Source organism: Abrus precatorius, unplaced genomic scaffold, assembly GCF_003935025.1.
Source record: "Abrus precatorius isolate BTA unplaced genomic scaffold, Abrus_2018 Scaffold4, whole genome shotgun sequence".
Lineage (NCBI taxonomy): Eukaryota > Viridiplantae > Streptophyta > Magnoliopsida > Fabales > Fabaceae > Abrus > Abrus precatorius.
In genome coordinates this window covers 2,480,399-2,533,369 of record NW_020874384.1, presented here as the reverse complement: position 1 = coordinate 2,533,369, position 52,971 = coordinate 2,480,399, and the positions used below count along the sequence as shown (strand labels likewise).

The window sequence follows — 52,971 nt, the reverse complement described above, 5'->3', positions numbered from 1 at the left end:
AAGATTGGATGACCCCAATTACCCAATTTCTCACTAATAGTAGCCTGCCTGATATCCAATCTTAGCTAAGCAGATAAGAATGTAGGCAGCTAAGTATATCCTTCTCGGCAAGGAGCTGTACAAAAGAGGAATCTCAACACCTATGTTGAAATGTCTTGACTAGGTCTAGGCCAGTTATGTGATGAGAGAAATCCATGAGGGAATTTGTGGTACCCACTCAGGTGGATGAACAATGGCGGCCAAGATCCTCAGATCTGGATATTTTTTGCCGACACTATCAAAAGATTGTGAAATTTTTGTTAAAAAATGCATCCCCTGTCAGCAACATAGTCCATGTATACATCAGCATGCCGACAACCTTCACCCTATTTCTTCGCCTTGGCCCTTCTTCATCAGGGGGATGGACCTTCTTAGACCTTTTCCTTTGGCGAAAGGACAATGTAACTTTTTAATAGTTGTTGTGGACTATTTTACCAAGTGGATTGAAGCACACGTTTTGGTATCCTTCACACCTTAATCACGAACAATGGGCTACAATTCACAGATAAACGCTTTAGCGATTTCCTGGAAGGATTACACATTAAACATAGGGTTACATCTGTCGAGCACCCTCAGTCTAACGGACAAGCCGAGGCTGCAAACAAGGTCATTTTACATGAACTAAAAAGAAGGTTGGGGTCGGCAAAAGGAGAGTGGGCAGAGAAATTACCCGAGATCTTATGGGCCTATTGTTGTACTCCACAAACAATCACAAAGGAAACACCCTTTCGGTTAACCTATGGTACTGATGCCATGGTGCCGGTTGAAATCAGAAAGCCATCATTTCGAAGACAATACTTTGAGGAATAGGCTAACGACAAATCTCTAGCTGTCAACCTGGATTTATTAGATGAAGTACGCGGTTAAGCAGCAATCATGGCTGAGGCAAGCAAAAGAATAATGGCTAGAAAATTTAACTCAAAAATAAAACCAAGACAATTTAATGTTGAAGACTTGGTATGGAGAGTAATAGGGGAAGCTCGCCAAGATCGACAAGAAAGAAAACTTGCGGCTAACTGGGAATGACCCTTTCGAATAACAACACGGCTAGAAAACGGATCATACAAGCTTGAAACACTTGAAAGAAAGGCAGTACTGAGGACTTTGAACATCACACATTTAAAGCATTATTTTAGTTAGACAATTTAACTTATGAATTATGCACTTTTTTCCTCACTCAGGTTTTGTCCTCTTAAAATAACGTGAAAAGAGATTTTCCTGAGAAGGTTTTTAACGAGGCACACGTCATCAATAAAAATTATCTTTTCTACAGTTATTCAATTATGTTGGATTATTAAATACCCTTCCGAGTACTACTTACTCGACCAAAGATAAATCAATTATTAAATACCCTCCGAGTATTCCTTACTCGACTAAGGATGAATCAATTATTAAATACCCTCCCGAGTACTCCTATTCGGCCAAAGATGAATAAATTAAATATCCTCCCAAGTACTCATTACTCAGTTAAGGATGAATCAATTATTAAATACCCTCTCGAGTACTCCTTACTCGGCCAAGGATGAAATATTTAAATACCCTCCTAAGTAACCTTACTTGGCCAAGGATGAATCAATTATTAAATACCCTCCCAAGTACTCCTACTTGGCCAAGGATGGATCTGTTAAAACCCTCCCAAGTAACCTTACTTGGCCAATGATGAATTAATTATATTATTCCCTCCCAAGTATCTATACTTGGCCAAGGATGAATAAACTCCCGAGTACCCCCACTCGGCTAAGGATAAATTAATTATTTCATCCTAAGTATCCCTGATCGATTAAGGGTGATATAATTCTATTCATTGGTCCCCTATTTCGCTTACATTATATGTTCAAGTTACATTACGAATAATGGCATCATATTATATTTAAATTTGCAAAGACACAAGTTAAAGGAAGAGAAATTGTATTGAAAAGCCAAGCGATGTACAAAATTTAGGCACTATTAGCCTGAGTTATAAAAAGAAAAAAGAAAAAACTAATCCCCCATTCAGGACCTTGCTGGCAAGGGGCATCCTCTTCAATGACATCTTGTGCTTAGCTCAGTGCCTCAGCATCGGGCTTCACTTCCTCATCAACCTCTTCATATGGTAGAAATTTTTCACCAAAGAAGTCCCTGGACATGTCGAAGTGAAGTGCGAAGAGACTTGGCAGAATTCATAAGCCTGGCGGACGACATGTTTGAAACCTGCCTTATGCTCCACTACGAGTTTTATATTACACTCGTCGATTAAAGCTTTCAGCTTGGTTCCAGACTTTTGCTTCTCTTGCTCTAACGCCAAACTTTTGGCTTCCAGCTCCAAATTTTTCGCCTTCAACGCCTCCTCGGCTGCATGCATCCAACTCTCCACCATATGGAAGTGCTCCTTCATTTCAGCAACTTTCCCCTCCAACAGCTTGTTGGTTTTGGACAAGTTTGACTGAACCTCTTCACTCTCTGCTAGGGCCTGTTCGGTGGTGGAGAGTCGGCCTTGAACCCTTTCCCGTTCTTGCAGAAGTTCCAAGGCAAAGCTGTGTGCCATCACCATGGCCCGAACTTGAAATTCACAATACCACTGCCAACAAGTCCGGTGCTTTTGATTATTTACAAGTGCTCATCCTGACTCTTTATAAGAGTCAGGACAAATCACTCGGTTGACCCCGAAATCCCTCAGCAAAAAAGGACTTCGACACAGCGGCTAGTGGTACTACTGTTTGAACCGAGGAGTCCTGTGGATGGCTTGAACTAGCATGTTTATGCCTCTTTTCCTTCTCGTGCTCCTTCTTCTTGCCCTTGCCCTTCCTTTTCTTGGGTTTGCCTTCGGCAAGGGAGAGATCCTGAGGAAGGGTGGGCTTCTGTTATAGACGGAATTCGATCTATAACTGGATGTCGATGATCAGCTACAGAAGTGCCCTCAGGAGTTTTCAACTTAAGACCTTTTCTGTAGCCTAACCCGGATCCTCTCAGTGCCATTATACCTACAATAAAAATAATAAGTCAAATCAATATAAATCAATATCTAAAATACAAGCAAAAATATGAAACATACCATCCATATCCAACCGAGGTTAGGGAGACTTCAACAACAAAATAAGAGACCGAACATGAAGCTCCCTAGGAAGAGTCTTTAAATACTCGAGAGCTTATAACTCTTCAGCTGACAACATCTCCTCGAGAAAAATGTTGTACCGACGAGGCACCCACGTCCAATGGAAAGGGGAAAAGAGATTTATCTTCACTATCAAAAAAATATACTCTACCTACAGGGTTCACGGTTATCTTAAAGTATCTGGTTTTGAAACTCCTGAAAGACGAAGTATAAGGCTTAAACAAAGGTAATTTGGCTTGGCTTATTAAGGATACCCATCTCACTTTGTCAGATGGATGAGTATAGAAAAAAATGAAGAAATAAACCTACACTAGGTTCTATATGATGAAATCTACACAAAATCCTAAAGGCTTGCATCGCAGCCCATCCATTCGGATAAAGTTGAGTTGGTGCGATGTTTAAGGTCCTCAATACCCCCATTTGGAAGTCGTCAAAGGGAAGCCTTATGCCTAATTCTCTAAACATATACTCGTATACAAAAAAGGTATTTGCCATTTCAACACCTTCTCCTAAAAACACTAAGTCAGGATTTCTGGAACCTTCTCCTCGGCAGATGTCGATGGTTATCAGATACGGATTTGAAGCCTTCCATAACGATATATCACAATAGTTTACAAGAGATTGGAGACTCCTATTCTTTTGGAAATGTGAGAAGTAGGCGACTACTTCACCGTGAACCCACTCATATCCTGGAATTGCGCAAGGGGGAAATATCGGCCTTTCACTGGGAGGACTAGCATTTGGTAACAATTCAGTTCAGAGTCATCGACAGCATCAGAAGGTTCAACATTATCACTACACTCTCTAACTATTAGCTCTACCTCACCGTCTATCCCACTCAGCCTGGAAGAGACCTCCCCACCCTTTTCGGTTTCTCTAACATTTTGAACTTCAACAGTTGTCGGCCTCGACGAATTCGACAATGAATCCTCTCATTCTACGAATTCGGCCATGATAAAGAACTAAGGAAAAGAGGAGAGAGGATGACTAAGCGTACCTTACAGTTGTCGGAAGAAGGAAGGAAAGCTTCTAAAAACAATGAATACCCCTCAATCTAGAGCAACAGTATATTACCCTTGGTTTAGAGCGAAAAAGCATGAAAGGAGGCCTGGTCCACCACGTATTTATAGAACTCGAGGTGTCGGGCATATGAAGGGTCGAGTCCCTTCTCGATCATTAGATCTTTTCCAAGATCTGCGAATAAGATTGAACAACCTTTCATTTTAGAGGCTTGAACCCCGAGGAAACCCTAAACTTTTTTTAAAACCCTAAATTGATGCCACCATAAACTTTTGAAACACCTTGCGTCCTACCTTCTTGGTCTAAACCGAATACCCTCTCAAACTATGGATTCAGTATCCGACTACCATCGATAATAATGATATTAAGCCCTTGTTTCATACCTCTTCGGGCTTGGGGGAATAGTGTACTGGATAAGGCACCACTCGGTCCTCCTTATAAAAAAAAGAAATCGAGTACTCCTTCGGCTTAAATAGTCGAGTACCCTCTCAGTTAGGTTAAAAGGTAATCAACCCAATTAAGGGGTGATAATTAGACCATTATCTACTGTAATTAAATGGCCAAAATCAGGGCTAACTCATAAAGTTCATTAGCCCATAATAATGTCTATAAAAGAAAGGTAAGAAATACAGATAAAGGGTTGACTTCTGATTATAAAATAACATTTACTGCCTAAACTGATACCTGACTTCATCATCAGAGTGCCTTTTATAGGTATATCCCTCACGTCAGATCATGTCAGCAGTGTCAGGAAGGACGTCATCTCAATCCGGAAGAGAAGATCAGTGATTCTTCAGTTGAAACAATAATAGACAGAAGTTGAAATAGTGAGAGATTACATAACATTAAAAAAAATGCTCGTAAGATAAGATTGATTATTTGCCAATTTTTTAGAAACTTCTTTAAAAATTTTGTAAAGACCGAGTAAGGGTGGAGCTACTTATCCACAATTGCGTGATGAGTAAGGTATAAGCAATTGCATTAAGAGCTTTGGGAAACAAAATCAATTTTTAGATGATAAATAGTTCTTCAACACATTAGGCTTATCTAGGGCAGTGACGTTTAAGTGTAGAATGAGCCTATTTTTGCTTTAGAATATATATATTTTTTAAAAAGTCGTACAAAATATTTTTAATAATAGATTAAAATAACAATAATAATATTTAAGTAAAGAATATAAAAAATTTAGAAAAATAATAGACGTATGAGAATAGTAATATAAACTGTCTTGGAGTATGATGTGACGTAGTTTATATACATGGACATGATATAAGACAAAATCATATTTAGTGTGATGTATAACTTCACAACATATGCTTTAAAATTATTTTAATTTTTTTTTCACATAAAGCGAATTGGAATACGTGTAATTTTTATTTTGGTGTTACACAAACAGCCTCTCTAATTGTAGAGTCAAATTTAATAAAATATTATTAAAAATAATATTTCATTAAAATTTATGAATTTAAATATTGAATTTAAATTTTTCATAAAATAAATTATATGCATGTGAATTATGTTTTGTTGACATTTTATTACATTATTTAATAGTTTTTTATATAATACAAAATATTTCAATTTAATTGATAAATTTTACATTATATAAAAAATTATTAAGCTATATAAATGTTTAAGGTGTACAATTTTAAAAGAAAAATGAGACAATATATATATATATATATATATATATATATATATAAGATAAATATAATTTTTGGAAATATAAATTAATGTATTTACTATGTTATATTTGTGTTATAATAGCGTAGAAGTTAAACAAAAGTTATATTAATAACATTTTCTCTTATTGCATCAATTAGGGGTACTAATTAGGAGCATGTTCCGATAATTTGACTCAGCTTGAAATTGATTAAGTTAGGTTTCTTGAATAAACTAGATGTGGTTTTGAAATGTGTGACCTAAGCCCAAATCGATGTAATATTATATTCCAAGCCATTGTTTAACGGTTAATGATAAATTAAAAGACTTTGGATATCATATCATATCATTTATATAGATACAATTTGTTTTGATCAGTGCTTGATACTAGTTTTCTTTTTTTAAAATTCTTATAACTTACCGATATTTAACTAAATATTTATGGTCTCGATTACTAGTATTTTATTATATGTCAATTTTTTTAAAATTATAAAATTTATATACGTAACAAAATATATTTATTTTGAGAAAAAAATTTTGTATACTTACTATTATACTCATAAATTTGAAAAGACATTTTATAACTTTATTAAATCAATAATTATAATTATTTTAATATTATAAAAATAAAAAAAATTAAGTTTTTTTTTAAGATAAACCACTTGCATCTCTATTACCTATTATATATATATTTAATATAATATTAATGATAGTAATTATTTAATATTTAAAAAGACTAAATATCATCTTAATCTTTTAATTAGAGTAAATGTTACCAAAATTTTTCTCTACTTGGGACAGACATCATGGAGTGCATCCCTCGTGTCAAATTTGGGTTAAGTTAACCAAAGCCAACTTAACACACAAACAGCAGAAGTGTTTGCTACTCTGAAAGTAGCATGCTCGCTGCGAGGGTTGATCAACGTTGAATGTCAAAACACTCTGAGAGGGTTGAGACTTGACATTTATTGTTGATCAGTGTTCAATCGTTAGTTAATTATTTAAATTTTTATGAAAGAGATTTGATATCTCAAAAATAAAAAAAATATTAAAAATTATTAGTTAATTATTTAAATTTTTATGCTAAATTTTGAAAGCTTTATGAAATTATTAATTCATAACTCTGAAAATAAAAAAAATATTAAAATAAAATTTAAATTAAATAAAAATATTTTAGAAGTAATTTCATTAAGCAGTAAAAATTTCAGAAAACATTTTTATTTTTAATTATGGAATTGTTACTTTATTTTCATTCAGTAAGATGATTATGATAATCTCTTTCATAAACTGCAACACTCCATTCATTAGTGGTTACTATTAAGCAAGTTGTAATATATTATATACAACAGAACAATTACCAATACCCTTTTGTTAGCAGACTTATAGTGTACCTTAATGTCTACTAAATTCCTAGTTTAATGTATTCGGATTATTATACACCATATATTAGATGGATGAAACCTCATTAATGCCTATAAAAAGGGTAGTTCTCTTCAAAGGAAACACGTCCTCACTTCATAGTGAAGAGACTTTCTTTCATAGCAGATAAAATGGCTCCTACACTTGCACTTCGGTTTCTTTCTCTCGCCCTTTTGGTCTTTATGGTAATTCAATTATGCTTTGTATTAAGCTTGCAATGATACCAAGTTGGGGCAATTTTCATACATCTTTGTTGAAACATATCAATTGCATTCATAAATATCTTCTATATATTATATACTACAAAACCATTACCAATAGCCTTTTTTTTTTTTTATCATATTTATAGAGGGTGTCGTTGCTCTTTTTTACCATTTAAATATTAGTAAGAAGTAATCTATACACCTTTAAAATAGGGCCTAATTTGTTATATAGCAAGTAGAAGTGACTCTCCCATCCATTAGTTTCTATTTTATCGTTCCGAATACTTGTAATCAAAACTTCAAAATATACATATTAGAGGACCTATATATTAAAGAACACTCTAAAATCACGATAACAATTTTATTTACAAATAATATTTTCCATGAAAGAAAGGAATAAAATTATCAAAATCGGTTCCACATCAATTTTTCATACCCTACACTCGAAAGAAAACGGGACAGTCTTGTAGTGAAATAGTCATGTTTTTCAAGGTTGTTAAAATGTCATTTTTCATTTTTTATATAAAATAAAAAACTTGGGGTGATATTAGATACATTTTCTAGAATATAGGAATATTTTATAACATGTCTTATAAAAAAAATAGAGAAATAAATAAATGATATGATAAATAAAAATAAATTAGAAAAATATTGTAGGAGGTTTGAGAAGAAATAATGTACTCTCTCTGTCTCAAAAACAGTCTCTTTGGTTAATTTTATTTTTTAAAAATAATAACTATTTTATAATTTTAAGGTAAGACTATTTTTTTAGTTTTATCTTTAAAATAATTATTATTTCAAAATTCATTTTTTATTTTTCTCTATTGTATAAAAATTTAAAATGGGAATAATAGAAAATTTCATAATATTTTTAATAAAAACTATATAATTAAATACATTTCTTAATTTTTATGTTAAAATCTTAACCCACTATTTTTAAGAGATCGAGAAACATCTTTCCATTATTCACTGTATAAAGGAAGAGATGGATTTTTTTTTTTCCTATTTTTATTGTTAAAAATGAAAAGGAAAACATGTTACTTGTTTTAATCTTATGTTCTCTTACAAGTATTTTCTTTTCACTCATTTCAAAAGATATTAAGTTCGAAAGTAGCCACTCATTTGCTACATGCATTGTAGAATGGATGCGGCATCCATGGGAGAGAAATGAAGGTAGAGATGGGAGATGAGAGACAAGTGGACTCGTACAAAGCCTCACCAGGGTCCAACGATAAGAGTTACCTCACCGGATACAGAACCTCTTCAAAACCCACTCAATCTAATTACATAGAAACTCATGCCCATGAAACCAATCAACCTTTCATTGTCTATAGCTCAAACCATGCCAAAAATCCTCCAAAAGAGTCATCCAATGATGACACCGCTCACCCTTATATCACCCAATACCTCACAACCGGTTCCAAGAAAAACGCAATGGGGCCCGAGAGACAAGTGGATTCGTACGAAGCCTCACCAGTGTCCAATGATAAGAGTTACCTCATCGGATACAGAACCCACTCAAAACCCACTCTATCTAATTACATAGCTTCATATACTGTTCCCAAACACAAGCATCCATCACACCACGAAAACCTCAATCAATATGGAACCAATAATCAATATGGAACTAGTGCTGCCTCCAAAGCCAATCAACCTTACATAGCCCAGTATGGGGACCGCACCCATGATTCCAATGCACCTTACGTAGTTGGCTACATAAAGACTCCTGCCCATGAAACCAGTCAACTACCTTTCATTCTCCACAATTCTAACCATGTTATATCTGATGCCAAAAATGCTCCTGAAGAGTCATCCCATGATGACACCGCTCACCCTTATATGACCCAATACGGTACAACCGGTTCCAAAAAAAACGCAATGGAGTCCCGTATAGAGGCTTTCAAGGTAGGGTTTTTTGCCTTGGATGATCTTTATGTTGGGAATGTGATGACCCTTCAATTTCCCGTGCAAGAGGTTTCCCACTTCTTACCAAGAAAAGAAGCCGATTCTATTCCTTTCTCAACATCACAACTCCCAAGTCTTTTTCAACTCTTCTCAATCCCTCAAGACTCTCCTCAAGCCAATGCCATGAGAGGCACGCTTGAACAATGTGAAGCAGAAACCATCACGGGGGAGACCAAGACTTGTGTTACCTCTTTAGAGTCCATGCTAGAATTCGTTGCCAACATCATTGGTTCAGAACCAAAGTACAACATTCTCACGACCACCTACCCCACACCCTCAAGTATCCCTCTACAAAAATACACCATTTTGGAAGTATCACAAGATATCAATGCTCCAAAATGGGTAGCTTGCCATCCCCTTCCTTACCCCTATGCTGTTTACTATTGCCACTTCATAGCCACAGGGAGTAAGGTGTTCGAGGTCACACTAGGTGGTGAGAGTGGAGACAATAAAATTGAAGCTCTTGGAATTTGCCACTTGGACACATCTGATTGGAGCCCAGATCACATTCTGTTTAAGCAGCTTGGGTTCAAGCCTGGGGAGGCTCCAGTGTGCCACTTCTTCCCTGTGAATCATCTTATGTGGGTTCAAAAATCTTCAGAAGCCACCATGTGAAGGGACTTCTGTGGGTGTGTGTAATAAAGGTCAATCAACCCCAGTAGTTTGTAACAATTTGCATGCTGATGATCATTTTCCTTTTGTGGACTTTTATCTGTGTTGTCTAGTGTCTTGTTTTATATATGAATAATGTGTTATATAGGCAGAAAGAGTAATGAAAAGACTTTCTTGTTAGTGTTTATATGCTTATGGGCTGAATGTCACAACAGGAATGGAAATATGGACTTGTGGCACCGTTAAATTCTTAACTAATGAACATTTGGCCTAGTTGAAGCAGCAAGCTAGTGTTAACTTATTTTATGTGAATATTATTTAAGAAATGTGCTATGCTATGATAGTACAGTCCTATATTGTGCAAAGCGATTAATTATCCATTCTCGAGAACACCCAAAATCAATAATTTTGCATTTTATTATAAGAAAAGTGGTGCTATGTTACCAGTGATGGCCTTCTTTTTTTTATTGTTGACATTACGGTGATATTTGCCATTTAATTTGCATTTTTTGGTGCTATGATATCAGTGATGGCCTTTTTTCTTTATTGTTGATATTACGGTGATATATGCCATTTAATTTGCATTTTTTTCTGTAATATTTAGACATTCATAGGATGCACTAAAACCTAAATGCAGCGCAAGACATTTGAACAAGATATGAAAGCTTGTACAGTACCATTGAGGAAGAACTAAAACCTAAGTAGCAAGACATTTGAAGAAAAAGCGAAACAACGTAATGGCAAGCATTTCTCTAGTTACTCCTGAGCCATTTATTGAAGGGTTTTATATGGGGACTAACTTGGTGAATCCAAAATCCTATGGTAAAACGCTAAGGTTATCAAAATTTCCAATCCAACGTGATTATATTAAGGCTTAAAATTTTACGATTCTATCTTATAATTAGTTGTATTAAAAAACGAGGATATACAGTTTATTTCTAAAAAGACATACAACTTTTCATAACTTTAGTATTTTACTTTAACCTAAGGGATAGGCACAACGGGGGAGTTTTGCTTTCATAAATGCCAATAACTATCTCTGATTTTGCTCCACTAGGTGGTTTAGTTGTAATTGCTAGTGCAATTTAATTTATCTTAGAATCGCATAAATAGATGTAAAGATATTTTAATTACTGTGCCAACTTGAATAAAAAATAGTTGACTATAGAATCAAGTTTCAATGAATGTGATAAATTATAAGTTTTATACGGTTAATCAAAATTTATACTAAAATGTAATACAAACTTATTTTTAAGAAAAAAATAAATATAAATTATATTTTTTTTTATATATTTTTTTAAGAAAAAAAAGTAAAAAATACAATAAAAAAATGCCATTGGTAATTTTTATTAAAAACAAAGTTTTTCAGATAGTCAAGAGGTCATTGTGGTGGTGACCTATGCCATATTAAATTATCACAAAAATATCCAACCCAATAATAAATTGCTAATAACATTTTTTTAAAATAAAAATTGTTATTGACAAATCTTAAGTGCTAAGACTATAAATATTGCAATCTTCATTAATAACAAGTCACTCATGAAAATTTTTGAAACATTTTAGTTCCTTAGTTTTATTCATTTGTGTTTCATACAAAAAAAAAAAATGAGTGTGACAATTCTAGTTTACTTTAATGATGAGTGAGATTGTAATAAATACGAATGAAGGTATGACATTTGTACAGGAGAAATTAATATGTGTGCATATTTCATATATATATCATTTAGAAATTTAAAGTATTAGCTTAGTAAATATATTGAAGTTTAATTTTTAAAAATAGTATATTATTTATCGGTTTCCAAAATTGATATTTGGCAATTTCATGTAATATCATACAATTTTAATAACCAATGATGATAATATTTAATAAATATTTTGGATACATCAACAATAGCATCTCTCATGTTGTATCATTGAGTTGTATGTTGTTTTAAAAAATTGTGAGGTTCAAGAAGCATATGCAAGCACTATGTTAGACAAAGAGATAGAATAAGAATAGAACAATATCAAAAGTGATGACAACAACTTTGAAGAAAAATATGAAAGCGATGAGGAAAGTGAAGATGAGGATTTTAATGATGATGCTGATGATGAGTTGTCCCATTTGGTTGGGCAACATCTATTTAAGGAGTCACCCTTGATATGTGATTTAGATCTTGATGTTATGTGTACATCTGAATTTCTATAGTATGAAAACTTAGGGCATGTGAACTTTACAATAATGTTGGTGAATTTAATGTTAGTTCTGTTAATTAACATATGTTCACCATTATAGGTTGTGATATAGATGGTGAGTTGCATGTTGAAAGGCAATTCAATGACAAAGAAATTGTTATACAAACAATAAAGTATTACAATATAAGAAAAGGAGTAGACTACAAAATGTTTGAGTAAAAGTCAAATACATTTTATTGCAAATATGTTCGGTATGACATAAATTGCATATGGCTTTTTTGAGCTAGTTTCAGAAATAACAAGTATTTTTGAAAAATTATAAAGTATAACAGCCCACACACTTGTACTAGTAGAAGGATTTTTCAAGAGCACGGAAAGTTGAATGTAGATACAACTATAGAATTTATAAAGCCAATGATAGAATTTGATCTTTCTTTTAAAATAAAATTGGTGGTTCGGAAAATTCAGTCTCGATTCCAATACACGACAATGTTTGGCAAAGCAAAAGGCAATTGAAAAATATTTGGTCAGTGGAGAGCTTTATTTGAAGCTTTGCCGCAATGGTGTATAACAATGTGTGACGTTATTTGAGGATCTGTTATTTAATTGGATGTTGCAAAGGCTTTTTGCAATGATGAATTATTTTCCAATGTTCAAATATTATGTTGAATGTTTAAGAGTTTTGGTCCTTGTATTAAAACATTTTGATACTGCAAGCCACTTTTACAAGTTGATGGGACATATATATATTCTTCAAAACAAATCAAAGGGCTAAGAGTTAAACACACTAGTCGTTGTTGTTGACAATCCAACACTAGCAAGTGCACTAGGATTGCAGTAAGTAATGAGTAATTTTTAAGAACAAAATATCATCTCCACAGGGAATTTAGATTTCAAGTATCAATTCACAGAATTACAACCATTTGAGCCATACGAATTTTGAATGAGATTAGTAATCTGTAATAGCAATAAACCAGAACAATACGAAGAATTAACTTGCAGTAAAAACAGAGTATAAAAGTTGTAATGGATTGAGATAGGAATGAAGAATAGTTAGGAATTTACTTCACAAGAATGTCAATATTAATTCAATTATACCTCTAAACATTCAAGAACTTGGTTAATTGACAATCAGTTTCTCATATTAATAGTCAAAGGTTAATCCCTTAACTCATTGGCCCTAACAAGCAACTAAACCACCCTAATCCCTTAGGTGAAGTTCAATTTCATTTTGCATTAAGACTTAGAACATTAGGATTACAGAATTAAGTGTATTTATCCCTAAGAAACCCCTAATTTTGGTTGTTAATTCAGATTAAAGAATCAAATCCAATTCTCATTGGCAAATGTTCCTCTAAGGTTAATCAAATGAATTCTCATTCAAAGATTAAGTAAAGTGCAGAATTAACAACTCAATTAATTCAAATACTCAAATTTTAGAAGCAAGAATCCAATCAATACATCAATTCGAGTTCCATAAACTCCTAACTACAAAGAATTACACAGACATGGAAGCAGAGAAAGAGAAAGAAGAAGAAGAAAAGAAGAAACTCAGAATCGTCATGGCAGCAAGCTCCACTCCAATGTCTCTTCATGAAGCTTCAAGATTCGATTCCCCAATCCTCTCTATCACTCTCTCCAACGAGAATCTAACTAACAAAACTGAAAATGAACATAATCACCGAAAATCTGAGCGTTTCTGGTATTTATAGAATTTTCCAGATTTGAGCGTTATCACTTTCCTAAAAAATAGTAGCTACACAGAAGGTTGATTGGTTGCGCGTTAACACTTTTATGAGAAAAAGTGGCCACGCGCAACTTTGCTGAATTGAGAGCTCTCTAGAACTATCACTCTTGCTGATAAAAGTGTTGACGCAGAGGTCAAGTGGTTGCGCATAATCACTTTTATGAATAAAAGTGACTATGCACAACTCGCCAAGTTGAAGGCTCTTTGGAACGATCACTTTCGATGATAAGAGTGGTAACATAGAGCATCCTGATATTTTGCCTCTCTGGAACTCTCACTTTTAATGATAAAAGTGATAACGCAAAGCATGCTGAGTCTGAGGTTTCTCTGGAACTCTCACTTTTCCTGGCAAAAGTGGTAACGCCCAGGCTTTACTTCTTCTTTGAGCTCTAGAGTGATCACTTTCACTGACAATAGTGACCACGCCCAGCCTGCATTTCCTTGTTCTTATGTTTTGGAGTCCAAACTTGTTACTTTCCTCTTCCTTTTCATCAAGCCTTTATTTCCATGAATCTTGCTCAAATTATTCCTTCAAAAACAAGATCAAAAACTTAATTTCTAAGCTAAAATTTCACAATTTCTAAAATAACTATAAATTGAAAGAAAACTTCAAATCATTCTTTTTTTCTAAATTTTTCTGCTTTCTTCATATATTTTCTTTATCAAATGAGTTAGAATTATGCTAAAATATCAGTAAAAATATGGGTTCATCAGTCGTTCACCTCTCACGTCATATAGAATTACAACATCAATCTCATCATCCACATCTATAGTGTTCACAAAAAATGCAATAAATAAAATATTTTAGTGTTATAATCAATATCAAACATTTTGTAGAGACAAATTTAACATACATATAAAAATGTTAGATAATATTCACTACTAAAAAACCTGTATATATAGACAGATTTACAGACGGATAACAGATTTTACAATCCGTCTATAAGTTACAAACGAAAAAATTCACTGTAAATTATAGACAGAAAAATCCCTCTGTAAATCACAGATGAAAAAAACTATAAATTGGGCATCTAAACATTCAAAAATGATGCAATCCGTCTGTGATATATTTTACTATTATTGGTATTTTTTATTTATATAGATAGTTATTTCTACCTATTCCTAGTTATCACAATTTATAAACATAATAAAAACTATAAATTGGGCATCTAAACATTCAAAAATAATTTATAAAATATAAAATTTAAATGTTATTACAAAAGAAGACAAAAACATCCAAATAAATAATGTTAAAAATAAAACACAGGTATTCATCATGAATAATCTGTATGATCATTATTCGAAGGAGTATCATCATCAGTAGACGAGGAGTCAGAAGAGGAATGATGCATGCAGTTGAAAACCGGTGGTGTTGGAGCAGGTGAGGGAGGAGGAAGAGGTGTGGAACTGCTTGCTCTTATGAGCTCAAAATAAGCATGCATCTGCATATGTTGTTGCTTCATCTGCTGCTAGATCTCCCTTTGCATTCTCGATGCTACCTTCTTCTCTATCTTTTTCTCCATTTTGTTTGCCCACTTCTTCTTCCATGCACTTTCCTTGGTTTTCCACATCTCCTCATTCTGCTTTTGGAGTTCTTCATTGAGGGCATGGACCTGAGTACGGACCATGTCCTCCACTTACTCAAGTGCAAGAGAAGGGGCATCTCCGATGACAGATGGAGGGGACATGGAGTCTGCAAAGCGGACCCCTATGCCATAAATATGACCTTTATAAAGGCCACCCACTGTCTGTGACCACATAGTATCCTCATCAACTGACTCTGGATCCTGAGAAGATGCCTCCTCAAGCCTTTGAACATAGTTATCCTACAATTCAGTTCAGATAATTAGATATTAGTGTGGAGAACTATTTAATAAATCACTAATAATAACATATAGTGTCAATAAGAATGACTTACATATATGACCTGAGATCATGTATCAACCCACAGGTCTTTGTCTCCCTTGTGAGTGTGTGTCTCCTTGAACAACTCTTCAGTCGTAGGTGGCCTCTTCAACGACTTCTCCTGCAATTCGAAATAAATCACAATCTCAAATATAAAATTATAAATAGAGTAAAATGAATTTTAAAATCACATACCAAGTTCGCCTTAGTGTCAGCCAAAGTCGTAGACCCACCAGTATACAGTGATCCCCCTTTATTAGATGCCCTGTTTGTCTTGTTCTTTACGGAGAGATTTTTAAACTTATCCGTACCCCAATACTTCTGTAAGGCATGAAGAAAGTTGGGTGCTATCCAATCAGCAGTAGAAGGGTCCTGACGAGCCTCAGTGTACATCTGTCTTAGTGGCTTTACAGTGCGACTCTTCTAGGCCTTGAAAATCATCTTTTCGTCCTGGGAAGAATGGAGAACTTGCTCTACATAAACACAATTTCATTAGAAGAGGTACAAATAGTCATATGTAATTACACTTAGTTAAAATTAATACACTATTATTACCTTCTAATCTTTGAACCATTCTATCTTTGTATCCTTCGGCACCTTTGCAAAACTTGTATAAGGTGCATCATACATCTTCTTAATGGTATCTGTGACCTGGTGGAGACCTTTTTGTGGTGGCATCCAACTGTAACACAATAAAATAAAACAATTATTATAACATTCATATAAAATACGCAATGTTAGGCATATTTTGAAGGAAACTTACCAAGTGGATCCATCCCATCTCAAAGTTTGTAACGATCTTGATGATGTCTGTGTCTATGATGAATGCTGCCCACTTACAGCTAAGACAACAATGGATCCCTCTCTTGTGCCCTGTGTAGTAGGTGACTGTGTGGCCTTTGTAGTAGGCAGTGTGCAGAGTGTGAAACTCGTTGTACTAGAGGAGAAGGAGCAATATACCTAGGATTGGGCACCATGATAAATAGCTCCTGCCCCCTAACTTGGAAGGTCTGCACTATAGCAAGTGTAGAGGTCGAGGTGGGAGCAGTGGATGAAGAAGTGTTACCACGTTCAGGACGCTGAGTAACACCCTTCTTACCTTTACCTGTCATATCTGAATCAAATACAATATATGTTTAGAGACAAAAACCATAATCGCTATAAAATATAATTAATATTGGTGATAACTCAAAATTAATAATCATGAAAACATAGTAAATTGACAAACTTACTTAATTTACCTCATTTACTCTAATAGTTCAAGACTACCTTCATCATCACTCGATGAAAGTTCATCCATAAATCCTTCCTCCTCATCTTCAGTCATGTCATCCTTTTCATTATTTCTTAAAACTTGGGTAGGAGAGTCAATTATTTCAATTTCATTCAAAGGAGAAGATAAATTTGGAGGGACAACAATGTCTATTACTACACGTGAAGGGATTGAGTCATCAATTTGATATGCATCTTCATCACCTACTTCATCACGTTCAATTCGACCCCTTGGTTTAGTTTTTTATTACAATCCTCCAACTTTTATTACATTTTTCAGGGTAAGATAAGAAATATACTTGTCTTGTATTTTGTGCAATGATGAAGAGGTCAAAGCCTCTAAATCTTTTGATACGGTTAATCTCAATTATATTGTAATAGTTATGTTTACATGTCTCTGTTGGGCGTGTTGGATCAAAATATTCACAGTTAAATAAGACAATCATTTTTATGGTTTCACCAGCATATTCAAGCTCAACTATTTCATGAAGTTTTCCATACCAATCATGTAACGCCCTAAAAATGTAATATTATTTGAGTATATATATATATATATATATATATATATATATATATATTTATTTATTTATTTATTTATTTTTATTTTTGTGGTATGATGATTGACTTGATGGTGATATGGATGTATGGATGTGCCTTAATTTGATGGGAATGTGTGTGTGAATACAGATATATGCAAATGTATGTATACGTGTGTGTGATTGGAATTTGGATTGAAAGAAATAGGTTAAGTCCTGGTGCAGGGCATTCTCGCTGTAGCGAGAGGTCCTTAGCAGGAAGGCATGCGACTGTCGCCTTCTCGCTGTAGCGAGAGACGTCTCGTTGTGGCGATAGAGCGACAGTTTAAGGTGCATTTTTGAGTGCAATCTCACTGTAGCGAGATTCTGCATAAACCAAAGTGCATATTTGTCTGAGTTTTTTTGCTGCAGCAACAGAGGGCGTCGCTGCAGCGAGAGGTGCCTCGCTGCAGCGAAAGTGTCGCTGTAGCGAGAGTGTCGCGACCAAAGGGTTAGGGTTTGAGGAGAGGATTATTTTTCACGATTTCCCTCTCTCTCCTTCGCGATTCTCTCTACCCAAACCCATTCCTACCGATTAAAAGCCCTCCAAGGACGTTTAAGAGCTTGATTGAAGGTTGGAAATATGTTTGGAGTCTTTGGAGGTAAGTTCTATGGTTAGGGTTTCAATTTTCGTCCCTCTCCTTCATTTTCTGAAGTTCCCCCTAAGTTTTCTCGGGATTTCCATGTGCTTTAGGGACGAAATTCATATAGGGAAGCGATTCCATCAACATTTCGTGGCGATCCTTCATTTTGAGGTAAGGGGAGGACTTTACTCTAGTTACCTTTGTTCGGAATAAGTTTATTTGAATGAATATGGTAATGTGATAGAAATTGGAGGTGAGGTTATGTATCTGATGGACTGTACGAGTTGGGCTGAGTCCAGAGGTGTCTGACCTCCAGCACATTGTGTGAATTGTGTGATAAGTTGAATGTGGTAGGCATTGTATGAGAAACCCATGTTGCATGTGATAGAAATGAGAATGTGATTAATGTTGAGTAAAATGTTATTGTACATTTGTGTTGGCATGCTATGGGTGAATGATTGAATATCTTGAATGGTTGAAAATGAGTGTAATGGTATGTTTGGATGTGATTGCGACATGTTTGGATGTGGAAACTATGAATGATTCAGAGATACATTGGGGTGTGAAAGATGGGGGCGGTAGTAATACCTTGGGGAAGAGAGGGTGGTGGTGACACCAACAGTGAGCATGGGTGCACCACAGGCCAAACACTCTCCTCCTGACTCTGCCTCTGACTAACACCTTTGCCTGGGGGGCTCAATACCGCACATGTTGTATCCTTAGAGCGGGAGCTATTCGGGCGACCATCCATAGTATAACTGACTAAGTCCCTGAGGTCGAGGGCATCAAGAACATGTGATCACAGTGCCACAGTGAGCGTGGCTACGTGCAGTGAGCGCACATGTGTTTGTGTAAATGTGTGGATTTGTAATTGGTGCAGTGAGCGCACCTATTGTGATTGAGAATTTGGATGCATGATGGTCGTTGACATATGCTCCTAATATGATTAGAATTTATGTATAATGAGTCAGGAGAGTCTAATACTTGTCTGTGTGTTTATACTAGTGTAAAAGACTCACCCTTACGTTTATTTTTTGGGTAACCAAGACGATCAGTACCGAGACCCTTGAAGGAAGGAAGGATGAAACTGCTATAGGACTAAGAAATTTATTCTAAAAATCTGACGTATATTTAAGTCCTGTAGCAAGTAATGATGCAAATTGTACTCTAATTTCTTATTTGAAACATTTTATGAAATTGTGCTTGAACAATTATCTGAATGAAAAATTTTTACTACTCTGAACTTTGCAAAAACATATTTATTTAGAAATTTAAAATTAAGGTGTTATAAATCACAGTCACCATGACTTGAATTTCCTCTCACACTAACCCCACTATTATCTATTTTTCTCCCTTTACATGATTCAACAATTTGGAATTTATATTCATTAACAAAGTAAATTGGCCAACAATGTGCTTTATTTTTTAGACCTCTGGATAAGTTATATAGGTCAAGATCTGTGTTACCATTACTAAGATCACGCACCTACACATACCATTATATATGTCAATTGATTGAATACAAAATAACATTAAAAAGTGGATAAACTAAATTGTTAGGGAAATTTCACAACGTACATAACTTTTGAACCATGATGAAAATTGATTAAGGGATTCGTGACCATATAATTTTGTTCAAAATATCTGTAAACATTGCAACATCATTAATTAGATTTGAACCACCATGATCAGAAAAAGTCATTAAAGTAATCATAAGTCACTTACGTTCTGAATGGTTGAACTTCATCACAATTTAATAAGATGTGCAAGTGAGCGGCATCTGATTCATCACCTAAGATTCATCATTCTTCGCATTTCCCACATATACGACCTGGTTGGTTGAATATAGATAGAGTTGACTCATTACTGCTTTCTCCCGCATTATCATTTCGACCAACCTGAGTCCCCCTAGATTGAACATGATGTTCAAAATAGTATGTGCAAAAATTTGATGCCTCCTTTAATATATATGTTTGGCATATGAATCCTTCCACTTGAGCTCTATTTTTCACAGTCCTTTTGAACCCTCCAATTTCTCGTTCAAACAGATACATTCACCTATATTGTACTAGTCCACATACACGTACTTCATACGCTAAGTGTATAGGCAAGTGCTCTATGGAGTCAAAGAAATTAGGGGAAAGTATTCTCTCTAGTTTGCACAAAATCACAAGAATATTTTTCTCCATAACTAATAGGTCTTCAATCCTGAGAGTAGGTGAACACAGGTCCCTAAAGTACTCACTTAACTCAGTCAATGACTTTCAAACATGGTCAGGTAGTTCCCTAAATGCAGCAGGTAGAAGACACTCTATGAATATGTGGTAATCATGACTTTTCATTCCAAAAAATCTTCCTTGTTCAACATTCACACAACGACCGAGGTTTGAAGCGTAACTGTCAAGCATTTTTAAGTCCTTCACCCACTTACACACATCTTATCTTTGTGGTAAAGTCAGAGTGTAACTTGCCTTTAGCTTTGACCATCGACCATCTGCAAGTTGTTTTAACCTCAATTCTAGACGCCTACAATATTCTTCTAAATCTTTCCTTGCCTTGATATTATCTTTAGTTTGATTATTGTCCATTACAGTATTCATGATATTGTCAAATACATTTTTTTTTCCACATGCATCACATCTAAACAATGACGAACTAAGTTATCCTTGCAATATGGGAGCTCTCAGAATATACTTTGTTTGGTCCAATTATGTGTCATCCCATAACCAGGAAACCTAATGGATTTTCCTACTTCTATTATTTTTGGCAAGTGTCTAACTCTATCCCATACTTGATGACCATTTAAACAGATGGGAAGATCCTCATTCTCAACATTTGCTTTCCTAAATTTGTAGGCTTGACGCCTATAAGGATGTTCCAGATCTAAAAATCTCCTATGGCAATCAAACCATGAATTTTTTCCTCCATTTTTAAAGTAAATGTCTTTGTATCCTCCATACAAATTGGGTATGCTAATTTCTCTTGATTCATCCATCCAAACAACATTCCATAAGCAGGAAAATCATTTATCATCCACATCAGTGCTGCCTTCATATTAAAATTTTGCTTCCTTAATAGGTCATAAGTTACTACACCCTCACATCATAACTCTTTCAACTCATCAATTAAAGGTTGAAGGTATACATCAATTTTAGCTTTTGGATTTTCTGCACCATAAATTATACAAGTCAAGAATAAATATGGATTTTTCATGCTCATTTCAGGGGTAAGATTAAAAGGTGTAACAACAATAGGCCAACAACAATATGATTTATTAAATTGATTGTTTGGAGCGAACCTATCAGCACATAAACCTAACCTTACATTTCTAGGATTAGATACAAACTTAGGATACACTTGATCAAAATATTGCCAAGCCTCACCATGAGATGGATAAGTCATTATCACATCACTCCTTTTATTTTCAGCATGCCACATCATGTAAGAAACTGAACTCATAGACGCATACAACCTTTTTAGCCTAGGAATTAAAGACAAATAATGCATTATAGTTTGCGGTACATCTTTATGTTTACCACTTCTACCACATCTTCTTGGTTTAAACCTAGGCTCTCCACAAAATTTGCAATTGGTCAAAACAGCATCATCTTTGTAATAGAGCATGCAACCTTTCAAACAATAATCAATTTTGACTTCTTTTAATCCAAGTTTGGAAACTAATTTTTTTGCTTGGTAAAAGTCTTTTGGGATGGAGTCAGGTTGGGGACTAAGCTCACTAATTAATGTAGCTCATTGATCAAATGAACTCTGACTTTGATTACTTTCTGACTTTATGTTTAACATTTTTACAACTAAAGATAACTCTGAATGCATACACCCATCCCATAAAGGCTTGTTTGCTACTTCTAAAATATTATAAAACTTTGCAGCATCTACATTAGGTTCTTGTTCAGCTTCGAAATCACGAAAAATTCCAAATTGAGGACCAACAACATCATAAACCATTTCTCGATAACGACTACTACTTTCTTCCCAACTTACATTACCTATATCCTCTCTTGATTGCAATATATTTGAATTTCCTACTTGATTTTCCACATTAACTACTTCTCCATGCTCAGTCCATATCCAATAATCATGTTTAACTCCAAACTTAAACAAATCATATCTAATTGAATTAATATCCAAAAACTTTCTACACTTGCACTTCGAACATGGACACATAACTTTTTGGTTAGTGATGAATTGCTGTGAATTATAACATAAACGTATGAATTCCTCTACACCTCAAAGAATTCTGGTTTTATTCCCCCCGACTTGGGTGCAACCTATCATACATCCACTGACGATTTCTGATAAACATCTGGATCAAGAACTATATTAACATAATACAAATACACAATGTGGTATCAACCTTCTATTATACATTACACAAATTTTTTATATAAATTTTGGCAGAATCTCCCCTAATACATGTCAATTTCCTTACATTTGTTTACCACTTTTTTACAAATATCAAAATTTCACCACACATAACTAATATATTATATAACAATATATTAATCGATACATAAAATATAAACACATCATAATCCTAAACCATTCTAGAGCACATCTCCTTGTAACTCCACAACATGCATATTCTACAAAGTCCACAAACACAAACAATCCCACAACACACAATAATTAGGTTCGAAGAAGGACCTCTACGCCCTTCCCCCCAGTCATACAATCTCCAATCCTACAACTCTATCTTAGAAATTTTAAGTCTCTAAAATACATTAAAAAAAAAAAACTAAACCGATTAAAGTTAGAGTATCGTACCAGGAACACAATGATGCAAATTATTTGACAAACGAATGCTCTAATCACTCACAAAGGTCAAAAAAACTAAGCTCCTAGAGAGAGAGAGAAAGAGAGATTTATGAAAAATAAGGAAGGAGAAGGAGGAAGCGCGGTTTTATGGGTTTCAGACATTACAGACGGAAAAATATGTCTATAAATAGTTTAATGAAATGGTGCGTTTTAAATATCTATTTATAGACGGATTTTTTTTTGTTTATAAACTCGTCAAGTCCATTTACAGATTTTTCCGTCTATAAATAGCCACATGAAAAGTCACTTAAAAAGGGGTAATATTTACAAACAAAAAAATCTGTTTGTAACTCCCGCTCCTAATTTTCCCCTAATTTTTAAATTACAGACAAAAAAAACTGTCTGTAATTCCTGTCTATATAGTTTCGCGCCAAATGGCAAAAAAAACTGCAGACAGATTTTTATTTGTCTGTATTACAGACAGATTTTTCAGAAATTAAAAAAAAAAAAACACACAATATCCCATGTAAATAGCACTTTTCTAGTAGCGATTTATCTCATGAACATCCATATGATCTAATGCCAATATGATATTTTCAATATCCTTAAACAAAATATTCGCTATATATCGAAAGTATCTTTATCTAAGAACGAGTAGAAATATTATTGGTTCCTTAATATTGGAGCCTACCACAGGAGTCGATGCCATGTCCACACCTGTAAAAATATTAAACAGCCACAGATTTCTTTAGCATCATGTTTAGAATAACAATCTAGCTCTCTATAAAGAAATGTTATACATGCTAAACCCCAACTATAATTGCCAATTTGATTCACATATGTCAAAACACTAAGTTACTTCAATTGGGCTTCAGAACATGTCCTAACAAAAAATATGTATACCCATCAGCATGTTGTTATATCATAATCTCAGAATTAATAGAAAGTCAACCAAGGTGTTGTGTAAGCCACTTTAATTTAATTTCTTATCTTTCAATGTCATTTGATTGAGGTTGGTTGCCTATTAATTTTTCACACATTTCCAGAACTACTACCAAAAATAAATTTGTAAAGAACAAATCATTGGTGCACTATTGATTCGAAGTCCAAACAACATAGAAATATCTTGACACATTACGTGAAATATGTGCATTTCAAGCCTCCATTATTCCACAAGTTCATTAACAAGTAGACAGCTTATTTGCCTTGGTCAAATTTAAAAAATTCGATGAAGGTCATTATGTCATAAAATGTCATTTATTTTTAGTTTAAGTAATATTATTGATAAGTGATGAGGGCTTAATAATCTCATCATCTATTATAAATCATAAAAATATTAATTAAGTAATTTAACATAAAAAAATTACAATAATGTTGTTAATTAAAAAAAAGAACAATTCTAATGCAAATTAATAATTACTCTGTTGCATGCGCATTGATAATAATAACCTCAACATAAATAAATTACTAAATTAACCTAAATATTTTCAAAACATATTTGATAACTAAAAATTACACATTAATAACTACTATAAAATTTCATAACTAAAATATAAACATAAACAATTCTTATGACTTATTATATATCTAACTAATCATATCACAAAAAATACATTTAAGATCCAATGTTTTTATAAAGTTTCAAAAATAATAGTTATAAATTTTAAGAAAATAATATAATTAACCAAAACATATTATAAAAATACTACATAACTTAAAAATTTTAATAATAATTGCTATACTACTATAAAATTTATACTTTATTATAATTCCTATAAACAAATTTCTTTATCATAATAAATAATTCGGGCATTTTAAATTTTTAATCAATTCTATTATAATATATACATTTACATTATATACAAGAATTTAATTAGTTTTTTTTTTTTTGCATAAATGATACTGTTTTTCAAAAAACACTAATTGAAAAATATACAATAATATATTATTTTTCCTACAAATATTTAAAACTTATCTAATTTAATAACCATAGCTTATAATAACTATAGTATTTCTAATTTTACATAAATTTACATCATTAATATTTACATCATATTTATTACAGACTTAACCATTACTAATAAATTATTTCTAAATTACTATATATGAATAAAAATAATTTCTATTTTATTAAAATAAAACTTTAATTAAATTTAACATTAAAAATAAAAATAAAAACTTACATTTAAATTCTGAATATTTTCATATATGGGTTTTCTTGAGTTTATGGTTGAATTTCTAACTATTTTTCTAAGAAAAAAAAACTTCTCCTAATCGATTGTTATATTTTCTCTCTTTTGTTTTTTTTCTAATTTTTTTTCTACTCTATTCTTCCTCTCTCACACATTCTTCTTCCCTTACGTCGTCTTCATCTTCTTCATTGTGCTCTTTCTCTCTCAAACCCCTAAGTCCTTCGCGTGGTTTCTTAGTATTTTTCTGAAGCTGATATATATAGGGGAAAGGTTGGCATTAGCAATTTTTAGAGTATCAAAAAAGTTGGTGAATGTTGTTCCTTGAATGACAAATGCATGGAGCAACTTGACATTATCAAAGGCTGCCATTAGCAATTTTTTAGAGCTCCAGAGTAACAAAATTTGACATTCAGAGGTCAGAAACGACATAACCACTACAGCAGAGATTTCCTAACCCAAAATCATCATTATTTTTTATAAAATTGTAAGCAATTTGGTATTATTCCTATTCAAGAAAAAGTTATTAATAACAATTTTTGAAATATCATATGCAAGCAAATGTGCAAAATAAAAATTATATTTATGTACATTGATGCGCCAATACTGTATTAAAATTATTTCCCCGTAAAATTTATTGATATATATTATTTTGAAATCCTATAAAATAAACCGTCATATGATGATGGGGTCGTTAATATATAAGCATTTAATGCTATACAGCAAGTTATCCTACTACGTAGCTCAATTAACAATCTTTTCAAGAAACATCGAAAGTTAGTCATAGTATTACGCAAAATGATATTAGTTAAGTAAGATTTTAGATTTAAATTCTTATATATGTAAAAGAATTTTAATAATTTAGATTAGATCGAATAAAAAAAAATCTTTTCAACAGATTTCTTCCAGAGAATAGTGAACGAAAGACAGCCCAATTGGTGCACCAGCATGAAGTGGGCCACTTCTGCCTATGACTTAGACAACGATACAGCACCCGCAGGCATCACCCAGTGGAAGATAATATTACACTGCTCATTACTTATGTATATACATGGTTGCTTCTTATTATTTTACCCCATCTCTTTGTCTTTTAGCTTTGATACTTTTAGGAATTTCCAATGCATTTAGATTGGCATTTAATGTTAATTTTAATACTATTAATTATAACTTGTGTTGAATTGGAGGATAGCCAAAGGATACATCTTAGTTTATTGCAACAAAGTATGAGCCTGTAATATGTAATTGAATCTGGTGGGAGAATCACATATATTAAGAATTTCAAGATTAAAAAACCCACGGACACTCTGAGATGATGAAGCATGGACTTTTATCCTGCATGGCTGTATATCAATTCTCAAGACAAATTCCACATGCTTGCTTCATAGTGCTTGCAAATTATTAAGGAATCTAGGTACCCTACAGCTACAACTTGGACTTCGTTTGTCGTTGTAGTAGATAATTTTTTGTGTTAATCGACTTCACAACTGGCACTCGTGAGACATGACAAAGAGGCCTATTTCTTTATCTAATTCAGAAAGGTCAATGCATGGGTTTATGATAGAACTAGAGCTGAATTGAGACGGGTCTAGTTTCTACTCGTTTCAATTCAAATTTCTATTCGGTTCAAACTCTAATTTTTTATGTGTTAACTTTTGTGCTCAAGTTCAATGATTTCTTACGCAGATCTCAACGTTTTTTTTCAATGAAAATAAACAACGATACTTTCCTATGGACTGTATTAATTGTTTTGAGAAGCAATGAGTTAATAGCTTCAAAATCAAATAAAAAGGTAAGGAAATATAAGGCCGTTCTAACTTTGGTGGTAGCAATCACACTTGCATAGCAGAAAGGACCACTTATACTTTTAGGACCCCCAAAGATTTCCTAACACAATAAATAGAAAAAGGCAAAGGAAAAAGTCAGTACCTAACAAAAAACTTATCCCTTAGACGGTTGAAAATTAGAGGGGTTTCCCTGTCTTTCGCTGTCTAGTGGCCCCTTTAGTAGGGTCCTTACAATGGCCTTAAAAGAAAAATATATGTTCATTTTTTGCATGCAAGCAAAGATAATCACTAACTAGGATGTACACAGTGCATATTCGGATGTTAATGTAATTTATCTTTAATGAGTTATCATCATTGTTTAAAGAGAATTACAAGTAATGTATATCCATGAGATAGGTTAACAAGAATATTTCATTTAGTCTAATTTTTTAAACTTAATCTTACATTAATTACTTTTGAGATGGAATTAGTTATCAAATCAAGGTGGGTCATAAATATCTTTATCCAAGAAAAAACAAGAAAAATATTGAGAGAGACAACACGTATTTTTATAATTTGTTTTCATTACCTTTAATTAATTAGTTTCTAACTGTTAGTTAGCGAATACTTTTGATATTCACAAAAAAAAAAAAAAAAAAACTTCTATCCATATAAAATAACTTTTTTAATATAGATTTAAAGAGCACGTGTTAAAAAATTATATAATTTAATATCATTAATACGTTGATTTATGATATCTTATAATTTTTAATAAAAATTTATTATATATAATTATTTATTGCGTGACTTTACGGCGTTGAAAACATTGAACATACAACATACAGCGTAATCCTTTTCTACACTCTCTTTTATTTTTTGAAAAGTTTTTTTCGTCTTTTTAACCAAAAAAAAAAGTTCAAATATAAATAACAATATTATTACAAAATTTTAAGTAAAAAATATTTTAAGAATGACTTAAAGCGCTAGTTGTTCGTAGTTTTCGAAATACTGTAGTTAAAAAATATAATTAAAATATTATGCTACTATACTCTATTTTTTAATTTATTACTTTTTTCTATTATACTTTTACCTTCTATAATTTTTTTAATTATTTTACATTTTCATCATAAATAATTAATTATTATAAAGTTAAAAATTCATAAACCCAAGTTATGAAGATTTATCATAATTTACCCACACATTAATTCATATTGAGAGTTAGTGAATAAATTTAATAAATAAATAGAAATTTATTATCTAAAAAATTAAATTTTAAAATCAAGTAATAATGTTTCGATAAATTAAAATTTTAAATTTTAAAAATTATAGAAAGTATAGAGTTTAGGGTTTCAACCAATGGTTGAAGAGTAGTTGTGGAAGAACTCTTTGAGATATTTTTGCTTCTTTTTTTTTTAAGCTCATTTTCCTCTCAATTTTTCCTATCCCCATAGTGGATAAAGAGTTATGTTGTTTAAACTAAAAAATAAATCAAGAAGTTAGAAATTCTTATAAACTTGACAAACATTTAACTTCAATTGTGAAAGTTTTGTCAACAGAGAATTTTGTAAGGATTTTTATATCTTAAATTTTCAGATGAAAATTATTCAATTAATTATTCAAATAATATTTTGAAATCATCATTTAATTTTGAGGAGGTGCTAAATTATTGAAGAAAATATTTAAGGTAAAAAAATTTACTCATTTAGTGAGAACTATTGGTAAGGTTAAGGTGAAATCACAATTTAGTAAAAAAGAAAATTTGAACAAACTTTAGAAAAAAGTTTTTTTTTAGATTTTTTTCTAATTGAAATTAATTTCAATATTTGTTCTCTATTTTGGCCATTTTTGTTTTTAAAGTTTCAACAATTTTAGCCATGGCAATTACAATTTTTTGAGGTAAATAAATAAATTTAAAGAACTTTTCAAAAGTTTGGATTTTTCAAATATGCATACTTCTTAATTTGTCCTATAAATTTTTCTTTTGCAGTACAAAGAAAGCAGATGTCATCTTTAGAGTGCATCTTTGACAGAATTGTTGATAGTAAAATAATCACCAATTTTGAAATTTTTTAGTAAAGTAGAAGAAAGACTCAAATTCCACAAAAGAAAGTTTGGCTTATGTTTATTGAAAGAAGTTAAGGGCTTGTTTAGTTTGTCAATGCTTTTTTGTGTTTACTTTATCATATTTCAATCTTTTTTTCTCTTTAAGCATGAAATATGGCTTAAATTGGCTTCGACCAAATTGTTGAGCCACATTAACAAGCCACTAGGTTTGGCTAATAAGAGACTATTTGAAAAGGTAAATTGTTGAAAAGTGTTTGGCAGCTGATGGATAAATTCCCAGCTTAGAGTCTCAGAAGTAAAAGGTCTTTTGAACCAATCGGGTCCATTAGTTCGAGAAGAAAAAGGAATCAATTGAAACAAATAGTTTTGAAGTTTGAGGGAAAATGTAAAGTATTGTTGAAAGGTGTCAAAATAATGCTTCTTAGCAACATTGGTGATCAAGAAATTAAGTCAGAATTCTTTGATATTTCGAGGAATATTTTGAGATTCGGAACTTTGAAGTTTGTTTTCAAAAATAATATTTAGCCATAATTAAAAAAACTAAAAAGGACCACTAAAAATAGGAATATGGTCATTCAATTTAAGGAAGTCAATTGCCTTATTCAAGTTCTCATATAAATTGTACAAAAGAAGTTTGTCTAGACAAATTGAAGATACTTCATGCAGAAGTTGAGATGGAAGAAGAGATTTTTTTACTTGAAGAGATCTCTCCATAGACATATAGCCATAACATTAAAAATATGACATGTTCTCTGTTAGAAATTGAGCCTTCTTTGTTTATGTTTAAAGAGATGAAAGGTTGTTAAGAAAGTTTTTTCAAATCTAGAATAATATTTAGGTTATTAGGTTTTGAATTTGGTCGAAGAGATGGACCAACTTCAGAAAGGGTAGGAGTGATTATGCTGCAAAGAACATGAAAAGAGCTGGTTAGTTGGTTCTAAATGAAAAAAAAAAAAAAAAAACTTAGAAGCACAGGAAAATTATAGGAGAGATTATACTTGGAAAGTTGAACGAGATAAAAAAAAAAATTGAAGTTTTTCTAGCTATTTTCTTTATCTTTCTCAACCCTATTTAGCCATGAAATGTACAAATATTTGGTAAATAGAGCCATAGTTTGAAAACTTTTTTTGTAAATTCAATAGAAAATCTAGTCTATAGTTTGAGGAAAAAGAGATAATGCCTTTGGAAGAACGGGCAAAATTGAAAAATCTCTTTTAAAAAACGTAAGGGCCTAGAAAAACATTATTTTGATTGAACAAAAAAGTCAACTTTTCTTCCTAGAGAGGTGAGTCTGTAACATAGCTTAAATGATCCATAGGAATGAACTCAACATAGCTTAATTTATTTTAAAAGAAATTAAAGTATTTCAAGTATAAAAAAAATTAAGTTCAAGTAACACGCGATTCAAAAGATGATGAATTTATGTTGCAAAATTTAATATATTTACTTATAGCGGTTAATGTTAACTAAAGATCAAAACATGTAATAAAAATTATAAATGACGTAGGTGGTTGTAATTTAAATATACTTGTAATAGTCAAAAAATTAAAATTATAAATTATAATTTCATTTTATAGTTTAGAGATTACAACTTTTACACAAACACTCACGGTCATTTAAAATTTCTAAAACACCAAAATTGTACGCACTAATTAAATCCGGTCATTAAAAGATCAACATTATTCCCATATTAATTTGTCTTTAAAAATTGTACGTTTATCTTCATCAATTTTAGTAATTCAGTTTCAATTCAGTACATTATTTCAATCTTTATAGTTTTTCTTTATTATTTTTATTTTTACTCCTTTATGTCCTTATTTTATGTTTTCACTGCAAAGTTATTAATAATTATACTCATAACACACTTTAAAAGAATCCACAAAATAATCTAAAATTCAATTACAAATCTCTATTAAATTTATTTGTTTACTTGTTAAAATTCATCATAAACACATTAATATATAAAAGACAATGGAAATTTTCTTTTGCATTAAAGTGTTGTTGTCACTTTGCGACATGCGTGTGGCTTGTGATGATGATTTGAAAAACACACGAAGTTACAGTAATATGTTAACTCGATTTCTAAGTTCGGAGATTGGTCCCTAGCTGGACTTGGGGCACTGCCGCATTACCATTGTGAACCACGTCCTTGGCGGTGTCGGATTTCCCCTTAAATTTACCAAAAGACCCTTCCATTTCTTCAAGTGTTTTCCCCCGTGTTTCGGGGAGTAAGGTGTAAAAGAATAGCCACCCAGTAGTCGCAATACCCGCGAAGAGGAAGAAAGCTCCACCAATGGTAATCGCTTTGGATAGGGACAGAAAAGTCATTGAGATAACCCCACTTGTGACTCTATTAACCACAACTCCCGCAGCCGCACCCTGCGCCCTCAGCCTCAACGGGAAGATCTCAGAGCTATAGACCCAGGTGATAGGTCCCGCACCAATGGAGAAAGTGGCCACGTAGGATAACACCGTCGCTATGCTCAATCCAACGGCCCACATAAGCTTTTTCTCCGAATGATCAATGATGGTGAGGCTCGTAGCAAGCGCCAGAAGCGAGAGCACCATGCCCCCAACACTAGACAATAGTAACGGACGACGCCCAACACGGTCCAACATAAACGTGGCCACTAAGATGAACATTGTCTTAACGAATCCAACGGCCACGGTTGCAAGAAGCTTATCAGTGTCACTCGTGATCCCAGCCTTTTCGAATATCTTGGGGCTGTATAAAACGACGGCGTCTATGCCCGACGCTTGTTGAAAGAAGTGAATCCCAAGCGCCGCGATTAAAATGTGACGAATTGCGGGCGTTGGATAAAGGAACAGTTCCTTCCATACACCCTCACCCGTGCTTCGCTGAGTCACCTGAACGACGTCGTCGTTGCAACTCTCGGGGATCCCAGCGGCTTGTTTGATGTCGGCTAGCCTTAGCTGAGCCTCTTCCTTGCTGTCTGAGGTTTTGTTAAGAACTACTTTTGCCTCTCCCAAACGACCCCTCATCACAAGCCATCGTGGGGACTCCGGCATGGCCAACACACCCACCGCCAGAATTACAGATGGAATTGCGCCGATTCCAAGCATCATTCGCCAACCCAAGCGAAGTTTCATCTTCGAAAACGCATAGTTCGATATGTATCCCAGTAATATCCCTCCATTGATAAAAACCTGCAAAATCATGTCCTAATAATAAATACCAACCAAAACTCTCTTCACCAATCATTTTCCTTTCATTAATACCAAAAACGCCATTTTCTTTCACGTATTTTTATAATTTAACAAAAAAACATGTTAAAAATTATATCTTTCACATTATCTAAAGTAAATATTAAAAATAGGTTAATTTTTGTTAAACTCAGTCTAAAATAATAGTAAAATTTTATTCAAAAAAGTATTTATTATATTTTTATAATTTTAATACAATAATTATGTATATTTATATAAAAAATTTAAAATTATAAAAATTTAATTTAAAATATAATATTTTATTATTTAACAAAAATATATTATCATAGTTAATTGCCATAAATTCGAATTGAAAAATTGTACATAAATTGGGAACAGCGTTCTTAACATTCTTTAAATCCAAAATAAAATAAAGTTTATCCAATTTCACTGAAATTAGTTAGAATCAACTTTAAGAAAATAATATAAAATAAGAAATTGAAATACCTCGGGGAAGGAAGTGAGGAAGCCACGAGACGAAGCGGGGGACACTTCGGCGGTGTAGACGGGGGCAATCATGAGGGCGTAGCCGATGCCAACACCGGCGACGAAACGGCCGAACATGAGAAAGGCATAGTTGGGGGAGAAGCCCATGAGTAAGGCTCCGGCGAAGAATATGGCGCCGGCGAAGACAATGGTGTAACGGCGACCTATCCAATCGGAGGTTCTGCCGGCCAGGCATGAACCTATGAGAGAGTAGAGGTTGATGATTCCGAGCAGAATCTCGATTTGCACGTCAGATACTTTCAGGTCTCTCTGTATGTAGATGGCAGCTCCACTCATCACGCCAATATCTGTTGTAACGTGGACACATAACAACTTAGTCATTTATTTTACCATTTTTTTTTCAAGTGTGTCTAAATATATCATAAGAAAATTAAAAAATAATAATCTTAAAATATATATTACTTGGAAAATAGAAATATAATAAAAAAATTGTTAATTTCAAATGTTCAATTCAGTATTAAGCATTGAAATTGTTAAAATTGTAAACTAAATAAATAAATAACATTTTTTTTATGAAAAACTATATTAAACATTTATGATATTTAAATATTTTGAATAAAATTGGTTTTTTTTTTACATAAGTGTTCAATGATTAACCTCATTATTGTTAATCAATAACTAATTTTATTTGTATCATAAACACAATAAAAATTTATATATACTAATTTATTAAAATTATAGAATATCATTGAATTTAATATATCAATAATATTAAATATAATAAATTTTAATAAAAATATTATTTATTAATCTTGTAACATGTGTGAATCACACATAAAAAAAAATGGCTTTATATATAAGTGTTGGAATTCATGCTACACTTGAATATCGTCTACTTTTGCTGCTAAATAATTTTGTCCTACGTGTAAAGTATCATTGGTCTTATCTTTTCTTTAATTAAACATAAGAACGTTATGATCCGTATTTATTTTTCATATTTTTTTTCTTATTCAAACAAAATATTAGAATCTTTTCGTACTTTTTGCATATCAAGAATAATACTTTTAGGTATTTTTTATATTTTAAATTATATATATACATGTATGTGTAAAATAGAAAAAAATTATGTATAAAATTAATTTTTTTGTAATTGACATGATAGAAGTGTTCGCCCCAAACGGGATACGTGTTGGGATTATCAGCAAACACTAGAGCAGTTTCCGTCCGCAGAACTTTATGTTATCTCTATAGAGAAATAGTAGTGAAAAAGACAAGAAGTAAAGCCCAAAAAACTGTGTAATAAAGACTTAGTGCGGAAAGCAAGGCAAAATTACGGAATAGCTAGGAAAGAAGGGTTACTACTACATGCATAAATGTGTAGGTGTGTGGGGTATATGACAGACAATATATTAATTTTACTCACCATAGCCAAGCAAGATGGAAGTCATGGAGGCCAACATAGCACAAGCAAAAGCGAACTTATTCCTTTTGGGCTTCTTTTGAGGATCGAAATCCTCAAGAGTTTTATGAGCTTCCACTGCCTTGTTCTCAGTCATTTTCTTCACTTAGTGGGAAATTTTGTGTGTGAGAGAGAGAGAGAGCAGAGAAAGGTTGGCTAAATTTCTAACATCCACTTAATTTTTGGGTGATAAAGTACAATGATCAGTTAAGAGAGAAGAGAGGAGAAATAGTGGTGGCATGAGGTGCAGAGTGTAAGGTTGGGATAGCGTGCTTATATAGACTGAAGGCTTCCATCACCTTGGACCGCGGAGTCCCACATCGTAGACGTGAAGAACCCCTCAATTCAACTCTCTCTTTCGCTCACCTATTCCACTTTTCATTTTTATTTTTTCAAAAATACTCTCTCCGTGTAGAAGTGGTGAATGCAAATTGGCCTCGTGGTGGCCCCCACTCACAAAGCGACAAAAAAGTGCTGTCGCTAAATCTTTAATAAGCCCTTTCGATCATCGTAATACTTTCAAAAACAATTATTTGTCAAAAAGGTTAAAAAAAGAAACAATTTAAAACAAGAGAAATGAAATGCACACCATAATAATAAGAGACTGCAGGTAAAAAGGTGAGTGCATAAAAATTAAGTTCAAATAATTCGACAGTTAAAACTAATTGTATTATTTTCAATTTTTAGGAATATATTTAAGTAATTAATAAAATTAAAATATTTACTATATTCAAAATATAAAATGTTATAAAAAAATTAAAATGAAAATGTATTATTGATAATTGTTTAAATCTATATCTTAGAGTTAAAGCTAATAAAATCATATCCTAAAACCTTGTAACTAGGTTTTAATTTTTTAATTAATCCTTTCATCGTATTTGGATTAAAATATGAAGAAAGGATTACAATCAAAGTTAATAAAATCATATTTTTTAATACTTATTCAAAATTCTTCAAAAATTAAAATACTTACAGATTAACTTCATAAGAAAATACATCCTTTTAAGAAATTGTGTATTACAATTAACTGTGAAAAATATATTATTTTAATAAATAATTAAATGAAATAAGTTATGTGTTTGTATATATTATATGAAAATCATTTAATTCATATAATCTATGTTAATTATATTGTCTAAAAATATCACTTTTCCCTAATAAATTTATTTTTAAAAAGTATGAATTTATATCTAATAATTTATTTCACATTTAAAATAATAAATTGTTGGATATAGAGTTTTAAAAAAAATATTTATGATAAATGTCTATATTTTCTAAAAAACAATAATTTATATTATTGATATCATAAAAAATAATATTATTAATATAATTTAATTTAATTATTCCCTTTAATCATAATTTCAAAAATTTTACTTTTGAACTATTTCCCTTCATAATTGAAAAGAGTTAATATAATATGACTTTTACCACTGCTACCGAATAAGATATAACAATGTTATATATATAAACAGTATTTTATATATGAAAAACATCGTAGTCATTGATTATCATCTACACAAAACAAGGTCAAGATGAGACAATTTGTGTCGCATAAATGTATCATGTTTTAGACATTACTTGTTTGACATCTTACAAGTTACACTTACCTTAGTGGAAAGAAAACGAGAGAGAGAGAAAAAAAGAATTTGAATTGAAAGAAAAATAAAGGAAATATTATTTTTTTATTAAATTTTCCTTTTTTTAATTCAATTCCCTAACATTGTATTATCTTATCTTTATGTGGATAAAAATAATTAAGTGCGTGAATCATTTTAAGAATATTTGATTAAAATTATATATTAATTTAATATAATGTTTTATTATAATAAAAAATTAATTAATCAAGTTAGTAATCATGTATTTATATTATTGTGTTGTTGTATTTAAAAGGATGCTATCTTTAATATTAAAAATATTTATTATGTGTCAATTAATACAAAATAAAGTTAAATTTTAACGTAATATTTTTTAATTTATTATTTTTAAATAATAGGACAATTGAATGTATGATTATAATTGTTGTTAATTAAGAATTTGAATAAACTTAAACGACAGAGTTATAATTTGATCTACCTAATGTGAATGTGTTTAAGATCTTAATTTGTAATAAGTTAGTATATTAAAAAACAATAAAAGCATACGAAGGTTAGATTATTAAAAATGGATTATAAATTTTAATATTTATAAAATTAAATATTCTTACGGTAATTTGATTCTCATTTTGCTTTAAATACTCTAAATTATTCAAACAAAATCTTTAATATTAATTAGTTATTTATTTTTTCTTCCAATTGTTATAACTTTCATATTATGACTACCAATTATATTAATTTTTCTTATCCTTTTCATTATTTTTAAATTGTTTCTTATTCAACCTTTCACTTTTAAAAAATTATAAGAGGTAATGTTAATTTATTCTAATATTTTTCTCATCACTGTTAAAATCATTTAAACAATGCCCTTTTTAAGCAGTTATTTAATTAATATTTCTATATTCACTTTTAATCTTTCTCACATTATCATTAACACATAAAGCCAAGTAGTTTAGTGTTTTTTTTAATCATCAGCTCATGAATTAAACGAATACATTTGACCCCTAATTATAAGATTAGTGCCTATACATGGATGACATAATTTATCTCATTTGGATTATTTACTTTGAACATATTTTACAGATCATTAAAATGGTTTAAAAGCCATTTAAATTTTAAAGCCAAGTGACGAGATTAATAGAGTACTGCGCTTGACCTTTCATCAGTCGTAGGAGAATTTCATTACGGACTTTGTGGTATACTATTCCGTATGATTATGCAACTTCTCATTTTATCACCCTAAGAGATTTTTCTTCGAAAGATATATATAAATTAAGATTCATTTAATTTTTGAATTTGAAGGATTTTCAATTTTTTTTAACTAGAAAAGTCGTTCTATGTAGCAATATTTTAAAGTCATTCGAAAGAGATTTTTTTTTTAAATTGTATAAAATATTTTAAATAAATGAGCTACACAAGCCTAAACTTAACAACTCTCCCTCACTTACTATTGAAGTGATCAGATACTAAATTATAATATATTATTCTTATTTAAATGGTTAAAGAAAAAATATTTTTACTATATACTTCTAATATATCATTGCAATGTTCTATTTCAGTATAGCACAGTATACCAATTTATGAAAGATTTGTATCGATAGAAAGGGTATACTATGTTATATTATTATATTACAAAAATTAAGAATGAATCGTGTAAAATTAATAAAAAAATATCAAATATAATTTGCCTAAATTTGTATTACACAATTTTTTGAAAGTCAACTGTGAAGCAAGTCAATGAATTATTGAAATTGGACGGAGCGAAAGCGAATTGGCGTGTGGATTCCGAGTATTTTACTTTTGATTCCTCCAAAATTGATTAAATATTTTAAATTTATTTCCATTTTTCCTGGGTCAACATTGACGGGTAGATCCGTATTTATAAATGGGCCTACTCGCCACGCTGCAATTATTGTTGTTCTTATGGACATAACTTTTAATTATTACTTTCCTTTTAAACTAATTGTTACCTATGATTTTTGTATGCTATTTATCATTTTAAAATATTAACAAAATTTTTTATTATTTTAAAGGATTTTATCCTCTCTTTTTTACTTCAATGTTTGATAGTTATTGTCCTGATAGTTGTAAATTTTTATTTTATGAATTATTAATAATGTATTATTTAAAAAGTAATTCGATTTTACAATTATTTTTTATGGTTTTAAGTTCATTGTTAATTTTCTTAATTTTGTGTAATACTATAAAATAACAAACGTTTCAGAATGGAAGGAGACTTAAATTAAATTTATTGAAATTTAAGTTAATTACATCCAACTCTCATTTTGTATGACCACCTCTATAATATATATAGTAGCCAACGATATTTTTTAGAGTTGATTTCTCCATTCTATCCTCTTAGGTTAGAATCACTTTCCCCTTCCATTTAGGCAATAAATTATCTGACTATTTTCTTTATGAGCATTAAAGTTTTTATTCACATAGATATGAATATGAGTTTTACCTTACTCTATTTAAATCCTACCTATTATTATTCTTAGACTGTGGTGATGAACTACTGAGCTGGTTATCCTAAAGGGAGGGGCAATATTAACAGAAAAAGGAAAAAAAGCTTCGTTCTAATATAATTTTGGAAAAAAAAAAATTCGATCAGTTTCAATCAAGCACTTAATCAGTCATTTTTGAAAACGATATCTTAATACTATGAGGCTAATGCTATCACCACATAAACTTTGAGGAAGGTTGTAGTTCTTGAAACAAGACGAGTATTGTACGTAAAAACGACAATAACAATGACATAAAAATGAAATGATATCACAATAAGAACTACTAGTCTATGATTCTGTTATATTTAAAAGCAAATATAAAAGTGTCGATGGCCTGCTTTGAAGAGCGTATAAGCTGTGTATAAAAATAACATAATTTGTATTGTTTTTTAAAATATTTTATTATAAACCATTAAATAAATATATTTTAATAAGTTTTATGATTAAAAATAATTTATAAACTTTTTTTAAAAAAAATTGAATAAGTGTTTAATTGGAATATGTTTCTAAATGCATTACATGTAAAAATAATAATAAAAGAGAAAAATAGTAGATATAATAATGATATGACATAAGATATCTTTTGTCATTGGTCAATGGTCACATGCCAAGTCACCGAAGTCAAAGCTAGAAGTTGGAAGAACGACCCGCGGTGAACTCAGCAGATCCAGATAGGTTGAACAGCATGCTCTTATTTCTCTGTCTTTGTATCCCAACTCTATTTTCTTTGACAATTTTTGTTATCCACATTTATATGATTATAATTAAACTATATTGATAGTATAAAATATTTTTCATATTATTATATTTATAAAAATTAATTTAAAAATTATGAGTTAAATATATATAATTGATTAATAATAGAATATTTTTGTAGTTCGATTTCTGATGATATGGTTTCTTAGCAGATTAATTTTGCTAGTTGTAATTATTCAACGAGTGACAAAGTTCCATATATATGAAACGGACATGTAAAGGTCTACATAGGGATTAGGGAGTGAAAAATTTGAATAGTAAACAATCAATTTGTGACGCATCATTTACCTGCTCTGGCTGAGGAATCTGAGGGGTCTCTTCTACCCTTTGCACTTCTCATCTTGTTCATCAATGATTATAAGATGTTATCCGTCATAGGTCTACGTAGTAGTAACTTTACTCACTCAATGAAGCCATAGCCGCATTAGTTGAATTGAAAACCTACATGCAGTAGAAATATGAGACCCTCTCCAACTATTAATGTATCACACGTCTCCAATATCTCTTTCGTCAAAAACCTTTCAAGATCTGGCGCATAAGTCTAATAGCTAGCAAACTCATAAACTAATATCCCAAATGAAAAATGTTATCAGAGATCAGAACACTAACGACAAGGACTAGTTATATAAAATTAGTTTACGCTTTCTCGTTATTCCCCTCTCGTGACAAACCCATTAAAATATGTGATTGTTCTTTATCTTCAAATTCATCGCTTCATATATGTTTAGAGTAACAGCATGATTGTGCGGTAATCGTGGTTTTTTTTCAAAAAACAATTCTTGCCTGCAAATTTAATTTTGAGAAGAAAACAATAAAAAGTTTTGTTTAAATCAATCATGATTTATACTTTCTAAAATTACAAGGCCAATCCTATAATACGTGCATGTGCACCACAAAACTAAACTCATTATAATTGAATAAAAATTATAAATAATGTGTGTAAATAGATATAGCAAATCATTGATTAATTTCATAATCCTCATCAAACCTTTTAAGATAAGAATAATGTATTTATTTGAAACTATAATATATTGGAAAGTTGACGTCTTGATATTACGACTTCACTTAGGGAGGCAATTTAATTGTATTTATTAATAATTAATTTTAATAGTTAAAGTTTATTTGACTTATTTTCTCAGAATATATAGAAACACCTCTCACAACACATTTATACATGAAAATTCAGTTTCTGCAAAAGTAAGTTTTAATAAACTTATTAAATATAATAACTTACGGTGCACATTCAAATTTGTTAATTTAATTATTAAAAATTAAATGATATTATTGATTAAATTAAGAATATATAATTGTATATAATTTAAAAGAAATTGATATTTTATCGATTAATTTTGTTTCAATGACTATTATATTTTTAAAATATAAGTAAATATTAATTATAAAATAACATATTTATTAATATTAATTAAAAATTTATATATATGACTATTAAAATAATATTATAAAAATAATTATTATAATAAATTATTAAACCAAGTAAATTATCAATATTAAACACTATTAAGCATTAAATTTAATAAAATACAACAAAATATTTTCAATTTCTTATTTTCTTTGAAGTATTTGCTTGATTTTAAAAGCAGAGCTAGTTAGCTGTACCTGGTTGATATCCAGCTGGACGCTGGGGGAGATATCTTCAACTTGTTCATCGGAAACGGCAGGAAGTAAAATAATGAAGTTGGTGTTCTTTTCTGTTGATTATCTTGTATATGTCGGGGCCCTTTCACAGTACACCCTTATGATTAGCATTGATAATGGAAAAATACATGTCCAATTTTCCTTTTTCAGTATAAAATAGGCAGAAGAATTAGAGACATTGGAGAATCAACAATAAAATAAAATATATATTTAATAAAGTGATAACAAAAATATAAAAATGAATACTGAAGTGTAAAAGTTCATTGATAATTGACACATTTTCGTTGTAACCATGCTTATGATTGATGACAGACATTGTACACATGCTTACCGACCATTATGCATTTAAGCTTTTTGCAGGCACTGATTATACAGTATAAAAAGTATATTATTTATTAATAAATAAAAATATCAGGCATGTTGATAGCATATAATATTAAATAGTATGCTTTAATGATCAGATTTAAAGTTGTATTCTGCAATTAAATAACACTTGAGAGGATTTTGAATCTACTATGCTTCATATTCTGGTTGGAACAATATGTGATTAGATATCTATATTTTAGTGGAAGGAGAAAAAGCAAAAGCAATGATCCGCGAATGATAAGTCTCGGATATGCACACCAAAAGGAAAAAGAGAGATAGAAAGCTATTGACATGAACTAGTAGGGGCTATATTCAGTTTATTTATTCTAAAATATATATGTCAAAATGGGTTTCTTTTGGAGTGAAATGTGTAATAAATTATATATATGTTAGTTTTAATTTCATGTGAAAATGAGATGTCCATGTAAGGTGTGTTCAATTTCATGTCAACATCTATGATCAAAATGAAAACCTATTTCACATGATTTGTGGACCTATGAGTTTGAAGGTTCCCACGATGGCTATCAAGCACCTCAAAGTTACATATTGTCATTGTTTTTGGAGTCCTTATCATTAAATTAAGGTTTAAGATCAATATTATGATAGAATTATATGATGTTTTGGAAATAATTTAGTGGAATTTGTTTTGAGAATAATTTGATGAGTGAATAGAATAGTACCAAACATTTTGTTCAGGAATAATTGAATCAGGTCAACTCTTGATAAAGAAAAAAAAAACTGTTTAGGCATGAATTTTTTTTTTAGCATACACACCTTTTCAGATATTATTAAATTACGACATTTTACAATTAATAAAATTAATTTTAAATTATTAAATATGATTAAAATATGTATTTAAATTAATCTCGCATATAAATATTATAGTAAAAGATATACTACTGAAAATTTAGTATAATTTGTGAAGCAAGGAATTTGAATTCTCAAGTATAATTAACGAACGTTGATTTTGTTAAAAAGAATAATAAAATTCATTGTGATTAATTATAACTTATTAACTATATTTTATAAATATTATATTTTTTTCCTGTATATACTATATAGTAATTATGTTATATCTTTGAGAAAGGATATACTGCATCCATTAGTCAATCTCATGCTCACGTGCTTTGGAATTTTGAAATTGCACTACACTTCTTTTGACTACCATCAAGTTGAATTGGAAAAGATGAAAAAAACAGTGACTTTTAAGCATCATACGGCTCCATCCTATTGATTGCATATTAAATATTAATATTAAGTCTAGATATTTTTTTCTTTGGCTTTTATTAATCAGTATTGACAGTGTCTTACGATATTGGTTAGTAATTTTGATAAAGATTTTTATTAAAAAAATATTCAAAATATATACAAAATCACTGCAATATAAATTATTAATGTTTTTTTAACGATTATTAATATAAAAATATAGTGTGCTATTTAGCTTTAGTTATTGTAGTAAATTTAGTCTTTAAAATTTGTTTATCAATGTTTTTAAAAGATTAAAAATATTTATTTTTAAGAGATTAATTAAAACGATATCTTACTTTATTTATTGTTTGAGCATGTGTCCTTCTTTTCATTACTATAATTAGTTTTAGGTGAATTGGAATGAAGAAATAATGTATGAATTAATACGTTAATGATTTTTTATTGCTAATCGGTGTCTTTAGGATATTATTAAGAAATTTAAAAATAATATTTTATTATTTTTAATTTCTAAACGAGTACTTTAAAAACATTAATTCACACTTGTCTAATAATTATAATAAGTTATGTAGCTTTTGAAGTTTTCTATTAAAACATTGCTTTGTTAATTCATTAACATTCCCAAAAAAAAAAAAAAAAACACTAAATCTTCATTTGTTGTTCTTTTCCTTACATTTGAGTGTTTCAGAGTGTTTAAGCATGAAGATCCTGACTTTAATAGCAGTAACTATAAATTTTATCAACCACAGATTTTAGGTTATTTATCCTAACATTTTTATTTAGCACATTTATTAATTAAGTTTTAATCCAGCAAATGATTGCATTATATTAATAATATATATATATATATATATATATATATAATGTCTTTAAAAATTATAATAACTAAACCCTAAATCAAATAATCTATTCAACCCATTTTTATAAAAATGAAATATACTGATTAGCAGAAGTCAAAATTCACATAATTAATATTTGTCTAATGGAGCTTTTAAATACCATGCTTTTATGAAATTAAAAAGATAAAGATAATAAGACGATTTATTCATCTCTCTCCGACCTCTTCTCTCTAATAGTCATGTTAATTTTGTTAATAAATAAATAAAATAAAAGCTCTTGGCTCTTCGATTCAAGGTCACTCAACAAAAACGTTTGCACTTTTAATCAGTAATGGATTTAACACACTGCTTGCATTTCATGAATATAATAATTTCAATTTATTTTTTCAGTTTCTCCTTATCATCGTTTAGTCACAAGGTCGTATGAGTTCTAATATATAATGAATTTTATGAATAGACCCAATTCAAGTCTACACTACAGAGAGAGTTGTTGATCCTTTGATATCATATTTGGACTTAAAACTATAACTTTGTTAAATGTACCAAATGTAATTTAGATTTAAGCATCTACAATCTATTGCTTCTTTTTTTTTTTTTTACTTTGAGTAAAAATATTATTTTACTAATTGAAATTATAAGAACTTATCAATTTAGTTTTTAAAATTGTGATTTTTTACACTCTAACCATTAAAAAATAATCATTTTAATTCTTAAAATTATAGATATTTATCAATTTAATCTCTAATGACAAAATTATTTATTTTAGTCCCTAAAATTATAAACACTATTCGATTTAATCTTTTGAACTGTGAAATAAATTTGTATTATTTAATAATGAGATTTTGTCGAAAATTAGTCGAAGGGATTAAGACATTTTGTAAGGTTAGGAACTTTTTCCCCATAATTTTAAAGATAAAATTGATAGGTGTCTATAATTTTAGGATTTAGAAAATTTAATTTTTGAAAAAATAAAAATTTTATTTCATATATTTAAGATTAAATTAAACAGTATACATATTTTAAATTTTAAAGACTAAATAAAATTTAGTCTATAATTTTAGAAACGGATCGATTTCATAATTTTAGGAGAAAACTAATGAACTTTTAATAGTTCTATAGACTATATCAGTAGATGCCTATATATTAAATACAAGAATCAAAATAGGTACTGTAATACCAGCTAAATCTTGCTTGTTGTCATCCCAAAACATTAAAAGATATTTTGGTAAAAAAAAAATTCATTATTAATTATTTTTTCTTTTTTAATGATATCTTATCAGGTGTCTATTGACACATCATGTAAAACTCCTTCTATAAAAACCATTAAAAATATATTTAATTTTTATTTTTAAAGACTTGCTAAGAAAAAAAATCAATAGATAAAATAAAGTAAAAACAATATTTAATACATTAATTCTATCGCACATTTTAGCTTAAAAAATAACTTATATTTTTAATTAAAAAAAACCTTTTTAAAAGTTATTATCATATATTGACACGTACAATGCAAAACACCTTTTAAAAGTTTTAAAACGTGTATATATTCAGTACTTGGAAACGATGTTCTTGTTACTATTTGATTCATGGTGTTAGTAATTTCACTTATATTAGTCAAACCATTTAGTAACTTGCATGAATTGTTTATTCAAAATATTTAAAGAAATGAAAAAAATGTTTATTATATTGAAATAAAAAAATAGCAAGTATTTGGTAAACAATTAATGTTATTCTTTAATAAAATATATACCAAATGTTTTATTTTACCAATACTATTACTTGTTAACAAAACTGAATCTTTTGTTGTCGGGGATTAATTGTATGTTTGACCATTGGCTTGGAAACCTACCCAATGCTTATTCGAAATGCTTCCCATCTTAACCCTAATTCTGGCCTTGTGCTGGTTGATAGGTTTACCTAATCAGTTTCTATAATTATATTATGTTGTTGTATCACTGCATGGCAGTGTTCGAACGGAAGCAGTAATACATAAAGCAAATCTCTTAGATAACATATATAATTATAATATAATCTTCTTATAAGAATCGTAGTTATGCAATGACTTCTATTGTAATTAAAAAACCTAGGTAACGTTAACGCCCTGATATGTACATAGATATGTGTGGGTATCAATATAAGAGTCGATTCCATACCTACCTTTGACCTTTGCTTTAATTTATTTCTTCAGTACATGTGCTATATATTATAAATAACAATGACTAATTAAGGATGTTTTGGAATGCATAACTTAGTGTGTCTTTAATTAAATATTGTTTATAACTTTACACAATATGATAATTTATATTTTAAATCTGGTCATAATAATAATTTAAACGAGTTAAAAAAGTTAATTATTTTTACAAAGAATATTACAACAAATTTAAAGCATAGGATTATAAGTTGTTTCAAATACCTCCTGATTAGAATAAATAATCGCACCGCTGCAACACAGCTGGGCCACGAGAAAGGGAGAAAGAACGTCTAAATTGATCATCAAGAACATATACTAATTAATTGCTTTAGTTCAATTATTACGATTTTATTTTAAGTAATTAATTCCAGTTAAACAGTGACATCACTTCTTCAAAGAGCTAGGCCAAGAAAGGGAGAAAGAAAGTCTAAAATGAGTCACGTATACTTTATTATTTTAGCTCAATTATAACATCTAAGACCTTACGAAGTTGTAGATACTAGATTCCAACAAGTATCTCTATTTTTTTTATCTTTGCCAGGCCCTTACGATTTGATAAATTAAGTGGCACCCAGAAATTATCTACAAAAGCTAGAACAATATTGATTTCACATGTCTTTTTTATTCAAGATAGTCAACAAACACACGATAAATATTAGAAATTATTGAAGTTGATGAACTTCTCTCAATGGTTTTTCCATGACACACTTGGCAACCTTGAATGCCTTAAGAACTCCACCTTAGACTATTAGTCATAGATACTTGAGTGATTAATTCCTGCTAACGCGTGCACATAAAGATTAATTGTTCTTTATTTTTTGTTTATTAATATATCATCATCATATACGTCATCACCATTTGAAATCCAAACTAAGTTCCAATTTTGGTAGGGACATTGCTGACTAGTACTATAGTAGCGCCCGCTCTTTACTATTCTCCTTAGTTAGAAGCAAACACTTGGACTCTGGCTTTCTTTAGGGGACCAAAGACCCAATACACGTAGTAGTATACATGTGAGTGAAGATTTTGACTCAAAATGTCGTGGCTTTTTTTGACCTTTTCTTGATACCTTACAACATCAGAACCTTTGTTTATGTTGTTTTGTTTTTCCTAATTCTGGGAATGTGGAAGGTAAGGCTCCGACTTATATATGATAGTGGTGGTGGTGGTGGAAGAGAAGGTATGGGTGGTCTTGGTTTCATTTGGAGATGTGTGCTTCCACTAATTTGGATTAGAATATGCAAATTTAATTTTGCGAAATTAGTTTCAAGTGAGTTTCAGCAAATTTATGACTTATTTTAGAAACTATTTATATATAAAAGTAATATAGTATTTTTTTAGACAATCCTTATAAAAATCACGTTTAAAATAATGGATATAATGGGCAGAATAGTACATTATATATGATATAACATTATCGGATATTCACGTGTGTGGATTTTCATTTTATAAAGCATCAATCTGTATATAGAAAATAATATAAGAAGAAAACGAATATTGATTTGGCAAAAAGCACTTCGAAACGTTAACATATAATCGCGCTGCAACATATATCTTACTACCTCTATTGAGACATGAAGAATGTAATGAGTGGTTGTGGCTTGAGCTTAATTGACATGATTTAGCAATCATAAAGTCAATATTTTTGTATATTTTATTTTATTTTAAAATTAATTTTTTTTGTACTTTTTTAGTTTTTAACAGATTTTAATTAATAATAATAATAATAATAAATATTACAGATTTTAATAATAAATAATTATTAAAATTTGTAAAAGAAATTGCTGTATAAATAAAACTTAATCATCAAGTGGTAGTAGTTTTTGTTCCAAGAAGGACTATATCCTGATCAGAAGATGCTTTTCATGATGGATGTTAATCCTACGTCATTAACACTAATAAAATTCCACTAATTGGGCGCTGATTTTTCTTTTGCTTCTTACAAAAGGTAAGAGCAGCGTAGTGGGATTTAATATCTATCTCAGCCTCGGCTATCTTATCTGTTAAACAAAAACCTATAGATAATCCCACTTAAATTAATTAAGGGTCAATTATATTTTTAGTTTTGTAGGTCTAGTACTTGAATTTTATTTAATTTTTAATTTTCTTATTGATTTTAAATTTTTAATACAAATTTTGTTATTGTTTGTTAATAACGTAATGTATATTTAAATATGTTATATCATTCATTAGTTAAGAATGGTTACTGTAATATAATTAGATGTATGTTATGTCGTTATAAAATAAAAATAAAATTTATTTTAAAAAATTAAAGTTATCTAAATAAAAACATGGAATTCTAATAAAAGAAATTTATCTCACTTATTAGCTAAATTAGCTTTTCATTACCAGAAAACTACTGGTAGAGAATTTGCCACCTGATGCTCATTCTTTGCTTATCTTGAAAAAATAATGCTAAGGAATGTTATACTTTTATGAGTTATCCCCCAACACACTCAACCCCTCCCCCTAAGGTCTTTATTGTAAAATGCTTTTTAATTTTGTTATTTAAACTAAAAATTAATACTATACATATTATTATTTTTACTTTATGCTTGCATATAAGAGATATACTTAAAATGTAAAGATGAATTTTAAAAGTTGCCTCTAAATTTTAAGGAGTTGTTTGGAAAAGAAGATCTTAGAGGGGAGGACAAAATTTATATTTTAAATAAATATATTTAAAATTAATATTTAAAAAAAATAAAAGATATAAATTAATATATTAATAAAAATTTAATGTATTAATAATATATTTATCATCATAAATAATATATAATTATTCTAATTTAAAATTGAAAAATATTTTCTCTTATCTCTTTTCTTCCCAAACATACCTAAAGGATGAACTAAAAGGTGTCAAAGAAAAAAACTATTTTTAATGTTTTTTTGTTGGTAACAGGTCGCCACAGAACCTTCATATGAGTTATGTGTATTTTTGGGTCGGTTCATTTTTTGTCAGTACCAAATTTTTGTTGAGATTGATTTTTTTTTTTGGGGTCACAAGTTTCTGTTGATAATTAAAGTAAGTTAGTTTGGGTGGATTGGCTATCTACGAAGCCCGATCTCCATTCCAATCATAGATGGGTAGCCCACCCTAACTGGCCCATTAAGGTTTTGGATCCTTAAATTGACCAATTGCACTGTTATGAACCACTTGCCTAAATGGCTATCTTCACTCTAAAGCACCAGGCCCATGAAACTCTCCTGCATTTCATTTCAATACGTGATGCTCGTAAATTTAAATAATTTTTGCATGCATTTGATTATAAGAACTAAAAAAGAAACTATGATAAAAGAACACATGGAAAGCTTTTATAAATTTTATTTAACCTTATGAAAATAATCTATTGTTTTTCAAAACTATTTTAATTTATTTTTATAAATTTAATTATTTTCAACTTTTTATCTAATTCCTATAGTTAAGTTTATAAATATTTGAATGCAAGAGTTTATTATTGAATAAATTTTTAATTAAATTATTTACCAGTTACATCTTAAACTCTCTTGTTTAATATAAACTCTGTAATTAAAGCAAAAATCTGTTTTATTTGAATTTTATATGTGGTTTTAACATATATTATTGTATCATTTCGTGATTTTAACTGTGTTATTTTGTTTCCATGCAATTTAACTATTAAAGCATTCGTCTATGAATTATAGAGATTGAAGCTTTTCTGGAAAAAGACGTGGGGACAATGTCATTTTGCCCCCGCAATAGAAAAGATTGACGTAGTTTTAATATGGCGTGGTTGGAGTGTGAAATTGTAATTCAGAATTGAATGTAATTTTAATTTTATCAAAATAATAACTAGTTTATAGTTATATTTTTTATGTTCGAATTATGCAGAGAAATACAATGTAAGATTATAATTTAAACTTAATTTTAGTTTTGACAAAGCATAGGGAAATCGTAGCATAATACGATAAGGGTTCCTAAATTATAGGGTACGTGATAACTGTGCAGAGAAAGTTCCCTCAATGAACGAATCCACAACCTTTACATTTTGATTTTTCTGTTGCACGAAAGAAGAAACAAAACAATGTGTCGTGTCTTTTTGGATTGAAATCCCTAACCTAAATTCCCTCTTTCATGGCTTCACCAAGCGAGGTTCGTTACCCATCACTCTCTCTCTCTCTGAAATTGTTTCTGTTCTAACACCTTTCGTATGTTGCTGATGCAGGTCGGGTTGAGACTCCTCCTATGCCCTTTAAATTCAAACGTTGTTGTTCGGACTGCATGGTATGCATTGCAAGCTTAAATCAAAATTTAATTCTCTTGAAAAATTTAAGAAATTATTTTGTTAAACTCAGTAGCCTTTTCACTTCAGTGATGATGGGTTACTTTTTATAGCTGTTCTGTAGGGCTTGTGATTCCCGTTTACTCTACGTTTAAAGCTATTGAGAACAAAGACCCATATGAGCAACACAGGTGGCTGTTGTATTGGGCAGGTTCTACTTTTTCTTCAACGCCAATTTCCTTTTTAAAGAAAATTAAATGATCAATTATTATTATTATTATTATTATTTGCTAGCAATGTTTTTCTTTTAATTTAATTGATATTAGTTATGCTAATGCCTTTATGATGTGCAGAATTCATATATATTTGGGAGGCAGGTTAAGGGGACTATGTTGGTTTTTCCTTGTACATACAACTTATGAAAAATTTGGTGGTTGTTATGGCGTGAAGTTATATCGTTGGAAGTTCTATGTCATTGCTTGTGAATTTGAATGAATGTGTTTGAAGAATTCTCAAGTTAGTGGGATGAGAGTAACTTTAAGCAGTTATCTGTTTTATTAGTGCACTTGGAAACATGTTGAAAAATTTATAAATACAAATCCAATGCAGAAGTTACAGTTAGTAGTGTTGAAACAAGCATGGATCCATGTTCGTTTCAACATGGATTCCGACATGCTATTTGTAATCTGGGTTTAACTTTGATGTGCTATTGTGGTTGTTTACTTTTTATGAGTTCATTCGGTTGATGACTTTATCTTCGTACGTGTTAACACTGATCTCTGTCATGTGGTTTTCAGCTTATGGATCTTTTAGTGTTGCAGAAATGTTTACAGAAAAATTACTTTCTTGGTACGGCTAAGTTCTCCATTTGTTTTATTAACTTATGATTTTTCAGTTTTTCTTTTTCATGGAAAATTTACCTTGGTATCTATTTCAGATCTTCTTTGCAAACAAAGTTATTTCTATGTTTTCTTCATTTCTCTTGTGATCCCAGTAATCTGCTATTTATGATCTCGTGAATGACTGAATCAATAACATTAGGGATTTCAGCCCTGATTTGTTTCTGTTTGCTTTCACATTTTACTTGAGATATTGTGTTCTAACAAGTATTTTTCACCATATTTGATTAGGATTCCACTCTATTATCACTTGAAGTTTGCATTTCTTGTTTGGCTACAGCTTCCCACTATCAATGTAAGCTTAACCAAACTGCTGTATTTATTCATTTCCATGCTGTGCTTTCAGAATTTGCTTAGTTAATAACCTTGACTTTGGTTGTTTTGCTATTTTTAGTTCTTAAGGGAAATACCTCACCTTCCATTCTTTTACTCCTTATCACAATGCCGTGTGGTACTTGTTAAACAGGGTGCAAAGCAATTGTATTCTAGTCATTTGCGTCCATTCCTGCTGAAGCATCAAGTTAGACTGGATCTGATTGTTGAATTTGTGTATGGTGAAATGGTAAGAAGTTTATAGATTTCATTATTGTTGAAAATGCATTTTTTTTATCTGGTTTGATTTTCCAATTGTGGGTTATTCTTTGGCAGTTAGGGCAGAGTATTAGTTTATTTGATCACTACTCAGTATTCACAAAAACTTGTTCTTTTGTTTTTTAAAATTATTATTATTTCCTGTCTTGGTACTGTTTGCATGCAAATGATAGCGAGTTAAGAAGGTGCTACTCGCCAGTTTTATTTTATGAATTGCTTGGGCTTGACTTGGCAATCTTCTCCATTGTTCATGTTGTTGCGTATAGCATATATTACATCATAAATAAATTTGTTAAGTTCCTTAAAAAATATTTATTCTTCTCTCAAAATAATTTTATTAATTGGTTTCTGACTTTGCAGAGTAAATTTATTAGTGCACACCAAGCAGAATTGCAGTTTGCAAGAACTCTTGTAGTTAAGGTGTTAATGACAGGTATGCATGTGAAGTCCATAACTTTATATATGCCATTAAGCTCTCCATTTCAGTTCCAATCTGTTGTTCTAAAAGAAAACAAAATGGGTCAATGGAAGATCGGTACTAGTTTGAAGTTTAAACCATTTAGATTTTCTATTCTGTGTCCAGTATTCGGTATAATTTAGTGGGTATGTTATATGTTGTCATGAGATTATTGTTAGGAACATAATGCTATTTTGGTATTACCAGACATATTAGTGCAAACTGTTCTATAAAATTAAAACATGTAATTTCACTTGGCCTTTTTTAGTTCAATGCACATTAGCTTTTATTTACTGTGGCCTTCGCATGTGAGCTTATGGTCTTTTTGTCGTTGCATGGATTGCTTTTCCTCAATTATAAAATATATTTTGGTCTGTTATTTATTTTTCAGCTAAGAAATCTGTATGGTTATTTGATTATTTTCTGTATCAGCAAATCAGATGATTAGAAATCTCATTCATCCAGTTGGGAGGGAGTCAAATCAGATTGAACCCCCAAAGAGGCAGGTTCAGGATGCAGAATCAGAAGAAGATTAAGCAGTTTTCTTTCCCGTTGTTAGACTAAAATAGTTTGGCTAGTTTTTAAAGGAGACAAGTTTATAATTTCCATGTGGTGCTGTGTTTTTGTATTACTTATGCTAACATTTTCAGTTTTGTTTATTTTTTCTTCATTTCTACCCGCCACACTTAGGAAATGGACATATTGGATGTAAATAGTAATTTTCATAGCAGTTAACTTGGGAGTATTATTAAATGTTGACGTAACAACCGGCATTTGCTTTTGTTATGGCCTTTGTTACACCCCTTGTTCTTAAAAGTCAAAATTACAATGGCAAACAATAAAGAATATAATTCTGAACTCGTTGGATTTCAATCTCTTCTGTAACTTTGTGTCAATGTGATGTCAATAGACTAAGGCTTAATTTCTGTCAATAGCTAATGATCATCTGCAGTTAAATTTCAACCTTAGGCTATCACTTTGTGTTCTTAGGCTATCACTTTGTTTTTTAATAAACAAACAAGAAATTAAAAATTGATTCAATTTTACTACCCTTGAATTCACAATTGCATGCTATGTAGTTGAAAATTGATTCAACAACAACAACTCGTTTTGGCAACTTCGTTGTCCTGTTTCATGATTATATGTGCCCATCATGTGCGTGAACAACTGTATAATTATAATTTATGTATATTATGCTTGTCATGTGAGTTGTGAATGTTTGAGGATTCATCATTCATCTATTATTGTACTTTTGAAGGATTGAACATCCTGCATCCTTTTGGCAAATTTTGTGAATCAATTCGTTCTGTCATTGCAACTTACATTGTAATATATGTAATATAAAATGAGTTTTATTTATTTTTATATTAATTTTTTGGCTTAAATATGTTATTTGTTCATATAAATATAAGTCATTTTGTAATAAGTTTTTATAAATTTTTTTGTTAAGATGTAGTTTGTAAAGTTAGAAATTTAGAATTTAG

At 30.6% G+C, this 52,971-nt stretch overlaps 3 protein-coding genes across 5 annotated transcripts; 2 read left to right on the top strand and 1 right to left on the bottom strand.

Annotated features, from left to right (window-relative positions):
- Positions 1-7,359: 7,359 nt before the first annotated feature.
- On the top strand, positions 7,360-10,011 carry LOC113865178 (BURP domain-containing protein 11-like). The gene is made up of 2 exons (XM_027499570.1): positions 7,360-7,413; positions 8,572-10,011. Exons 1-2 carry the CDS (start codon positions 7,360-7,362, stop codon positions 10,009-10,011), a joined length of 1,494 nt encoding a protein of 497 aa, XP_027355371.1.
- A 21,007-nt stretch (positions 10,012-31,018) lies between these two features.
- Positions 31,019-34,560, bottom strand: LOC113864604 (polyol transporter 5-like). Its single transcript, XM_027498521.1, has 3 exons — positions 34,154-34,560; positions 32,731-33,077; positions 31,019-32,226 (listed from the first exon to the last, which is right to left on the bottom strand). Exons 1-3 carry the CDS (start codon positions 34,284-34,286, stop codon positions 31,141-31,143), a joined length of 1,566 nt encoding a protein of 521 aa, XP_027354322.1. The 5' UTR covers positions 34,287-34,560; the 3' UTR covers positions 31,019-31,140.
- Positions 34,561-49,201: 14,641 nt separating this feature from the next.
- On the top strand, positions 49,202-52,315 carry LOC113865622 (HVA22-like protein k). 3 transcript variants are annotated; one of them, XM_027500311.1, is made up of 8 exons: positions 49,202-49,410; positions 49,484-49,542; positions 49,654-49,751; positions 50,338-50,389; positions 50,671-50,734; positions 50,906-51,001; positions 51,391-51,463; positions 51,928-52,315. In XM_027500311.1, the coding sequence occupies exons 1-8, from the start codon at positions 49,393-49,395 to the stop codon at positions 51,933-51,935; spliced, it is 468 nt and encodes a 155-aa protein (XP_027356112.1). In that variant the 5' UTR covers positions 49,202-49,392; the 3' UTR covers positions 51,936-52,315. The 3 variants fall into 3 exon arrangements, with proteins under 3 accessions (XP_027356112.1, XP_027356110.1, XP_027356111.1); XM_027500309.1 differs by having other exon boundaries at positions 51,920-52,315; XM_027500310.1 differs by lacking the exon at positions 49,202-49,410 and having other exon boundaries at positions 49,417-49,542; positions 51,920-52,315.
- The last annotated feature ends 656 nt before the right edge of the window (positions 52,316-52,971 follow it).

Coding starts and splice junctions, on each gene's coding strand:
- LOC113864604 (XM_027498521.1), bottom strand. CDS start 34,286: ATGACTGAGAACAAGGCAGTGGAAGCTCATAAAACTCTTGAGGATTTC. Junction 33,078..34,153: donor TTCCATCTTGCTTGGCTATG/GTGAGTAAAATT, acceptor ACGTTACAACAG/ATATTGGCGTGATGAGTGGA. Junction 32,227..32,730: donor TCCTCACTTCCTTCCCCGAG/GTATTTCAATTT, acceptor ATGATTTTGCAG/GTTTTTATCAATGGAGGGAT.
- LOC113865622 (XM_027500309.1), top strand. Junction 49,543..49,653: donor GTTGTTGTTCGGACTGCATG/GTATGCATTGCA, acceptor TACTTTTTATAG/CTGTTCTGTAGGGCTTGTGA. Junction 50,390..50,670: donor ACAGAAAAATTACTTTCTTG/GTACGGCTAAGT, acceptor ATATTTGATTAG/GATTCCACTCTATTATCACT.
- LOC113865178 (XM_027499570.1), top strand. CDS start 7,360: ATGGCTCCTACACTTGCACTTCGGTTTCTTTCTCTCGCCCTTTTGGTC. Junction 7,414..8,571: donor TCGCCCTTTTGGTCTTTATG/GTAATTCAATTA, acceptor CATGCATTGTAG/AATGGATGCGGCATCCATGG.